Source organism: Cucurbita maxima, unplaced genomic scaffold (assembly GCF_002738345.1).
Source record: "Cucurbita maxima cultivar Rimu unplaced genomic scaffold, Cmax_1.0 Cma_Scf00052, whole genome shotgun sequence".
Lineage (NCBI taxonomy): Eukaryota > Viridiplantae > Streptophyta > Magnoliopsida > Cucurbitales > Cucurbitaceae > Cucurbita > Cucurbita maxima.
This window is the reverse complement of record NW_019272068.1, coordinates 455798-527735: the sequence shown is the minus strand read 5'-3', so window position 1 is coordinate 527735 and position 71938 is coordinate 455798. Positions and strand designations below refer to the sequence as shown.

General features: G+C 37.2%; 6 protein-coding genes across 8 annotated transcripts in view; 2 read left to right on the top strand and 4 right to left on the bottom strand.

The window, feature by feature from the left end:
- The window catches only part of LOC111471404 (E3 ubiquitin-protein ligase RNF170-like), a 9366-nt gene extending 7143 nt beyond the window's left edge, over window positions 1–2223 (bottom strand). Inside the window, exons 1-2 of the mRNA XM_023117127.1 lie at window positions 1913–2223; window positions 713–912 (exon numbers count right to left, since the gene is read on the bottom strand). Of these exons, the coding sequence (XP_022972895.1) occupies window positions 713–912; window positions 1913–2003 (291 nt within the window). The 5' untranslated portion in view covers window positions 2004–2223. The remainder of the gene's footprint in view (window positions 1–712; window positions 913–1912) is intronic.
- Window positions 2224–13814: 11591 nt separating this feature from the next.
- On the top strand, window positions 13815–16174 carry LOC111471408 (mitotic-spindle organizing protein 1B-like). Of its 2 annotated transcripts, XM_023117132.1 has the most exons (3): window positions 13815–13959; window positions 14222–14251; window positions 15728–16174. In XM_023117132.1, exon 3 carries the CDS (start codon window positions 15737–15739, stop codon window positions 15968–15970), a length of 234 nt encoding a protein of 77 aa, XP_022972900.1. In that variant the 5' UTR covers window positions 13815–13959; window positions 14222–14251; window positions 15728–15736; the 3' UTR covers window positions 15971–16174. The 2 variants fall into 2 exon arrangements, 1 of the variants encoding a protein (XP_022972900.1); XR_002715195.1 differs by lacking the exon at window positions 14222–14251.
- An 854-nt stretch (window positions 16175–17028) lies between these two features.
- LOC111471401 (ATP synthase subunit delta, chloroplastic-like) lies at window positions 17029–17989 on the bottom strand. The gene has a single exon (XM_023117124.1). The coding sequence runs from the start codon at window positions 17912–17914 to the stop codon at window positions 17192–17194; it is 723 nt and encodes a 240-aa protein (XP_022972892.1). The 5' UTR covers window positions 17915–17989; the 3' UTR covers window positions 17029–17191.
- An 8773-nt stretch (window positions 17990–26762) lies between these two features.
- On the bottom strand, window positions 26763–29235 carry LOC111471398 (40S ribosomal protein SA-like). Its single transcript, XM_023117118.1, has 5 exons — window positions 28986–29235; window positions 28160–28422; window positions 27788–27985; window positions 27452–27686; window positions 26763–27062 (listed from the first exon to the last, which is right to left on the bottom strand). Exons 1-5 carry the CDS (start codon window positions 29125–29127, stop codon window positions 26959–26961), a joined length of 942 nt encoding a protein of 313 aa, XP_022972886.1. The 5' UTR covers window positions 29128–29235; the 3' UTR covers window positions 26763–26958.
- Window positions 29236–44272: 15037 nt separating this feature from the next.
- LOC111471391 (polypyrimidine tract-binding protein homolog 3) lies at window positions 44273–54961 on the top strand. Of its 2 annotated transcripts, none has more exons than XM_023117113.1 (15): window positions 44273–44408; window positions 44835–44897; window positions 46324–46395; window positions 46491–46567; window positions 51136–51217; window positions 52217–52340; window positions 52629–52693; window positions 52803–52852; window positions 52937–52978; window positions 53071–53122; window positions 53207–53264; window positions 53433–53446; window positions 53734–53841; window positions 53924–54067; window positions 54188–54961. In XM_023117113.1, the coding sequence occupies exons 2-15, from the start codon at window positions 44841–44843 to the stop codon at window positions 54575–54577; spliced, it is 1335 nt and encodes a 444-aa protein (XP_022972881.1). In that variant the 5' UTR covers window positions 44273–44408; window positions 44835–44840; the 3' UTR covers window positions 54578–54961. The 2 variants fall into 2 exon arrangements, with proteins under 2 accessions (XP_022972881.1, XP_022972880.1); XM_023117112.1 differs by having other exon boundaries at window positions 52214–52340.
- A 4031-nt stretch (window positions 54962–58992) lies between these two features.
- LOC111471399 (ethylene-responsive transcription factor ERF113-like) lies at window positions 58993–60244 on the bottom strand. Its single transcript, XM_023117120.1, has 2 exons — window positions 59860–60244; window positions 58993–59772 (listed from the first exon to the last, which is right to left on the bottom strand). Exons 1-2 carry the CDS (start codon window positions 60209–60211, stop codon window positions 59201–59203), a joined length of 924 nt encoding a protein of 307 aa, XP_022972888.1. The 5' UTR covers window positions 60212–60244; the 3' UTR covers window positions 58993–59200.
- Between the last annotated feature and the right edge of the window lie 11694 nt (window positions 60245–71938).

Sequence of the window (71938 nt, the reverse complement as noted above, 5' to 3'; positions counted from 1 at the left end):
TTTTTTGTGGTGGGTTGGGGAGTGTGCTATCTTGAGGAGTTTGTGGGGGGAGAGAAATAATAGAACTTTTAGAGGGCTTGAAAGATCTTAGGGAGACGTGTGGGACCTTATTAGGTTCAACATGTCTGGGTGAATCTCCATGGTTAAACCTTTTCAAATTACCCATTAGGTCTTATTTTGCTTGGTTGGAGGTCTTTTCTTTAGAGTGATTCATTTCTTTTTCTTATTCTCTTTTTTTTTGTGGGCTCTAGTTTTTTACCAATGAAAGTTCAGTTTTTCATTTAAGAAAAGAAAAAAGGAGTTAAGGGAGGCCATAATTGTAAATAAAATCCCTTAAAAAAACAAGAAAGAAACAAAAATTAAAGATATATTTAAAGAGAGAAAAAAAACACATTGAAGGCTGAGAGAGGGGGTGGGGAGAGAGAAAGCTCTAGTTACGACTTTTTTTACTCTCAAATCCTCATCAACCAAGCCTCTTTCAAGTTTTATGCAAACAGAATTTTGAAGAAGCAAAATTATCTTCAGAAAAAATGATGAAACTGCCATTTATTTAGTTGGTAAGTCAGTGAAACTATCAATATTTACAGAAATCCATGAGTTATCAATCTTGAATAAGATATCAACCAAAAAATATCTAGAAAAAATTTCCAAAATTCAACAATAACTTCAACTAGCATTTTCATTAAAGCAATTATGTAAAGAAGAAAGCCACCTGATTTAAACCAGTTGAGTTGCCACCAAAATGACGGTTATAATTCCTTATATTGTTAAGAACACGAGCAACCTCAGGGTCACTTTGCTGCGTTACTGAAGCCTCAGAAGGAACCAATAAAGTGATCTGTCGGCGACATAAGGGGCATTTACATGGCTGCAGTGTCGATCCATGATCCCAAACAAGCATTATGCACCTTCCTGCATACAGGGAAGCACCAAACTCAGTGAGCTTTCGAGAAGACAGGGAAGAAAGAAGATATCAACTATCTTTAAAAATACAGCTCAATAATGTGAGTCTAGAAAAGAACATCACAGCCTAAGACCGTACAAAAGATGGATTCCAGTCAAATAAAGCCCAGAAGAGTTGAGTTTAAACTCACATGAAGGCTCTTTCCCTCAATAAATGTAAATGAAAGGTATCTTTTTTCAAACTATGAAATTCAATCCAATGTCTTGACAAGAGGGAAATAGTTAAGAACATAGTTTTCTAAAGAAGAATTAAATTCGAGACTTTAGGAAGAAAAAACATATATAATCATAGTACCTCCACTTCAAATTCAGTCCTCAAGTCAATGTTCTAAAAGGATTAACGAAAGAAACTAAAACTTGAAGATTTACATGTGTTTTTCATCTTAATCTTTTACAAACAAACCTCATAAAAGTTATATTAAGATAACTAACGATTAACAAATATAGGGGTGGGTATAGACAGCACTTTTTCTTCCAACATTGAAATATTTCAGGCCTATCTCATGATTTAATGCACTTTTACATATCAACATCTCAAAGCGAGTAATCATTCAAGTAAAGCAACAGTTCCAGAGACGACGAAATTCCTTTTCTGTTTGAACAAACTAGACTTAATCTCACTTAATTTGATGGGATTGTCTCCATTGTTCTTGTTCTTAGGTAGTTCTTGTTCAACTATTACTGGTGAAAACATAACAACCTCTATTTCAGGTGTTGGTTTAATTTAACCATTCGTGGAAGTCCTGAAGGTCTAAGACATGTTACCAAGGCCTGGAAGAGAAATTCTCCGTCTGTTGACTAATACGTGGGCAAAAACAGAGTAGCTAAAAGAGACACTTCTGAAATCCCAACAAAATCTAGTGACAGTGCAAAGAAACGAAACGCGAATACGAAACTGATGAACAAAAAAAACGGAGGAATATAAAAAGAATATGAGAAGGGAACCAACCGCAGAACCAGTGCGAGCAGTTAGCTTGGCAAGGGGTGTTGAATCTTCCATGGCAGATCGAACAGATATCGCCCGCAGGGGGGCCGTCCATATTGTGTATCAAAATCTTCCAATTCAGATTTCTCGAGAGTATCAACGTATCCCAAACTTGGAATTTCAAACCAGAGGCGTGTTCCTTGAGACCAACTTCAGAGCCGTGATTTCTTTTCTTACCGATGAAGTTTCAATCCGTGTTTGATGTACAAGAACTGCCCATAGATTCTAAAATTTATTATTCATCTAATCTTTCAACTATTTTTCATTTCTGCCCTACTAACATCAACAAGAACATTTTTGAAACGACCATAATTCAAATTTATCGATTCAAAAGATTAAATCTCTGTTAAGCATAATTTCAAAACAATTTCGTCAATTTGGTCGTTGAATTAATACATATATCTCAATTCACGAATTCAAATATTACTTTCAAATTTTAAATAATTTTAAATAACAACCTTTAATCACATAATTCTTCAAAATGGACAACACTAAGGTATGTGTGGTCAATTTGTATTAGGTGACACGAGAAACTATAAACAGTAGTGTTTATGAATATCATTTCAATCTTTTACAGTAGTGTTTAGGATTTTGTTATTGTGGGTTGATCGGGGAAGGAATCACTCTAATAAAAACCAAATAGATTTGGTGACAAATCCATCCATCAATGTTCATAATATACTCGATTAGAATAAGACCAATAATAGATAAAAGGTACTTATTTATATCATAAAGACTTGAAATTAATCGTTTATTTTTTTAATAATAATTATAATTATTTTATTTATTATTTAATAGTATCATTATATAATTTTGAATCGTATAAGGTGTCGAACCTATAATATATAGATAAGGTTGGGTGCATTGAGAAAAAAAGTCTTAAACAAATTTTAAGGACTCAACAACCGTACAAAGGAAAATAATAAAAAATTAGAAACTTTAGTCAAAGTCAACCATGGATCCTTTTGACACACTCATTCTAATGAGGGGCCTGGATTAGCCTAAGAGACTTCTAACGAAGGTGAAGATTAGGGTTTTTTTATGAGAGAGTAAGAGAGAAAGTCAAAGTATGCTCCGAGTTTGAATTTTGCTAGAGTTTCTTGGCAAGAATTTATCCGTGATCTCAATAGATCCGTTCTGGACTTTTGAATCACTCAATTTTATCTAGAATTAACGAAGAACAGAAGTGTGATTTTCGAGTTCTTGGTCCCAATTTTCCTTGAAATTTGAGAGTTTTTTTGAAATTAAGTTATGAATTTTTATTATGTTCATATTGGAGGGATTTTGCACAAGTTTTATGGAGGAAAAAAGTTGATTCAGACCGGAAGTGATTTCCGATGAACGCCAAGAAAATAAAAACTTTGGTAAATTTTAGTTTTAGACGACTTTTGGACGTGATCATTTCTTATTGTGATCGACAATTTTTTTTTTTTTTTGGTAAGTTTTAGTTTTAGAAGACTTTTGGACCTGAATATTTCTTGTTGTGATTGACTACAAATTTTGAGAAAGTATTTATGTGTAGATGGATTGAAGGTATACAACTTTCATGAAAGAATCATTTTGATTCGAGTTTTCAACGTTAAGAAATTAGAAAACTCACCAAAATCTGGAAATCGTGTAAATGTAAGGAGAAAACACATGTCACATAAAGGGGAGGTGAACTCGACCGGAAGCGGTGACAACTCACGATGCATGGGAGGCGAAACACGTCTGCAATCAGCAATGAACACGTGTCAAGTTGACCCGTTGTCAACACATGATTCAACCCAAGAACTCGCTTGCAACCCATCTTTCGATTCATCGAGTGTGCCATGCGTCACGATACTAAAATATAGAGGAAACTTATGCCTGTGTGGGTCGAACTCAGGAAAGCAACTTCAAACTGACCGACTGTCGATTGACACGTGTCGTAGAGGGGGCGTAACTACATCGACCAGACGTGTGGTGCAATCGAGTGTGAGCTGCGCTTAGCTACCTTTCCAGAGTGCACGTGTAGGCACGTGAGTGACTTCTTTTTACTCCATTCAACCTTCATTCTCAATTTTTCGTCTCAATTCCAATACTTAATTTTGGTTGAATGAGAACATACCAGAGAAATTTTGAGAATTTTAAAGCTCCTAACCAGCGATAAAACTCGTTCAAGAAGGCACACGTCATTTAAGTAAGTAACCACACAGATTTTAGGCAATAGGGACATGCTAGCATAGGGGCAGGACTTCGGGAGGGCGTTTTTGGATGAGTATGTAATGTATGTATGTTATGGTAAAGTTACTATTATGCCTTTAGGTCGAGATTTCTAATAAACATGTTGTTTTATGTTTTATATGCTTCACTCTATGTTAGAAAGGAGGATAGCCTATTGCGATTTGTGCTCCTAGTGATTGATGGATATTATCTCTCCATTGAGCTTGTGTTGCTTAAATGTGTGCATGATATAGTATGTGTTAGTTCCAGGTGTTTGACTGTGTGTTTGTCTGCACAAACCTAGGACGTTAGAGTTAGGTTGGATAGATGATGACCTAAGTAAGGATGCCTCAAATAGATTGACCATCTTAGGATCCTGAGCGAGGTCAGTAGGTCTAGACTCTAGTGCTCCCAGACTAAGAAAGACTTGAGGAGTTAGAATGGAGTAACCTGGAGCCAAAATCCCGCGTTAAGCCACCTAGCTGTTTTAGGAATCCAATAAACCTCTTCAACTTATAGATATGACCATGACGAAGTTTAAATTATTGATTATGTGCTTAGGTGATCGATAGATATATCTCCCTAACAAATCATACTTGAGAGAATTCTTTTAAGATTAGAGCACTACAACTAATGTGGTTTACACGTTGAGCTCACTCAAAACATTTCAAGTACACCCTGCACCTCAGGATAGTGAGCAGCTATCAAAGGTCTAGTCCTGAGTGCACCTAGGGACTTGGATTAGCCCCGAGGAGCTAACCCTGATCATTTTTTAAATGAGAGATGAGATTTATACTATCTAAAAGCCCCTAGGAACCTAGTAGACCTCCACGGTAACCAATGACGACAAAGGTAGTTCTTCAAATTGATAGTAGTGTGATGGTGTCATTAGAGTCTCCACTATCTATCCACTTCGATACTCGTTCTGTCGAGATTTTACTCTACTATCCGTAACGTCGAGGTAGGCACATATCGGATAGAGGAGGTGCGTCAAGACAACTAGTGCCCCAACCATGTGGAAATAGCCATCGGTCTCCAGAACAGGGTCTATGTGTTGTAAACTCGTTCCTAAGAGAGGGGTGTGGAACCACATAGGTTGACCCAATAGCTGGTCAACACATGGGGGTCACTCCCCCCAAGCTTTGGTGACTTTATGGTTCTGTTGAAGGGTCCGCCAGCTAACCATCAATGGATGATGTTCAAATTAGCGCACCTCATACTGTCCTATAGAGTATACGAGGTCGCGCCTCAATAAAAGTCATCAATAATTCACTGCATAAGCAAAGTAAGCTATCAAAGTTAAAGAGTAGAAAGATTATAGCAACTCAACAAGACAAAGATAGCCTCTAGACCGTTAGGAGTTGGTACGGTGTAAACATAACTTCCACTTTTCTTTCCACAGCAATTCGAGTACCGTTGAGACAAGCCTATGCTCGTTAGGGTTGTGTGACCAATAATTTAATTGGATTATCATGCACAACATATCCATCTTGAGAGGAGACTTACAATTATTGTAGGTAGCCAACTGAACTGGCACGTAAAGGGGGTAGCGCTTGGTGGTCTTAAGAATGGTTCGGGTGGGGGGTTCTCTTAAGAATAAAGAAGACAAATAGAATCTAATTCATGTTCATGCTAACAGAAGAGCGAATCCAATACCAAGACGACATCTTTCTCAGGAAGTGCAGCAAGTACTTGAGTCATTTTTGGGTATCATGCCCCTAACCTTGGGCGACTACATGGCCTGTGGGGATGAGTATGTCAACTACCTCCTATGGATAACGAGCAAACTAACACTCACCATACTGTCACTATTTGTTAGAGAGTGTTTGTTGAGGTAGGACCTCAACACCGGATACCAATTACCACTACGTAGCCTAAGCTAGCTACCCAAGACTGTACATAACAAGAGCAATATACCTAGAGCCTAGAGTAAAAGCTCATGGTCACCTGCTAGGTTATGGACGCAATGAAAGCCTACGAGTAGGTTGGTTACAAAGTATATTTTTATACTCACCCCTTTCCCCTTTCTTTTTTAGGTATTCGCAGATCGTCGGTAGAGGTGGATGAGCGTTCGAGCGTTGTGCAGTAAAAAAGGGGTCGTTCCAGAGCTTCAGTCCATTTTTACATTTTAGAGTCTTTTATATTTCATTTTATAATTGTATCTCAAACTTGTTTCTCTATTTGTAGTATATTAAACAGCACCATTGTAACGACCCTAGATTTCTACTGACCTAAAATCGTTACCATCATCTTAATCAAAGCTCTTATGTGGAATTTAACTCTTAAAACCTCATCGTAAATCATACCTTCATCTTTAAAAGCATAACAACTTAAAACACTATCATGGTTTTATGTGTTCAAAAACATAATTCAAAAACAAGGTAAAACAATAATAATAAATCAAGTAAAAACATGAAATGAAAAACGACCTATACTAACCTATGTCTAAAAATTTTAAAATGCTACTAGCCTATGCACGTGTCATGGTCTCAGATTGCGATGCCTTCATCAGTCGCACATGAGCGCCTTGCTTTTACCTGAAATAGATGTAGCACACGACATGGGTATTTCGAGAAATACTTAGTAAGTGATCTTACTATAGAGGTTGTGAAAATGCAAACACATGCAAGTCATGCTCTAGGAACCTATCGTTAAAACCATCATAGGGGCGGCCTCCAACCCGGACAAAATTGGATGTATAGTACTTCCCTACACACGACCACATATGGGAGCATGAATCCCAAGCGATTTGCACCTCCCTAGACCCATCATAGTCGAGCTAGTTGTTCGTAGTGACGTCTAGAGCTCAGCAGACCCTTGAGTCTCATGCATGGCATAATCACCATCATCATCATAGTGTCTCGTCCGTACTCATCATCGTAAAAGGGGAAGTGACCCGATGTTTATGTACACACAGAATGCATGATGTCCCTCTGGTTTCTCATCTTTAAAACATCTTTATGACACAACCGTAATTTCATCCTTATATTACTACAAGTAATATATGTGCATTAGTCTTCATACCTTCATCATCATTAACATTAACTAGGGTTGTGTCTTAGGAAAATCATCATCATAATGCAATATATCATTCAAAACATGTTTTTTATCTTAATATGGAAAATAACGTCATATCAAGGAAATACCATCATCTTACATTGTCATATTAGCATGCATCTTCATCATCATATAACACATCATAATCATCGTAAAACAACATAAGGCATCATCATAGAACTCATTCACGTCATCATACATCATACATCATAAACCATTATCAAGCATCATGCATATAAAACATAAATGACACGTGCAGTGACCACTAGGCATGTGTCGTCACATATCAAGCAATTGTCCAGCCTATCCTATAGGAAGGTTACTTACTTGGTTGGTTTTAGCCGGCGTTTTCCTAAATTCTAGTACGCATTCCTCGAAGTTGCTCCAAATGTTTCCGAAAGTCGTTTCCTATTAGGTTGTCCATTTCATTTGGTTAGTATTTCATTATTCTAATATAATTTAACTTGAACTTTGTGAAATAGGCATCATAATGACCTTAATTACAGTCAAAATCAGGTTGGGAGGGTTGGAACGGTGGAAAATGGTATTTTTGTCCTTTATCGAATCGAATAGCCGAGCTCCAGCTGTTAGAGCTGCTTGAGCCCAGCCGAGTCGATTCAAGCCGCTAAAGCTAAATGAGTGACACGTGGCGCAATGAGGCACAGACGCGTGTGCATGCTGAGTTGGGTTGAGTTGCGGCGTGATGCTGGGTGTCACGGTCATGCTCGTCCAGGGCGTGTTGCCCATGGCCGCATGCCTATGGCAAGCCAAACCCTTGTCATGTCTTTTCATTCTAGTGTTTTTACTTCTATAGTTCTAGGGCGTATGACGCCTCAAAAATATCATGTCTAGGCCTGCCAGACATGAAATGTCTCAAAATGTACTATAGGGGGATATGACTAGTTGTCAACTTCTCCCTACCCAAGGTTATATATGCTAAGCCGTTGTTATCTCTCTCTTGCTTGCTTATATAACGTCTCTTTCAAAAATCTCTCTTTCTAAAATCTCTCTCTACCCTCGTTTTCCAAAACCTTCTTTTAAAACCGAGGCTAGAGGCTCGATCATACGTCGCTTGGCCGTAGGCGACGCAAGTACGAATTGGCTTAGCTCACTTGTCGTTGGAAAGTGAGTGCCGCACAATCGCTAGTCCGCTGCCTTTAAGAGTGCGATTGTGTCAAGTGGTATCAGAGCTTTGTTAGCTCCGTGACACAGTAAAGACCGAAACCATGTCGACGACAAAGTCGACACCCAAAGCACAAGCCGACCGGCTTACGCTAATAGAGGAGGAAATGCTGTTCCTCAAAGAAGTCCCTGACACCCTCCGCTTCCTGGAAGCACGGGTGACCGAATTGAGCGAGAAAGTCGTAGGAATTGACGCAATGGGCAACCGCCTGGATGGGTTGCCAATCGCAGAATTGATGTTTCGAGTGACCTCGCTCGAAGAAAGAGTTGCTCCTACGAGCAGCCCAAAACCATCTGGTAGTCCGGATAGCTCTGTCGCGCACAAGGAGGGACGTGGCGAAGAGTTCGACGTGCTACAAAATACAATGATGAGCTTGTTCAATGGACTAGCTGATGAGTTCAGAACAACAATCGATGACATCCAAGAAAGGATGGCCTCCATGGGCACTCGAATTGAAGTGACCATGAAAGCCGTGGAGAACGTCACGGCTGGACAAACAAATACAGGGTCCAACAAACTAAGATTCCCAGAACCTAGAGCCTTTAAAGGGAATCGGGACGCCAAAGAGTTAGAAAACTTCATCTTTGATGTCGAACAGTACTTTAAAGCCACAACGGCTTGTACTGACGACAAGAAGGTGACCGTAGCTTCGATGTATCTCACAGACGACGCCAAACTGTGGTGGCGTACGAAGGTGCAAGACATCGAGGATGGATTGTGCACCATTGACTCGTGGGAGGACTTTAAGAAAGAGTTGAGGGACCAGTTCCTCCCCGAAAACGCATGACATTTAGCAATGGAAAAGCTAGTAGCCCTGAAACACACTGGAAGCATACGAGACTATGTCAGACAGTTCTCAACCCTGATGCTCGATATCAAGGGCACATCAGAGAAGGACAAGGTGTTCTTCTTTATAAATGGGTTGCAACCGTGGGCCAAAACAAAGCTACACGAGAACAAGGTCCAAACCCTAGCCGCCGCAATGGCCTGTGCCGAGAGACTCCTAGACTATGGGAACGAAGCGGGATCCCAAAGGAGAATAACACCAGCCCCAAACACTGGTGGCAAGCCATACAAACCACCAAGTCATCGAAATGGAAGCCCCAACAGGCCGAACGGAGGTAACGACAGACCAAGCGGATGGACGGATAGACCTCCACAGAATAACCAAGCAGGGACATCTCGAGGACCTTACCATCAAAGGAACCACCCGACGACGCCGTTACAATGCATGCTCTGTAAAGGTCCCCACAAGGTATCTTACTGTCCTCATCGGGCCTCTCTCACTGCGCTCCAAGTTTCCATTCAAGAGAGCAATGACGCAAAGGTTGAGACTATGCTTGACAAGAAGGAAGATCAAGACAATCCCCGAATGGGCGCACTTAAATTCTTGTCAGCTCTCCAACGGAAGGTCGAATCGAAGGAGATAGTAGAGAAAGGACTCATGTTCGTAGATGCGACAATAAATTTCCAACCGAATAGGAGCACTCTGATAGATTCAGGAGCGACCCACAACTTTATCGCTGATCAAGAAGCCCGAAGATTAGGACTCACTATAGGAAGGGACCCGGGAAAAATGAAAGCTGTCAACTCTGAGGCCTTGCCTATTGTGGGAGTTTCCAAATGAGTCCCCTTTAAAATAGGGGATTGGACAGGAGAGCTAGATCTTGTCGTAGCTCGCATGGACGACTTTGACGTGGTACTTGGGATGGAGTTCCTCCTAGAACAAGAAGTTATCCCAATGCCGCTGGCAAAGTGCTTAGTGATCACTGACCGCAACCCCACAGTAATACCTGCAAGCATCAAGCAACCAGGTAATCTTCGAATGATCTCGGCCATACAATTGAAAAANGAACCAAGTTTTCTACGAATACTTGGATCAGTTTGTCATAGTATACCTCGACGACATAGTGGTTTACAGCACAACCCTAGAGGAACACAAAGTGCACTTGAAGCTGGTGTTCGACAAGCTGCGACAAAACCAACTGTATGTCAAGAAAGAGAAATGTGCATTCGCACAAACATGCATCAACTTCCTTGGACATGTCATCAGATGTGGACAGATTAGTATGGATAGCGATAAGATAAAAGCTATCCAAGAATGGAAGGTTCCTACTTCCGTATCCGATTTGCGGTCCTTCTTAGGATTAGCCAACTACTATAGGCGGTTCGTCGAAGGGTTTTCACGACGAGCCGCCCCATTGACAGAGCTGTTGAAGAAAGACCACACTTGGTCGTGGTCAGATGATTGTCAAATGGCCTTTGAAGATCTGAAAACAACCATGACGAGGGGTCCTGTCCTCGGATTGGTAGATGTTACAAAGCCATTTGAAATAGAAACAGACGCTTCCGACTTTGCCCTAGGTGGGGTCCTTATTCAAGAAGGCCACCCCATCGCTTTCGAAAGTCGAAAACTCAATGACGCCGAACATAGATACACTGTCTCCGAAAAAGAAATGCTGGCAGTAGTCCATTGCCTTCGAGTCTGGAGACAATATCTCTTGGGATCACAGTTCGTAGTGAAGACGGATAACAGCGCCATTTGCCACTTCTTTGATCAACCAAAATTGACGGCAAAACAAGCCCGGTGGCAGGAGTCGTTGGCTGAATTCGACTTCAAGTTCGAACACAAAGCAGGGAAGAGTAATCAAGCAGCCGATGCACTGAGTCGGAAGGGCGAACATGCGGCCCTGTGCATGTTAGCCCATATTCACTCAAGTAAGATCGATGGATCGATGCGCGACATCATCAAGGAACATTTACATAAAGACCCATCGGCCAAAGCCGTCGTCGAACTAGCTAAAGCTGGGAAAACACGACAGTTTTGGGTTGAGGGAGACCTTCTGATGACAAAAGGAAACAGGTTGTATGTCCCAAGAACGGGAGAACTGAGGAAGAAGCTCATTCAGGAATGTCATGATACCTTATGGGCCGGACACCCCGGGTGGCAAAGAACATACGCTCTAATAAAGAAAGGGTACTTCTGGCCAAACATGCGAGACGACATCATGCAATACACCAAGACGTGCCTCATCTGTCAACAGGACAAAGTCGAGAAAGCCAAAGTCTCAGGACTCTTGGAACCTCTACCTGTGCCGACACGACCCTGGGAAAGTGTATCTCTGGACTTCATAACACACCTCCCAAAAGTCGGGGACTATGATGCTATCTTGGTTATCGTAGACCGATTCTCAAAATATGCGACGTTCATCCCCACTCCCAAATTATGCTCGGCCGAACTCACAGCTCAACTATTTTTCAAACACATTGTAAAGTTATGGGGTATTCCGTCGAGCATCATCAGTGATCGGGATGGCAGATTCATTGGGACATTCTGGACCGAGTTATTCGCCTTCTTGGGAACAACCTTAAACATCTCCTCGAGTTACCACCCTCAAACCGATGGTCAGACAGAACGGTTCAATTGCTTGCTCGAAGAATACTTACGTCACTTCGTCGACGCTCGCCAGAAGAACTGGATACAACTGTTAGATGTCGCCCAATTTTGCTTCAATTGTCAAACCAGCTCGTCTACGGGAAAGAGTCCCTTTGAAATTGTAAGTGGACGACAACCGGCCTTACCCCACATTATCGATCATCCTTATGCAGGAAAAAACCCTCAAGCTCACAACTTCACAAGAGAATGGAAGCAGACAACAGATATAGCCCGAGCATATTTAGAAAAGGCTTCCAAGCATATGAAAAAGTGGGCAGACAAGAAGCGTCGCCCCCTTCAATTCCGAGCAGGAGATCAAGTCCTCATCAAGCTGAAACCAGAACAGATCAGATTTCGCAGCCGAAAGGACCAGAGACTAGTTCGCAAGTATGAAGGCCCGGTTGAAGTCCTTAAAAAGATCGGGACTACCTCCTACCGAGTTGCACTCCCCACATGGATGAAAATCCACCCAGTAATTCATGTGAGCAACCTGAAGCCATACCACCCTGACCCAGAAGACGACCAACGAAATGCAACCACAAGACCGGGCATCGATCTGAGGCAAAAAGAAACAAAAGAAGTAGAGGAGATCCTCGCCGACAGGGTTAGGAAGATAAGACGACCTGTACGGACGATTCGTGAATTCCTTGTCAAATGGAAGAATCTCCCTACAGAGGAAACCAGCTGGGAACGCGCCGAAGACCTGAAATCCGCAGCCACCCACATCGCCAGGTTTGAAAGTAGTCGGTTGACGGGGTCGTCAACCAATTAAGTGGGGGAGGATGTCACGGTCATGCTCGTCCAGGGCGTGTTGCCCATGGCCGCATGCCTATGGCAAGCCAAACCCTTGTCATGTCTTTTCATTCTAGTGTGTTTTTACTTCTATAGTTCTAGGGCGTATGACGCCTCAAAAATATCATGTCTAGGCCTGCCAGACATGAAATGTCTCAAAATGTACTATAGGGGGATATGACTAGTTGTCAACTTCTCCCTACCCAAGGTTATATATGCTAAGCCGTTGTTATCTCTCTCTTGTTTGCTTATATAACGTCTCTTTCAAAAATCTCTCTTTCAAAAATCTCTCTTTCTAAAATCTCTCTCTACCCTCGTTTTCCAAAACCTTCTTTTAAAACCGAGGCTAGAGGCTCGATCATACGTCGCTTGGCCGTAGGCGACGCAAGTACGAATTGGCTTAGCTCACTTGTCGTTGGAAAGTGAGTGCCGCACAATCGCTAGTCCGCTGCCTTTAAGAGTGCGATTGTGTCACTGGGCTGCTCACAGGCGTTGAGCTCGGGTTGCAAGGTTCAGTTTGTGGGCTGCAAACGATTATAGGTCGTTGGGTTGCAGAGCGTACCCGACCCGGATTCAGATCCAATGCATCCTTTCTTCTTCACCCAACAAATGAAAACATTTCTAATTTCACTTCTCTCTCTTTTCGAGGTATCATACCATCGTCCTCTTTCGTTTCTTAGCTTGAATCTATTTAATAACATATGCGAGAATTTAAATAAAACCACTTATACGTTTAATTTAAAACAAGAAATAGGAATAAGGTCGTCAAAATAACACCTTAACCTAATGTTTGAGTGCGAAAATGAAAAAGCCATCGATAAAACTATTAATGGAAAACCATGCATACTACTATCATATCTTTCACTTTCATGACCATTTCAGCATTTGGGGTAACTAATCTCGTCACTTCAGTATTTTAAGAAATACTAAAAAAACTAACTCATTGTTGGTTAGGTAATGCAAACACACGTATGGAAACCTACCTTTTAAAACCATAAAAACTAAAAAAAAAAAAAAAAAAAAAAATTGTTTTAAATAAAAATAAAATATTATTGGGTAAAATATTAATTTATATATTTTTAAATATTTAATTAAAACTATAAATTATTTCAATAAATTGCCGTTAAATATTTTTAACAATCAATTAGAGAATAAGTAATATTGAAAATAAAAAATATATATTTTAAAGTTATTAGAAGAAAACAATGTTTATTTGGGTTAATTCTCGTCGTTCCTCTCTTTCTGCACTGATTATCAATTTCCTTCCCATTCCAACTCTACAGAGGAGCCAGCAAAGTTGTGTTTACAATCTCCTCTCAGCAGCAGCAAATCTAGGGTTTTCTCGCCCCTTTTCTTTCGGTACTCCTATCATTTCTTTTTCTTTCTTTCATTTCAATTTCTCTGTCTTCTGATTTGACTGCTGCTAATATCTGTTCACGTTTTTCATAATTGAAGTACCGATAGGCGTTATTTTGTCCCACTTGGTGTTAATCTCTTCAATCTTCCAATTTTCGCTGCGGATTGCTTGTAATTGGGAAATTTGTTTTCGTTTATATTTTTTTTTCATTGAGTTACATAATTTGTTTTTGGATGGAGTATTCTGAGGCGAACTTTGTTCCAGCTTTCATTCAGCTTCTGCGTGTGCCTAAAGGTGAGCGACGAAAGAGGATAACAAATTAGGAATGCTGTTTGCTAATACGTGTAAATGTTATCTCATTATGTTGTCACTGATATCCTAAACGTTTAAAAAAAGGTAAAGATCGGATCGGACTATAGGGATAAAAACTTATGAATTGTTAGAAATACAAGGGCAAGGTACATTGGAATCAAAGAACCTGGGGATAAAGTATGAGGGAAGGAATGAATTTAGTAGTTTCCAAAACAAGATCGTACTTTCTTTTTAGTTCCTTGTTTGGTAATTTTTGTTTAACTTGCTTGAGTGTTTGGTTTCCTTGTCATGATCTTCAGTTTTTATTATAACCTCAGTTTATTACTTTCTCCTTTCAACTTTGTTTAGTATTTTGCTTTTGATATGATGAGGAAAAGGGGACTTTGAGCCCTTTTCCATTTGAAGTTTGGGAAAATCAATTTTCTTCAATCCTATTATTCTTTTCTAGACTAGTGTCTGAGCCCGTTTGTGCGAGAAAAACTCGGAGAATATTAAATCTTTGGTTGGTGGCTACTATGGCTTGAATCCATTTTCTCTTATTCCTTTATGATCTACAACATCCCTTATTGACCACTAAACCAACCCTATTATTCTCTAACTCGTATGAATCAAACAAAATGATACAATAAAAACTGTTGGTAAAATGCCCAAATGTAAATCAGCAGTTAAACTACACCTTTGTCATATATTCCCTACTTCAAAATAACTACATATTATAATTGTAGAATATAATTTACTTTCCAGACACCTTGTTAGTGAAATGGTAGACACATGAGACTCGAGAATATCTGATAGAACTCAATTTTTATTAATAAATGTAATTAGAGTGGTACATTGTCAATTTTTGGGTCCTTGGTGCCATTTCCATTTTTTGCGTTGATATGTTAGATTAGAAGAAAATATGTGTATGTAGGAATGGGCTTGATGCTGCAAATGAACTGAGAATAAGTAAATGTAAACGGAGATGGACTCATAGAAATGGTAATTGTGATACATGGAGAGGAAACCTTGTTGTGTTTATATTATCTAGAATTTTGATATCTCTTTTTTACTGATTTGTTTTTTCCCATGACTGGATGTGAGATTAGATTTGTTCTATGTTTAGATGAAAGTATCAAATATGACATTAAATAAGTAGGACAAACTCTGATGTCTACTAGCTTTCTAAGACATTATGTTCAAAGTTTTTATTATGGAGTACTTAATGAATTACTTTTTTCATGTCCTTGTGTTTTTGATTAACAACTTGAATAAAAGTTGCACTTTGGTTTGGCCAGAGCCTCAGAGGAGCCTTTTGCCTTTTGCTGCAGTGGCTGAGAAAATTAGAATCACACTAATTTCTACCTGAATGCGTCGCTTTGTCTTTGAAGATCACAGTGATAAACTGACTGTGGTTACATTAAATGTTTTGAACTAAAGAAAAACCATGTGAATATATAATTTTCTCCTTTTTTTCAGGTCTTCTCCATGGATCCAGAGGCTGCACGAACTGCTCGGGAATCGCTAGATCTCGCCTTTCATATTTCCAACATACTCAATACTGGGATTGATCGCCACACCCTCTCTGTCCTTATTGCTCTTTGTGACATGGGAGTGAATCCGGAGGCTCTAGCTGCTGTTGTCAAGGAACTACGTCAAGAGCCACCTTCATCAGAGGCCATCATCTCCAAGAACTCGCCATCACTTACCCGACCAACGTAACAAGTTTATTCTTCTGCTGGTTTCAAAGTTCACGTATACTTTCAAACCAGTACTTATTCAGTCCTGTACTTTGCCTTTGCTCTGTTTAGTTGCTTTGCATATTAGCTGCTTTGTAGTGTCAAACGAACATCGATTTAGTCTCTACAAAATTGCTGATGCTTCAAAATCAAAATGAGAATGGGATGTTGAAATGTTGATTGTATATGAAACATTTAATCTTTTTAAAAAAAATTCACTATAATATGAGTGAGATCTTATTGGATAAACTTTATAGCCTCCAAATTCTTATTGGATATTTATTAAAGCCTCCCAATTGTATGAGGTAATTATTTTGATTTTATTAAGAATTAAAATAAAATAAAATAACAGAGCAAAAGTCTCCTTCAAAAATATTTAATCAATTGGAATATATTCCAATTTTAAATACATTTTTTTATTTTAATATTTAATATATTTAGTAAAATAAATATCTAACGCCAAAAAAAAAAAAAAAAGTACAAAAAGAAATAAATATGTAATTATTTATTTTTCAATAAATTTTTTTTAAAGTTTTAATAACTTTTTACAAAATAATTTATTTATAATAATAATAAATAAATAGGGATTTTGGCCAAAATTACCTTTGGTGTTGAAGGATTATCTTATCAAAATAGAAGCGGTGATGGAAGTATCTTCGTGATGTCTTTCTATACATTTTTTTTTTCATCTTTCTATCGGTCTAGTTTTAAATTAAACCATTGATAAGATTATTCATTTATGGCTTTCCATTTAGTTTCTATAACAAAAGGAAGGATTGCAACGTGACCATGTTGGAGGAGAATAGGTCATCCAGTATCAAATATAAGCAAGTTTTCATATCCGGAGATTGTAAGCAAGTTTATAAAATCCTTAAGAGGGAGTCTAATATCAATTATAGCCACTAGCAACCAAACTATTTAGCTTATACTAGTTTGAGACAATACTTCTTACATGGATGTTTGAAAATATTTAATAATCCTAAATGATAGCTCAACATCCATAAGTTTATAATCTGTTCGAGATATTAACAACAATCTATCAAGTACCAGTTCTACAATATTTTATTTCAATACAACTACGATTATTTCCAACAAATAGATACACAAGTTCTGAATTAAGATTTCCAACCAATTCGAATAAATTACATCACATATAGAGTATCAATCACCACTCAACAAAAATTCAGAAAAAGCATTGTAAATTTTATACCGTCAGTTGAATGTTGCCGAGATCAAGCTGAGTAGCGATTTCCTCAAGCTGCTTCTTAACGCTCAAATCAATGAGTTTCGATCCAGAATTTCCAAACCTCACAGTGAATCCAGCCACAAGACTTGGATCAATCTGCGTCTTGATCCTCACATTCTTCGCTCCGCTCAATTTCTGCACCTGCTTCGCGATCTGCGTCAAATGCTGCTCCTCCAATTCCACAACCGAACTCACCACCGCAAGTTCCGTGTTCGTCAATTTGTTGTACACTGTTTCGAACTCCGTCACGATCTCCTTCACGATGTCGATCCTCTTCGCGTCCACCAGGATCTTCAAGAAATTTTCCGTATGCGGCTGTAGAGACAACGACGAAGCGATCTCATCAACCACCTCCAGTTTCTTCTCGACCTTAATCGTCGGATTCGCGAAGAAATCGAACAACTGCGGATCCGCGAACACGCTCTCGATTTTCTCCACATCCGCGCTTGTGACCTCGAGCGTGTCGTTTGAGGCGGCGACTTCCGCAAGCGCGGTGGCGTAGCTTCCGGCAGCGCTGGTGGACATTTTAGTGGCGGCGTGAGAGCGGAGGTGGCCGAGGCGGAGTCGGCGAGAAGGAAAAGTAGCGGAGAAGGAGAGGTTTGCAGGTGTGGTTCGGGAGATTCGAATGGTTGGAAGGAGCTTGGCCTGGAGAGAAGCGGCGGTTTGGTGAAGGGCGGCCATTGTGATGGCTCCGGCGAGGTTTCTCAGATGAGGAATTTGAGTTGTGAGTGTGTGTTGGTTGTGGTAAATTGAAGGCTAAAGTTTTGGCTATGGATTATGTGGTGGAGATGGACGGCTCAGATTAGAAGGAAATAAGGGATCGATGGTTGAGAATTGATGGCTTATCCNAATATCTGAGGTGCTAAGAGGGCTTTGGTTGAATTAGATAAAACTGGACACGTGGAGGCTTGGGATGCGCCATATTTATATATTGCTTCTTTCACGAAACCATTCATTTTGCATACTTTTCTTTTTTTAAAAAAATCAATTTTGTTTGTTTATATATATATTTATATATATCAACAACAGAAGCTTTAATACCATTATTTATCTAGTTTTAGATAATTAACGGTTGCTAAAATAAATTTTTAGTAATTAAGTAATTCATTTATTTAATTTTTTTTTTTTTTTGTCAAAATAAATTAAATATATATTTAAATAAATTATTATTGATTTAATATAATTAATAAATACATGCATATTTGATCCAAAGTTAAGAGCCCACCGTTCTTCACTTTCACCGGAACTCGTCTTTCAGAACTCCATCTTTCAGTCCAATTGGACTAAGAGTTCCTTAAATAAAGAGGTGTGAAATCCTCCTTAAACCAACATACTTCAATTTTAAAATTGATCTAGAGCTCTCGTTCTTCTATGATTCTTGACTTTTCTTTTTTTTTTTCTTTTTCTTTTTGAGAATTCACGAATCTAGACTTGGGAGCAAGTTTCATGAAGAGACCATGGTCGGAAGATGCCTCCTCATAGCTAGATCGAAGCACCTTCAATAAAATTTTTCTCTTTTACTCCATCTAAGCCCCTCAATAAAATTTGTAAGTATGTAATTCTCGGTGAAGTTCGAGTCTTACAAACAATTTGAATTAAGAGAATCATATCAATGTCGGCCCGATAATGCATTTGACCCTATCTATATTGTATGCCCCCACCTTACTCATATGTTGATGTTGATGTGGTCATCGTAAACTGCAAAAAAGAAAACTTAAAATGTGGTGGTTGGGGCGGATATAGTGGGCTCCATGACTTGGATCATCATAGTCCCTCATCACCTCCTTGATTGTTTGTTTTCCTAAAACGTCAATAATTAGAAACAGATGTTTGATTCACTTTTTTTTTTTTATTTAGTTTATACAAAACTCATAACTTCATTTTTTGAAGTGCACGAACTACATAAATCTAGGACTATTTGAATTGGTAGCGTACCTGAATGAGATATGGCTCGAGCAGAGCTGACGAGTGCAAACGAGAGCAAGAGGAAGAGGCAAAGACGAGCTTTAAACTCCATGTTGTTCCTTTGTGTTACTTTGAAAATTAAGATTGATAATCGAGATCGATGAAAATTTTATTAATCAAAGATTTAGGAAAAATAGATGAAAAGGAATAAAGATTTGAGGGGAAAAAAAGGCGAAACCTCGTTATGAAAAATAGATAATCTATTGATTTATTCCTTTTTTAAAATGACTATGATTCCCTTTCCCAATTATAGGAGGTAACAAAAAAAATCTTAGATGTATTTACATATGTACGTATATATATTTAAATTAAGGACTTGCCCTTTGCCAATTATAGGAGGCGAAACCTTGTTAGCTGTACAAAGGTGACTTGCCTTTACCTGAAAATAGAAATAGCACACAACTTGAGTATTTTAAAAAATAATCAGTAAGTGACCCTACTATTAAATTAGGGAAGGCAGACATGGACACATGTAACTCATAATTAGGGACCTATCATTTAAAACCATCATAGAGTTAGCCTTAATAATCATCATCATCATTATTATAGTGTACAAGTTCGTACTCATCATCATAAATGAGGAAGTTATCCGATGTAAATAAACACAAAACATGCATGAGCCTTCTATAGTTTTCATCTTAAATCATTCTTATGACACAACCTTATACATCATTCACATATTACTCTAGGTAACATGCATGTATTGGTCTTCATACATTCATCATCATTGAAGTCATTTAGGGTTGTATCTTAGAAAACATGTTATCATAATGCATCATGGAATTTAGTTCATGCATCTTATCTTAATTATAGAATATCACCATATTAAGCCATATCATCATCATGCATCTTATATCATCATGTTATGATGCATCATTATCCTCATATCATCATATCTTCATCATCATTACATCATCATATCATCATATCTTCATCATCATTACATCATCATATCATCATATCATCATATCATCATATCATCATATCATCATTGATAAGTCATCAATATAAACCTTTAGCCAATATTCTCCTTGCATTTTCTCTATCCTATTCTTTTGTTCATCTAGAAGAGTGTGTGCATTGTTGTGCAATGCTAACAACTAGTATCAGAGCTAGGCGGAAGTCACCATGATTTATGAAGATGGAAAGTTCAGAAATTTGAATTAAGAAGATCGATGGAGCCGATTTCGGTTTCTGGAAGATGCAGATTGAAGATTATTTTTACCAGAAAGATCTTCACGAACCCCTTTTGGGGGTGAAGCCGAATACCATGACCACGAAACAGTGGAAGTTCAAGGATCGACAAGCCTTAGGGTTGATCCGGTTGACGCTATCCAAAAACGTGGCGTTCAATAGCATCAAGGAGAAGACAATGTCAGATCTGTTAAAGGTGTTGTCAAATATGTACGAAAAATCATCGACTATAAACAAGGTGTATTTGATGCGAAGATTGTTCAATCTACAAATGTCTGAAGGTGGATCTGTTGTTCATATAAATGAATCCAATATGATCGTAAGTCAACTGAGTTTGGTGGAAATTAATTTCGAGGATGAAATTAAAGCATTGATTTTGATGTAATCTTTACCCGAGTCGTGGGATACTGTTGTTGCTGCAATCAACAATTCTCGAGAATCTGATAAACTAAAGTTTGATGAAATTCGAGATTTAGTTCTCAACGAAAGTATTGGCAAACAAGAAATTGGAAATTCATCTAGTAGTGCTCTCAATGTTGACCAACGGAAAAGAAGTAAACCGAAGAGCCCAACAAAGGGCGATCAAAATCAAAGAACCGAGAAAATTCTTCAAATAGACCAAACGTAACGTGTTGGAATATTGGAGAAAAAGGTCACATTCGGAAAAATTGTACAAGACCAAAGAGGAAGCAGAATCACAAATCTGGAGATGATGATTCTATAAATTCAGCAGAAAACATTGGTGATGCTCTAATCCTCAACGTGGACAGTTCGATTGAATCCTGGATTTTGGATTTAGGTGCATCTTTTCATTCGTCTCCAAATAAAGAGTCGTTCCAAAATTTCAAGTCTGAAAATTTCGAGAAAGTGTATCTTGCCGACAACAAAGATTTGGAAATTAAAGGAAAAAAGGGGATGTCTGCATAAAAACTCCAGCAGGAAATCAGTGGACATTAAAGGATGTTAGATATATTCCTGGTCTCAAGAAGAACCCGATTTCTATTGGTCAATTGGATAGCATAGCTTATGCAACAGAGTTAGGGAAGAGTCCGTGGAAGATTATGAAGGGTGCTATGGTGGTAGCACGTGGCATAAAATCTGGAACTTTATACACCACTACAGGGTGTAAGAACATGGTTGTTTTTGCTGAGAGTGCTTCAAATTCAAGTCTATGACACAATAGACTTGAACATATGAGCGTGAAAGGAATGAAGATGCTGGCTGCGAAAGGAGTTTTAGAAGGTCTGAAATTTATTGATATGGGTCGTTGTGAGAACTACATTATGAACAAGCAGAAACGAGTTAGCTTCACAAGAACTATCAGAGAATTGAAGAAAGTGTGGTTGAAAATGATCCATACAAATGTGGAGCAAGGTTCCAAGACCACAAAGCAAGTGGGATATGAGCTTGAGTTGCAGGGAAACTCACCTAGTGATGTTGTAGCAGATACTCATGAAACTCCTGAGACTATTGCTGAGGAACCAGATGTGGAGCAAGGTTCCAAGACCACGAAGCAAGTGGGTGTTGAACTTGAGTTGTAGGGAAACTCACCTAGTGATGTTGTAGCAGATACTCATGAAACTTCAGAGACTACTGCTGAGGAACCAGATGTCGAGCAAGGTTCCAAGACAACGAAGCAAGTGGGAGTTGAGGTTTGCGAAAAAAATCACCTAGTGATGTTGTAACAGATACTCAAGAAACTCCTGAGACTGTTGTAGAGGAACCAACGGTAGAGCAAGTGACACCTGAACTGGTGTTGAGAAGATCATCCAGTACTATCAGAGTACCAGATATGTATGTACCTTCATTACACTATCTGTTGCTGATGAAAGGGAACTAGAGCCCTTTGATGAGGCCCTATAGTTGGAGGACACAACCAAGTGGGAGCAAGGATGATGGGATGTTTGGGCTTCAAAAATGCGTTGTATTGAGGCTGAGTACGTGATAATAAGTGAAGCTAAAAAGAAGACGTTGTAGATGACCGACTATCTGGAAGAATTGGGCAAGAAGCAGCACGAAAAGAATCTTTATAGTGATGGTCAGAGTGTGATACAGTTAGTGAAGTACACGGTCTATCATTTAAAGACTAAACACACAAGGCGATATCATTTTACTCGCAGGTTAGTGGAAGATGGTGATGTGTTTGGAAAAGATAGAGGGTGCAAAGAATCCAACATGTTGACAAAATGTGTTGTTGAAATATTGAGGTTGTGCAAAGCCTCAATTGGTATAGTGTAATGAAGATGCTCATGATCGTTTGAGAATGAAATTCTTGGTTGACTAGATCCGTCTACAACGGAGAGAATTGTTAGGTTATGGAGTCTGCTGCTTATTTATAGCTTAGTTAACGGTTATACATAGTAAAACTATATTTGGTAAATGACCTATAAAGTAAATTATAAATAAAAGCTATATTTGGTAAATGACTAAATTGTAGAGTTATGTACAGTAAAAAACTATCGATTCAATAGATAGTTATATATAGTATACGGTTATATCTGGTAAAACTATATATAGTAAGCTAAAGCATATATATCCGTTACATAAGAACTTTGAAAATATACTTTATGTTCTCTCTTACTCTACATGTCTCAAGTCATCCATATAAACCTTTAGCCAATATTCTCCTTTCATTTTTTCTATCATTCTTTTGTTCATTTAGATCGAGTGTGTGCGTTGTTGTGCGATCCTAACATAAATGACACGTGTAAGTCGTATAATCTAGTTATATCATTTCCTAAACTTGTCATAGTCTTATCGTCACATCTAGACATATCGTTTTATCAACTTGTCATAGCCTTATCGTCCTTATTCATCTCATAGTCGGTATCATTTCATGAACATACCTTAGTCATATCATTTCTCAAACATATCCTAACCATATCGCTCATGAACATGTCCTACTCATATCGATTCATGAACGTATCCTAGTCATACCGTTACAGAAACGTATCCTACTCATATCGTTACAGGAATGTATCCTAACTATATCGTTTTATCAATCTATCATAATTATATCGTTTTCTATACATATCCTAACGATATCGTTTCATGAACATATCTTAGTCATATCGTTACAATACGTTAATCGCATCCTGCTCATATCCTATTTCAAACATAACATTGAACACATCATACCGTAAGAGTTATTATACCTTTCACATATCATTACATATGCATATCATATCATAGTCATATCGATTCATAAATAATTCACATATATTAAATATATGATACGTGTAAAACCAAGGGGCACATGTCAACTGTAACGACCCTAAATTTCCATATATCTAGAGTCGCCACTAACGTCTCATGCTCATCTCTAATGCAGAATATAACTCTAAGAATGCTCATCTTTATTAGCGGAAAAATTTAAAACTTCAGAATACGTTAAAACATTAGAAAACACTGTCAAACTTACGTGTTTCAAACATCATGTGGATTTAAAAATAAGATAAAACAATTACAAATTAAACAATTTAAATAAATGAAATGCAAACACCCTATCCTAACCAAGACTAGGAATTTTAAATATACAACTATCCTCTGCATGCGTCACAGTCTCTGATCACGATGTCGCCGTCAACCGTACATGGGCACCTTGCCTTTACCTGAAAAACGATATGGCACACGACCTGAGTATTGCGAAAAAAAATACTCAGTAAGTGACTCCACTATAAGGTTCATGCTAATGCAAACACATGCAATCATGAATTAGGGACCTATCTCTAATCATCTTAAAGGTAACCTCCAATCTCAGACAAATTGGATGTGTAGTACTTCCTTACACACGACTCACATGTGCGAGTGTGAATCCTAGGGCGCTCGCACACCCACTGGACCCTCTGGTCAAGCTAATCTGTAGCGACGTTCGGAGGTTAGCGGAATCCAATAGTGTCATGCGCCTCATGAACACCCCCATCTGTGTGCATTGACATCTGTGCGCATTCGCACTCATCATACAGTGCGTGTTCGCACTCATCATCTCTAGGGGAAGTAGCCTTATGCTTATGAACATACAATATGCATGAGGTCCCTCTAAATCCAAATATACATCTCTTCTGACACAACCCTCTAGCCTCATCTTTTGGCTACACTATGTAACACGTGCTCATGGATATTTACATTAATATCATTTTCATACTCTTAGGGTTGTGTCTTATGTCAAGTTAACGACATGATGCAATATGACAAACAACATCATAAGGCATGTTCAACATGGAAAACATCATCGTGTTAATAACATCGTCATGCATACATCACACTCATCATAGAAGTCATTAAGTGCATCAAATATAACATGTATGTCATGCATCAAACATAAATAACGTACATTTAACATACATCACAACACAACATCATACTCATACATCATCCTAATTCAAACAATCTTTAGCCTATCCTATAGTAAAGCCACTTTTCTATCTATTTTCCCTATTAAATCTGTTTAAGGGAAGGCTATTTCCAATTTTTCTCTCCCAAAATATGCCATCTTTCTTTGTTACTTTCTCCAAAATATGAGATTTTTTTTTATATAATTATTATTTACTTATTGTTATTATTATTTTATTTTTCTTTTTTTCCGGGTCATTACATCAACACACAACATCACATAGAAGCATAGCAATAATAAGGTCACTTACTTGGCTGAACTTAGCTGGCGTTCTCTCTACACTTAAATACGTTGGGCTTTTGTTTCCTCGAAGTTGCTCTAAGCATCGTCAAGAGAGGTTTTCTATTCGAACATCCCACTTATTTTCGTTAATAACTCAGCATTTTGTATCTTAAAACAACTCGAACTTGGGAAAAGTACGCTATACTGAATTATTGAGGTCAAATTCAGCAGTAAAAAAATATAGAAAACGATATAACAATGTCTATACCGAGTCGAATAACCGGCATCTGCATGTGCGACACGTGTCATTGTGGGGGAGGGAGGAGGGAGGAGGAGATGCACGTCAGGTGGCGTTCTGCACGCGTCTTCCGCGGCGTCTGTGGGTTGGGCCGTGTCCTCCGGTGGGATTTGGATTGAACTTCTGTTGGGCCAACTCGTTGGTTGCTGCCATTTTTTTTTTTTTTTTTTTGAATTCTTACAATTAGAATAATTTACTAATAATATGTATTAAATTTTAATTTTATTTTAATTCATTAATAAATAAACTATGCATTAAATCTTAGGTTTTTGAATTTGTTTTTTAATCATAAATATTAATAATTTTTCTCAAATAAGTGATTTTAATAAAAAGATACAAATTTAATTATAAATAATTAGTACATACAGAATACACACTTGCTGGCCAACTATTATTCTGTACTGTACTATTTAAATGTATGTGGGATGATAATTATGAAAATAAAAGATTTGGAAGATAATTCTTAACTAATTTTATCATGGAAAATATCATATGATATGATTCATATCATACCTCGTATGTAATATATAAATACAATCAATTGGAGCCTCGCTTAATTGATTTAAACATGTTTCCTCTGTAACGACCCTTGATTTCTACTAACTTAAAGTTGCTACTGTTATCATAATCTATGATTTTATGCGGAATTAAACATTTAAAATTTCATCATAAAACACTCTGTTAGAAAACATCTTTAAAACAAGATACTGAAATACTAAATAAAATAAATAAACAATAAAAGTAAAAACACTCTATTGGAACCTAAAGTCTAATAAATAAAGTATCACCATAGAAAATCAAAAGTCATTTAATGGTTAGACTGCTTAAATAAAATATAAAGCTTCAACAAATATTCATACATGGGCGTGGTCACAAAGAGGTGGCTTCATTTACATGTACATAAAATAGGCAATTGACTCCAAAGTCCTAAAATATAATCTAAAGTAATTATCATAAAAACGTGCTCATTGAAAGCAATCTGATGAGCCAATCATCTTTAAGTTAACGTGTATAACAACAGTTTATAAAGTATGCAGAACATCCATGTAATTCGTACGTCAATGCACACAACTCATATGCACATATCTTCCTGCTCAAAAACGTTTAAAATCAAGGGTTTAACCAATAGTGAACTTCTCAAATTTTCTATAAAAATCAGTGTCTAAAAACGCAATTCCTTGTTAAAATTGGGAAGAATCAAGATAAAACAGGTGTAAAAAATGACAAAACAAAGACCAAGAATAGCCACGAAACCTAGGACAGCACAACCACACTTGATAACTTATTCTTGAAACAAACACTCCAAAGAAATGAAAAATCAATACATTACACTTAAATTTATTGGATTTGTCAGTAAAATCAGTATCGGTAATAAATCCCAAACTCCCGGTGGATGGCCATTATCTTAATAACTCCTACTATTCTTGGTTGCGTAACTTCTCATATATCCCAAAATAAAATAACAAATGTAAGGAGACATTCAAAATGTATTGAAGTTCAAATTTCAATCTTAAAATCTAAAACTTCGACTAGGAAAAAAAAAGAACTGAGTCGATTTTCCAACCAAAAAGGGTGACATTTCTAATCAAAACAGGCAAAAAGTCATAGTAATTAAAACATTTGGAGTACAATTGGTTCGGAACCATCTATTTCTCAATACCAACCACCGTTGGCGGAGGGAGGTGCTGCACCGTCAACTGCAGGTGCTGATAGTGGGGGAGATACTGCGGCATCCCATCCATCTGCTGCCAAAGCAGCTGCAACGAAGAAAAAAGAGTGAGATGGTGAATGTATGTTGGGAAAAGAAAAGTATTTAAGCCGAAGCACATAATTTAGCAAACTATTAATTGCTTGGTTAAGTACTTTTAGCCATCTACAAGCACTTCTGCTAGTTAGTTGCATCTAACACCTCCTGGTCAAATGATGTCTAAGATGCAAAAAAGTGTAGTACCAAAGATCAGGGTGATTGGCAGTATGAGGTAGGTACTAATAATCACCTTCGAACGGAAAACAAATAAAATGACTTGACTAGTTTGAGAGGAAAAACTTCTTCAAAGCGAAGAAAGCTAGTTCACATGGGGATAACCACCCCAAAGAGCAGATAGATATTCAAATAAACAATTTAAAGCAAAAGCTAAGATTCAACCTGGCTCTGAAGTCCACTCGACACTGGAGGGAGGTGGAATAGCAGCAGCAGTAGCAGCTGGAACAACCACATCTGCAGCACCCCACTGAGCATCAGGAATTTGTGCAGACCATTGATCTGAGGCAACAAGTGGAGCAGCACCATAGTCGGCAATGCCAAAATCAGGGGGCGGAAGAGCCTCTTCCTCTTCTTTCTCCTTAGCCTCCTCAGGCTCACGATAGAAAAACAAATCCACCTACACAAGGAAATGAGTTCCCATAGCAATAATTAATTTAAAATTTTTGAGTCAGATCGTGGTTTGTACAGTCCATATAGAAATTTGAATTTAGAATTTACCATCACATCCCATTTATGTCCAGCACGAATTGTTCCACGCATTTGGAGAACCATCCTCGCCAAAAGCCAGAACAAACATCCTATGCTATGTTTCCCCTTGTTGTTAGCAGGGATTCCAATATCAACATAACGCATTGGGGAATCAGTGTCACAAAAGGCTATTGTAGGAATGTTCCCAAGGGCACCTTCCTTAATGGGCTGCAAGTCAAAATCAACAAGAAAACATTGAAAAACAACAGCATCAAGCGAATGCAAGCACAAATAAATCTAAGGAGAAAAAACATGAATTGTATCATAATTGATAATATATAACAATTTTTCTTGGCCTTAATTTTAAACCATGAACTATTGTTTATTTCTAAGGTTAAATACCTGATGATCAGTTCTAGGATCAGTAAGTATAAGAAGACGTGGCTCATTGAATGAGGTCTGAAGCTGGTTGGTGAATGTTCCGGGAGTGTGCCTTCCAGCAATTGCATGCGCACCAGTGTATTGAGCAAACTTCAAAACAGCCCTCTGACCATAAGGCCTAGCAGACTGAACAATGATATCTTGAGGATTCTCGATACCCACAATTACTCTAGCAGCCAGCTGAAGTTTCTCCCATGTTTTACCAAGGTTAATGATGTAGATTCCTGAAAGCAAACAAAGGGTTTCAAAAAAAAATCACAAGCAACAATAGTATAAAAATTCATATAAGTTAACATATCCATATCGTAGAGATAATCCTCATTGAGCCTGCAATAAGATAAAATCAAATATGGCTTAAAGGCAACAGACTAAGAACTCCGATCTCTAAACCATGAATAACAGACAATGGTCTGCAGTTGAACACGCATGGCTTCAGTTCATTTCTGAAACCATATAAGACGCGAGTCACACCAAACATACAAAACCAAATGGAGAATAGTTTGGAGAATATTCAATGCTAGATCCTCGGAAAACACAGTAAAATCTAAAAAGATATAACAGAAAAATAGGGAGACCGAAACTTCAAATCTAAAAATAAACAAACGCAAGCTTAACCAGGGAACCACAGATAAGTGTAAGAAACTATAATCACCATAAAGTTCGGAGAAATTATAGGGAAATAATTTAAGAACAACACCTCGAGTAACACCGAAAAGAATGGAGAAAAAACAAAACCTCGAGTAACCTAACAAAATAAGATCTAAAGGCGAGTAGAGTGAAAACATACCATCATTACGGCGCTTGAAAACGTAACGTTCCATTTGGAAATTGCAGTTTTTGGTTCCAAGATGAACCTCGGCGGCCAACATCATCTGAATGTCGGCCTCCTTCTGTGAGAGTTGACGCGGCGGTGCAGCTCCAGTCGCCATAGCTGAATCGTATAATCAGCGAACTGAAGAAAGAAAGGAAGGAGAGTTCAGGGCTCTTCGGCGCTACCAATACTCGACGAAGTGAAGAGGGTTAGAGGTTTAGCAACGCCAATATATTTATTCTATGGAGCAATGAAAACCCTAGATTCGTAAAGTTACAAAAATGCCCTCTCGATGATGAAGTTTAAAACAAAAAAAAAAAAAAAAAAAAAAAGGCTAAAACCCTTCCTATTAATATAATTTTATCCCAAATTTGAAATGGTGTAATAAATATTTTTGTCAATGGACAATTAGTAAAAAAAAAAAGAAAATGTTTTAAAAAATAAGGGGTCTTATTCTTGTCCCTGTTACCTACCGAAATACAAACCCTCCAAATATTAAGATGGACTAATGCTCTGAAATAAACGGCACACCTTTCGAACACCCCTCTACCTTAATTAGCAACTGCGAAAACTTGAAAAAATAAAAAGGGGAAATGGGTAAGTATTAAAATATTCCGTAAGCAACCTGTTTGTACGTTCTCATCGCATCCTTTAGTAAGTTACCACGGACTATTCTTTAGGTCCTAAGGGGTTTTGGCGTAATTCAACAATCCCCTGACCACACACGTTAGTGGTACTTATCACGAGCTAAACTGTTTACGTAGTCTCTCGTCCCCTCTCAGAGTTGGTTTATTCTACATATAGTAGTAGCTTCTAATGTCATCTATTTTGTGTAGTCTATCATCATCCCCTCTCAAGGCTCGTTTATTCTATGCACAATAGTAGCTTCTCAATTAACTACTTATGTATTCCTTCGTCCCCTCTCGAGGCTGGTTTATTCTACATACAAATAGTAGTTCCTCATATCGTCTACATGTGTAGCCCCTCATCCCCTCTTAATGTTAGTTTACTACACAGTAATTTCTCATGTCATCTACTCTTAGGGCTGGTTTATTCCACACATTCTAGTGACTCTTTAAATTATCTAATTGTGAAATCTTTTGTCCCCCTCTCAACGTTGGTTTACTCTACACACAGTAGTGACTTCCTCAAATTGATATCATTTAGTAGTCTCATAACTTCTCTTAGATTTTCTTGGGGTGTCGTGTAAGTTTAAGAGATTCTTATGATGTCTAGGTAGTTCAGATCTTATTTCGTGTTTTTTAGGTCACTCCAAGTTAGCTCATCGAGACTAAACCATTTCTTTAGGTGTACTTAGGTTTAGGCCTTTGATTTCCACTCACAATATTTAGGTACTCGGTCTACTGGAAACGTACTAATCTAGGTCAACATGAAACCTGCTTGAGCTCTAGCGCCATATTCCTAATTTGGTTCATTAATGCATGCTTTGTTAAGAAGCTATTCCTATCGTTCACATAAAGCACAAAAAACATAATCTAAACATTCATGCATTCTCAACAAGATGATAACATTCATCAACACCTAAAACATAGATCACAATATCTCATCTTCCTTTCTTACACAGCAGAAAGCATGAAAACAGACATACCTCATCCTAGGTGCATTTCCATAATTTTCCAGAACATACATAGCTTCTCATCAAAATTGCACATTCTTGAGTTCTAATCATGCATATTCTAACCACCTAAGGCAAGATAGGCACACATGCTAGAACGTCCTAGCAATTTCTACAAGTATTACTTTGAGAAAATCCGAGTAGCTACTTACATGGATGAAGCATGCCTCACCCAATTAGTTTTTTTTTTTTTTTTGCATGTTAGGAACTCCAAAGAACCGGACAAAAATGAGCTCACCCCACACAGCCATGCGTTTCCACACACCAAGAGGACCAGCCACGCACAAGTACACACGCACATCTGGGAGGAGTACTCGCACCCTAGTGCTCGCTCGTTGGTTGCTTAAATTATGAGGGTGCGTGTTCAATGCTAGAGGCGCGTTGTTAGAATTCCTTCAATTTTTTCTACACAAACATGTGACACCCACAGAGTCGGCGATATGACAATCTAGGATTTATATTCTATTTGTAATTTAATATTAACCCGTGTATGAAAAAGTCAAGGTTACTAATATAATATTGAACGGTAAGTGATTGACATATGAGGATCATGTTTAAGTAAAATCTTAAAGGTCCATAGTATAAAGATAAGGTTGAGTGTTTTATCTCGGTAACAATATTGATAAGAGTCATTTGTAATTGTTACAAATGGTTTGATTTAAATCGTTTACCTAGGTACATGTAAGTGGGGGTATCTTAACAATGTTGTATAAGACTAAATCACAAAATATTTAATCTTTCTTTATAAATATGTTAATTCAGAAGATTAATATTTTAGTGTATGACCATATGCGACTTTGATCTTAATCTTGGGTGAGTTATGAACTCTTTCCTTCAAAGACTTCTCCTTTGATTAGCATGGGTAAAAATGACTTTTGTAGTTGATTCAGGATATCTATCCTTTCGGGAGCTAAGAACATAGCTTTATAGTTGTCAACCTCACGTGTTTAAAACGCGTGTGCTAGGGAGAGAGGTTTCCACAACCTTATAAGAAATGTTTCATTCGCTTCTCCAACGGATGTTCTCTTACAATCCACCCGCTCGGGGGCCAACATTCTCATTGTTGGGATTTATGCCCTAAAGCTTCGTAATTAATTATTTAGTTTTTAACAATAATTTTTATTATTTTATTTGTAATTTAATTGTTCTCAATTCAATGAAAATCTAAGGTTATTAATGTAATCCTGAAAAAGATGTGGTTGACATACAAGAGGATCTTGTTCAAGTAATAATTAAATAGTCTATAGTATATGGATAAGGTTGGGTGACTTATCCTGGTAACACTATTGATACGGCTCACTTTGTAATCGTTACAAATGAAAAAAAAAATTATAAATAAAAAAATTATAAAAAAAATAGTTAAATAACAATAATAATAATAAATAAATAAATAAACAAAAAAAACAACATTTTCCCTTCTCTCCACTGACCTCCCATCCCTCCCCAACAATTATCTCTACTCAACCCATCCTTACCCCAACTACAAAAAGAAACAGAAAAACAACCATGGTCAGATTTGAGAAGTAAAATGGCTTTCAACATAAGCAAATTGCAACAATGGTCAGATTTGAGAAGAAGTAAAATGGCTTCTAACATAATCATATTGCAGATTTAGAGATTTTGGTCTGTCATTATGGTAAAATCCTATCTCAGATTTTCTTTTCCTTTATATTATTGTTTTAAGAAATTAATTTAGAATCAAATCTTGTTTCATATTTTACTAGGTTCGGTAATAATCAGATCTCATATCCGATTTAATAAAATTTTAGTTGACAATCTATAAACTGGAAGATCGTAGTCAATCAATCGACTCAAAAATTGCCAGTAATATCTGTTTACACAATTGAAAATCTATGTACATAATGAAAATAATGAGAGAGAGAGGGAGGGAGATTGAGGAAAGATTTGTTGAACACAATTTAACAATAAAAAAATGAAATATCAGAGGACAATGAACTAAGTTGAATTTTGTTTAACAGGAAAGTCAAAATTTTATGACGGCAAATATAAATTAGAGAAATAATTTTATAGAGTTCAAACCTGAAACTAATGTCATGTGCTCATATAGGTTGACTCGGATTTCAAAGGACGGAATCGAACTTTAATTAAAGATATATTCGTGACAACGACTTAAGCTAGCCAGGTAAGTGACCTTACTATCAGCATGGTTATATTTGCTGTTGACACGTGCTCTGTGGCTCTGCACGTGTCATATATATTGATATGTATGAATTGTCTGTGGATCAATATGCTTCTTATTTGTTATGTATATGTTATAATATGTGAATTATCTGATAATAATTAAAGTACGATGTGTTCAATGATATGTTTGAGATATGATACGAGAAGGATGCACAAAACGAAATGTAACGATAGGAGTCAAATATGTTCATGAAACGTTAAGGTTAGGTTACACACCGGAGTGATATGGATAAGAGAGATTGATGGAAGAATACGATTAGGCTACGGGTAGAAAGGGATAAGTTTGTGATAGATTGATTGAACGATAGCGTTAGGTTACGTTCTTATAATGATATGACTGATAAGTTAGAAAACGATATGACTACGATTTACGTTATGACTTGTTTATGATATGATACATTGTGATACAATATGTCATGGTATGATGTGTATATGATGAAATGTTATGTTAAAAGTATAGAACGTTATGTTATGTCTCTTATATTTGAATGTAAATAGCATGAATTGTATGACATGAAACACGATAAACTATCTGAGATAGGAATATGTATGAAATGTAAATTGAAAATGAGAATGACATGAAGCATGGAACGTGATAGGGAGTTATGTTCATTAATGATAAATGTAGAAGTAGGGGGGATCTCATGCATTATGTGTGTTCATGCATCTGAGGGATACCCTTATCCCATCACGATGGTACGGACGCGTACATTCAACGGCAGAACAACGATCGTTATGCTTGCATAGCGCTGCCGTGACGGTTACTAGTTTTAACGGGTCCCGACATAAGGGGCTCCTAGAGTATGCCCACCGGATAAGGAAAGTGACCCAGCGGTGTGCGAACTAGCTGGTGAGCTCATACTCGCACGAATGGGCTGTGTGTAGAGTATATGGTACACGTCCACGATTACCCGTTTAGGACATCACCGTAGGAAAGACGAAACGAAACGAAACGAAAGATAGGTCCCATCATTTCATTGCATGTGATTGTTGCATTTAACCCCAATAGTGGAGTCACTCACTCAGTATTTCTTTAAATACTCAAGCCATGGGCTACTACATTTTTCAGGTTAAGGCAAGGCATTCCTGTACGGCTGACGATGGCATCACAACTCGAGACCATGACACATGCATAGGGTAGTGGTAGTTGTTTTCTTAGACTTAGGCTAGACTAGGTTGTTTCTAACTTAAACTCTTATTCATTTTATTTAGTCTTTTGTGGTGTCGTTTGAAAGATGTTTTCGAAACACGTAAGTCCATGGCTGTGTTTTAAGATAAAAGTTATGTTTTATGAAATTTGAATGAAGTCTTTCGCATTCAATGTTTATGGTACGTATACGGTAGCGACCTTAAATTAAGTAAAAAAATTTGGGTCGTTACATCTAGAGACATGTAAGTGGGAGTATCCTATACAATGAATTTGTATAAGACTAGACCAAGAAATATTTAAAATCTCTTATAAATCCGTTAATTAAGAAGATTAATATTTCACATGATGATCATATGCGACTCGATCTTAATCTTGAGTGAGTTATGAACTTCTACCTGTGAGGGTTTGTCCTTTGATTTATATGAGTGAGAATCACTCTTTTAGCCAATTCAACATGCCTACCATTTTGGGACTTGACCAAATAGGAAGTTGGGAACATAATATCATGTGATGGAATTCACTCCTTTACATATAAGGGAATGGGATGAGTTGTTCTTTTAAGTACTGATTTCGGGACTTGAACAATGGGGTCCCACTCTCTCATTTACCCGAGAGGGACTTGGTTTATGATTGGATCATAAATAAATTATTCATTAGAGAATCATTGGTACTTAAGGTGAAAGATGTAATAATAGGGAAAAAATGGACTTTTGACTCGACTATAATTATGAACGAAGGATCGATTTGCTTGTAATGGTTATATCAATGGACATAACTTGTCCTACAGTGCATAAGAGTGCAACTCTAAGTCTATAGTGTAAGTGATCTATAGTTAATAAATAGAAATTGTTTAATTAAAAAGTTTAATTAATTAATTTTGTATCATTTGAGCTCGATCTCTTGCTAGCTCATAGTAACGTTAAAAGGTTCAATTTATTTGAAATTTTTTTTTAAAGGGTTAAGTTAATATTTAATATATTAGATATATTAAATATAAAGGAAAAAATAAATTTAATTTGAAATGATAAATTAATATTAATATTTTAGATATATTAAATAAATAGATAAAATATATTTAATTTGAAAGGTTAAATTAATATTTAATATTAGATGTTAAATACCAATGGAAAAAATGGAAAAAAAATATATTAATAGGAAGGTTTCAAATAAATATTTAATATATTAGATATTTTAAATAAAAAATATATTTATTATATTTGATCCAATTAAATATTAAATCTCATATTTTGATATATTAAATAAATATTATTTGAAATTTTAATGAGATTCAAATTAATTAAATATATATTATGATATTGTATAATATCTAAATATGATTTGTATAAGATGTTATATCATAATATATTAAATATATAAATATATTATTTGACAAATATTCTCCAAGAGTCTCTATAAGTAGGATCCTCGGGTTAAGCCAAAGACACACGATCTCTCCCACTTTCTCTAGAGAATGAACTTACATTTACAAGAATTCTCAAAACTCTCATTCTCTAATCTCTTTGGGATTTTCTTTTAAGAGGCTCCCACAAGCCTTGACCTTGTGTTCGAGTCATAGTGAAGAAGATCTTGTGTAATGTTTAAAAACTTTTGATGGTTGGAATATTCCGAGAAGTCTTGTAAGCTAGGGTTTCTATAAAGGTAGAGTTCTTACTCTCGTATTTATTGTTTTTCTTTAAATTTATAATAAAATCAAAACGATTCTCAATACTTCTAATATGTAGATGAAGAGTTCATTCCCTTATGTTGAGATCTAATAAAACTTCTGCTATGTAGATGAACAATGTCAAATCTAATAATCTAATAAAATTATGTTGAGATCTCTGGATAACTATTCCACAAAATTAGGGTTTGAAAATTTTAGAATTATCTTTTACCATTCAAAATCGTTTTTTTTTTTTTTTTTTGTTAGAAGAATTCCAAATAACTGTATACATTTATCTAACAAATCCATAAATCTAATGTCACACAATATGTCAAAAACAATCAATTTTACACAACAATATTACATATATCACATATATGAGAATTCAAATATCCACCCTATTATTCTTAATTCAATATAAAAATTAATAGGTTCGGATACCAATTGAAGGGAATAAACTCTTCATCCATAGCTGAAGCATTGGTAACCGTTTTGATTTTATTATGAATTAAAAAAAAAAGAATAAATACTAGAAATCCTAGCTTCCAAAACTCTTCAGAGTATTCCAACTAGAAGTTCTTCAACATTCCACAAGATCTTCCTTATTATAACTCGAACACAAAGTTAAAGGCTTATGAACATTCCACAAGATCTTCCTTATTAGTACTCGAACACAAAGCTAAGGCTTGTGGGACACTCTTGAAAGAAAATTCCAAAGAGATTGGAGGAGAGTTTCGAGAATTCTACGTAGATGTAAGTTAATTCTCCAAAAAAAGTCGGAGAGATCATGTGTCTTTGACTTAACCCGAGGGTCCTATTTATAGGGACTCATATTTGTCAAATAATATATTTGCATATTTAATATATTAGAATATAATATTTTATATAAATCATATTTAAATATTATAAGATATTTTAATATATATTTAATTAATTTCAATCTCAATCAAATTTCAAATATATATTTATTTAATATATCAAATACCATCCATATATTTTTTCTTTAAAATATCTAATATATTAAATATTAATTTAAAATCTTTCAATTAATATATTTTTTCTATTTATATTTAACCTATTTAATATATTAAATTATTTAATAATTTGAAATTTTCTAATTAATATATTTTTTTCCATTTATATTTAACATATCTAATATATTAAATATTAATTTGAATATTTTAAATTAAATATATTTTATCTATTTATTTAATATATCTAATATATTAATATTAATTTAACATTTTAAATTAAATTTATTTTCTTTTATATTTAATATATCTAATATAAATTTCAACCTTTCAAATTTTTTTTCAAATAAATTGAATATTTTAGCTTTACTATGAGCTAGTAAGGGATTTTATAGACCTATAGATTATAAGCTCAAATGATATCAAATTAATTAATCAATTTTCATTCATTAATTATAGGTCACTCCATTATAGACCTAGAGTTGCACTCTTATGCACTAGAGGACAAGTTATGTCCATTGGTATAATCATTACAAACAAGTCGATCATTCACAATTTGTTCATAATTACAGTTGGGACAAAAGTCTGTTTTATACCGTAATTACATCTTTCGCCTTAAATACCACTAATTCTCTAATGAACAATTTGTTTATATGACCCAATCATAAACCAAGTCCCTCTCGGGTCAAATGAGATGGTGGGCCCCATTGTTTAAGTCCCAAAATCAGTACTTAATAGAATAACTCATCTACTTCCCTTATATGGAAAGAAGTGAATTCTATCTCATGATATTATGTTCCCAACTTCCTATTTGGTCCAAGTCCCCAAAATGGTAAACATGTTGAATCGGCTAAAAGAGTCATTCTCACCCATGTAAATCAAAGGACATGCCCTCATAGTAAAGAGTTCATAACTCACTCAAGATTAAAATCGGGTTGCATATAATCATCATGTGAAATATTAATCTTCTCAATTAACGGATTTATAAAGAGTGATTAAATATTTATTGGTCCAGTCTTATACAAAACTCATTGTGTAGGATACTTCCACTTATATGTCTCCACATGAACGATTTGGATCAAATCATTTGTAACAATTACAAAGTGGGTCGTATCAATTGTGTTATCAGGATAAGGCACCCAACCTTATCCATATACTATAGAGTATAGACTCTTTATGTTATTACTTGAACACGATCTTCTTGTATGTCAACTACATACTATTCAAGATTATATTAATAACCTTGGATTTTCATACCATGTATAAAAATTAAATTACAAATAAAATAATAAAATTATTGTTAAAAACTAAATAATTAATTACGAGACTTTAGGGCATAAATCCCAACCGTATCAAATATAATGAAGAACAAATATTGATAGTGGATCTTGTATCAACTATTTAGACGGTTTCATTTATTCTCTATAAAAAAATTAAGTAAACGAAATTTACTTTCATTTAAATCACGTCCTTAGGGTACTTGATTCTTTCTTTTCTTGTTTTGGTTCTTGTTATAAATACTTAGACTGTTTAGTTCTATTCTTGACTTGTAGGTTCTTATCATGATCTATCTTGAGGACCTTGGTTCTTAGATTCTGAAACCTTGGTTCTAGTCTAAGGGCCTTAGTACTAAGGTTATTGTTCTTAGGACTTTGATATTAATCCATGTTCTCGTCCTTGATCGTTGTCTTGTTCTTGGTTCGTTCTCCAAGTCACTCTCTCTAGGATTTGCGGTATCAATCATGAACCTAACAACCTATGTCCAAGGCTTACTGCGTTCCAAGCGACATAGTCTTAACCTACGTTAAAGGTTTTATGCGTTTCAAGTGACGTAGTCTGAACCCGCACCTTAGGGCTTTCCCTTCGATAAGGTATGAAAACCTACATCTAAGGCTTCTTACGTTCCAAGCGATGTAGTCTAGGTCTATATTCAAGGCTTGCTCTGTGATATGGTCTGAATACCTATGCCCAAGGCTTCATGCGTTGCAAGAGGCATAGTCTGAATACCTACATTCAAGGCCTTACCCTGTGATACAACCTGAATACCTATGCCCAAGGCTTCAAATGTTTCGAGTGACATAATTTGAGTCATAAACACCTTGTACTGTGGGAGGACTTGGGAGTTTTCTTGAGTTTCTGAGCTTTAGGACCTTGGTCCCTTTCTCTTGAGTGGTATCTATCATGCTTCTTACCTTGCCAGTTGTAGAGCGTGTGTTAATGTTCTTGGTTCTCAATTTTGTAAGTTCTAAGGTTTCAATAATTACTTGAGGCATAAATTGTAACATGCTTCATAAACATATAATTTCACCATAGTAACATGTATGAGTTATGCTAAACCGTCATAAAGTCATAATAAATTTTTTAGAGAGTTCTAGAAGAGTCTTAGAAATCATAAATGCTCTAGAGGCATTTTGGTCATTTTACCTATAATTCTTGGTTTAACGACTTAATGAGTTCAAATGGCTTTCAAACTTCACAAAATTATCAAATATCATAAAATAATATATATTATAGAGTTTCATAGCATTGGAGGTCATATAGGTCACGAACCGAAGGTAAATTACCTTAGGGGCATTATGATCATTTTACATTATTCTTACCTTACCCAATGACTATCAAATTTCATAAATAATCTAACATGCTATAATATGTTCAAAATTAAAATTTTATAGACAGAGGAGTTCATTGAGTGAGTTATTTTAACATTACTTAAATTCCGAACAATTTGATCGGTTTAATGCTCACGGTTCTTAGTGTTGTCTTTCATATTTCCTTATTTCATATTGGTTTAATGCTTATACAAAAATCCAAGTGATTCGTACAAGTATTTCTTAAGAAAAGTCCAAGATGACTACTTACCTCGTTGTTGACGGTCGAGACCTTCGTTCTTGAGTTTCGGTATCAGAATTACTTCAAGTTTTCTTCCTTAGATTCCTTGTTATTTCTGGAACTATAATTTTTTTTTTCTTTTTATGAGAAGTATGGAAGAGATTTAAAATTGAGAAAAATTGAGGGAAGGTTGGATGGTAGTTTGACATAGCCAGTTCAACTAAACCGGCCACGTCATTGTATTCTTCCTCTGGACAGGTAGAAGACACGTGTTTTGTATTGTGCCGCCATTTGAAACTCGTCTTCTACAGCTCCATTTACAACGTTTCTTCCCTCGATTTTTTTATGAAACTTAAAGATGGTGTTACAAGAAAGAGCTAAGGATTGATTTCATATCTTCTTGTGTATTGTAGCATAAGATATTTGTCTCCAAAATTCATCCATAATATGCTCTCGTTGGAGCTCAAAACAGGGGATTTTTTATTGGGCCGCCGATTCTAGGGATTTTCAAGGCCCACTTTCTTCAAAGAACTTCTTCCTTGTCCTTCCCTCAAGTTGAAGGAATTGGTGGTTTGGAGAAACATCTTTGAGTGTGTTATCTTAATGTTGGCTTTTTAGCCCTCGATCTTATTTTAATTAATTTCAATCAATTAATTGATATTTTAACTAATAATTATTTTCAAGTATTTTGAACTATTAACTATTTTCAAGTATTTTGAACGGTCACGGTAGGAATAACAATTTTAACAACTTCTCAATCTCTCCAATGAGAGCTAAAACAAAGAAATACAATCAAGACAATCTACTGATGAGGTGGCAGCTAAATCAAAATGATGGACAAATGAAAGTATACACTTATAATTTTAGAAAAGCAACAAATGGTAGAGTTTTTCTTCTTATTATATTTCTAAATAAAATTATTTTTACAAATTATAAATACGAATGTTACTCACATCCATTTTTATTAATACTATATTATATTTAATTTTTTTAGTGGTTACTCACATACTTTTAATTATTATTATATTATTATATTTATAATAAATTTTAAAATTTTAATGTAACTTATTATTATTATATTATTATATTTATAATAAATTTTGAACGGTGATTTCATCGTTACTCACATTGGTTTTTATTATTTTTATATTATATTAAAAAAAATTAAATAAATGAATTTGAATAATATTCTTATTTATTTACATTCAATCTTCCCCTTCCATTACTTCAACCTAATTCAACGGTCAATATTAATTCTTACCTTTCACCACTTTTTTCTCAAACTCATTAATTTTCGGGCATTTTTAACACAACTCTCATTAAATCTCAAATCCTCATTTGTAAGCTTCCAATTTTATTTTTATTCATCTCATTTTTTAGGGAGATTTTTTATTTTATTGTTAGAAAATAGTTGTGAGTGCTTCAAAATCTACTCTTTCATAGAGTTGTGTGTTACTACCAAATTCAAATACTTGTACCGGTTTGATCCTATGTCGTGGAAATAATTGAGTTTGCTCTTGAACTCGTAAAAAGAGCGGTGTAGCGGTTTGACTCTAATTCGTGGAAAGAGTCGTCGAGAAAGTTGTTTATTCAAATTCCCAAGAGACGCTTGGGGAGTGGAGTAGGTCAAGTTTGACCGAACCACTATAAAACTTCAGTGTCATATTTTCTGATTCTTTCCTATTTAATTTCAAAATTATTATTGTGATTTGTTATAGTAATTATCATTTTCTACTCATTTGTAAAAAGTTTCATAATTAAAAAAATTAATTACGTTTAAATACTTTTATCGTTAAAACCCTATTCACCTCGTCTAGGGTTGCCATACCGATTCAACACTTAATTTTAAAAAATTGTCCTCAGTCTGCAACTCGCCCGAAAACTTAAAAATTGTCCAAATTCTACTTGAAACGACTTTCTTTCAATTGGACACATTCTTGAGGTTATTTCTTTTCATTGTTTTCTATGGAAATGCTCCTTTGAGATGCAGAAACTGATAGGGATTGACCTTGCTCGAAGAATTTGTGTATAGGCTCATAGTGGATTGGGGGAATGGTTTATTGGCACTCTTTGTAACGCCCCTAATTTTCTTAACCTAATTAGTGATGTCAACCTATGCATGCTTAGGTCATATATGCGAAAATTCATAATAATTACCTTTCAAAGAAAGCCATGGACTTACGTATTCAATTCAAAACACAAAATTAAACATAACATAGTTTTAAATATAAATCAAACTAGCATAAAACATCTAACAACTACTAATTGAAATTCAATGTCACCTATCAACTACTAATTTAAAATTTAAAGCGATCTACTATCCTAGCTTTATTTTGACTTCCATGACCTTCTCAGCGTTCACCGTCATCCGTGCATGGGAGCTTGAGCTTTACCTGAAAATTTAAGGGTAGCACGTGACTTAGTATTTTATGAAATATTCAGTAAGTCACCCCACTGTTGGAGTTAGATATGCAAACACACACAATACATGAGTAGGAACTATCTTTTATTAACATAGTATAACCTTAGGCCCTTTCCAATGTTCGGCAGGATTGGATGCAGGGTACTTCTTCATACATGGCCCACGTAAACGAACATAGGCCCACTAGGCGGGCTTGTATACGTACCCCTTGGGCCTAATTTGGTTGAGCACAACACATTACATGTCATCGGATGTCACAAAAAAATAAAAGGCCTACATGATTTCATGGTGAACATAAATATCAAACGTATTCGTAATATGATAACATAATGATAAAATATCCCGATGCACATGACATACATACATGCATGAGGTCCCATGATTTACATTCCCAAGATAATATTTGTTTCATTTCCTTTCTCTTTCCATTTCATGTATACAACATATACGCATGGAAAACATCTCATAGTCCATCACAAACTTTACAGGTAAGACATTACATTTCATACATGACATTTCAATTCATTCCTAAAAATAGTGCAATGGATATACATGCATATGTGACATACATCTCATGACAATACAAGGAACAAATAAGCATCACAGAACATAAGCGTTACACATATAATATGGTTCATGCAGAAGCTACAGGTCATGCCCCATTATACATTAATTAATGATCTAACTCCAACAGTAAGGCCGCTTACTTGGTTCGTCTTGGTTGAAGTCACTAATTATTTGATAGTCGCTTCAAAACTATATTCCAACGCCTAATTCTCATCTATAACAATTCATATGACACATTTACGGCCTAATAATATCTAACCTAGTTAAGCATAATTAATTCCAATATAAACACTAAAACTAATTAAACTTGGGTGAATAGGAATAGGTAAAAACTGGCTTTAGGAGGGTCGAAAACTTAGGAAACTGTATATTATCTGTATACCAAGCTGCCTAAGTCAAGAAGCCGAGCTAAACGAAATGAGGACCCAAGTCGAAGCAAGCCATCGTGTGAGCTAAAGCTGAGCTGCGTTTGAATTAGGGCACGCGTTTGTCACATGCTGAGCAAAGAGAGCACGTGAGTCGACATTCGGGCTGGGGCGTGAGTGTTGGGTCGTTGCGTGGCCCACTAGATTCCTACGTATGTGTTGGGCTTGGGCCGCGATGACTGGGCCATTGGAATTAGGCGACAACGAGAGCGACTCGAGAATGCAACCCAAAATCGAGACCCATCGGTTCGTTTTCCTCACCCGAAATGCAGACCGAAACCTTAGTTTTTTCCCTCTTCTCCTTTCGACGAAATGCCAATGACTCTGACACCGTTACCGGCATGATTCTGTCGTCGTTTGTCCACCCCTCGTTCCTATAACGCAGTTACTCACTCCCCTGCCCTTAAATCACTAAATACCTCACCAAAACTCAGATCTTCGCGAACATAAACCCTCGTGCCTATAACGTAGTTACTCCTTCATAGAACTTGTAGGTAATATGGTTTAGAAGTGGTGGGAATAAGTTTGAATGAAAATGGTGGAGAATTGCTCTCGAATTTGGAAGAAATCCAAGAATAGGAGACCCAAAATCTAAAGGCTTATGGCTTGTGATTGGGAGCTCAATTCAACTCGATTTTTGTTCCATATTATTACCCAAACTTTAGACTTTATAGAGGAAGCCTACAGTTGAAAATTCCATAATGGTCGTGATTTGGAGATTGAATTTTTTGGATAATTGGTAAGAAATATCCTCACCAATCAACTAACTACCTACTTTTAATTTGAATTCTAACAATTGGATATGATGATCTATGAACTTTGTAGATGGTGTCCAATTTTGGAGGAGATCCAACGACTGGTTTTTCAAATCCAATAGATTTTGTGCAAAGTCAACGTCACTATGGAAGTTTTGATTATGCGCAAAAGGGCATTTTCGTAATTATCCATATATTTAGGGTATTTTGGTAATTTTTCATTTCTCGAATATTTTATTTTTTTCTTGACAAATCTAAAAAATATTCTAAACTATGTTGATGAATGCAATGTGGTACATGTATTTTCGGTATGCTAGCCCATATGTGTTATGTAACCATGTTCGCGATTATGCCTATGAGACATTGGTGAGCCATGTATGACAATAATGAAATATATGTATTTCTCCTAAAAAAAAGTTATATCATCAAATAAATAAAGTACGACCATATAATATAATTAAAAATTATGAGATATGTGATGAGCACGAGATGCTTTCCAATACTTCCTAATTTCAGATTAAGTTAAAAGAAACTTGTATTTAACGAAGAGGCAAGACTGGATGACATGGATGGATAAAGGAGGGACCCACTAAAAGAGAGAAAGGGAAGGGGTGAGGGTGTACCATAAATCCAGTGGGGTTCGAAGCATAGGGCAACCGTAGCAGCAATATGGAGGCGCTCGATCTCTGCCGTTGCCTCTGAGTCCCCTTCATTCCCTTCTCTTCCATTTTCGCCTCTCTCTCTCTCTATCTCTCTCTCTCTATCGCTCTCTCTCACAGGCAAGCTTGTTCTTCATTTCCTTCAATTTATCTGTTTGCTTCTTACTTTGAAGATACTTTGAGCACCAGAAAATCGAAGTGTTGTTTGCTTTAATCTACTCTTTTTTGGGGGGTTTTTGCTGTGCTTGTTGAGTCGACGAAGTAGTCTAGGGTTTTTTTCTCTTTTCATTGGTTGAATTGTGAGCTCTTTTGTGGTGCTCTAATTCGGATTTTTTGTTTTTAATTTTTTTTTGGGTGGTTTCGGCTCTTGGTTTTGAGTGGTCAATTTTTTGTTTTGGGTTCTAAGCATGCAATGTAGCAGAATATGAACTTTTGGTTTCAATTAATTAGTTCAATCTCAGAGAACTGTTTTTCTTTGAACAACTGGGATTGCCGAACCTTTGGTAATACTAACTTGGGTTTCGTTTTTTATTTTGATGCAAGCAGTTTAGGATGACTGAACCATCAAAAGTCATTCACGTCCGAAATGTTGGCCATGAAATATCCGAGGTCCGTTCTCATTCTCTCTCTCTCGCAACTTCAAATTCAATTGATAATTTTTTAATTTTGAATCATCTCTGCAAATGTGTATTGGTAGATGAGCTATTGCCATGTCAAATGCCATGTTGGATGTCTTACGACTGTTTATAACCAAGATAATTGCTGGTCTATGCTTCACTTGAGGCTAAGTTACCTTGAAATTATGATTGCTCTTGATGTAATTTACATCCATTTTTTCTTTTTTGTTAAAGAACCGTTCTTTCATTAAAAGAATGAAAGAATACAAGAGCATTCAAAAGACAAGTCTCTACAAAGAAAAGGGAGTCCAACCCGACCTACATAAATCGACTCCATTTCAAAAGAACAATGCCAAGATCGTAGTTACAGAAACAACTAGAGATTGAATCTCACAAGGATTCAGAAGTACCTTCTACATCGTAGGTATCTCATCTTCAATTCATGCCCCACAAACCTCGAATGAACTCCACCAACGATCCCAAAGGTTGAACTGACACTCAAGGCAGTAGGTTATTAGACTTCCGAAAAACAATAAATTTGTAAAATCCATTTTTAGGCTCATGGTTTCTCGGAAAACCATAATATTTAAATTGAAAATCTCCATTTGCTTCTCTAATTTCTCTATTTTTCTTAAATTGACACAAAACTTGGGTTTTGATACCAAAATTGATGCAATTAAGAATCAAAAGAAAGAAATCATCAAAAAGTCTCAACCAAAACATTTACTAATGTTCAGAAGTATACAAATGGGAGAGATTAACTGAAACCAACTAAACTAACTATCATTATTAATAAATTCAGACGAAATTACCAAATAACTCCTAATTATACCTAACGTGCGCTACATCATGATAAATAGTTTGATATTTCTATTTGTATCCTTCAGCTTTTTATTTCTTTCCATCAAACAATGAGAACTTATTTCTTCTTTCAAAAATAGTTGAACATTGCTTTGTTGCTTAAAGTAGACCATAAATTGATATATGATTTTGTTAGGTTAGCATACTTGGTGCATTGGGTATTGGTTTGGCTAACATAGTATCGATGTACTTTTTCCTTAGCGAATGGTACAAAACTAATTATTCAGGAGTGAGTAAATGTTGGGAAGCTCATGGCAAACTTTTGTCTGTGTTTATCAGAAATAAATGCAATAATCCTGTTACAATCTGTGGATATCCAAGAATATATAATCATTTTCTAGCAAAGCAATTATAACCTCAAATATATGCATATATATAATTTTTTTTTGTTGATCAAAGGTAATATTTCAAAGAGATCTATTTTGAGGGTGGCTCTTTATTGTAATGTCTGAAATTCAACTTTTATTTGTATTATTAACGAATTAATGGGTATCTCTGCATATTCTCCCATCTCTCCCGACTTTTTATATGTGTTGACTCCTTTTACATTCTCGCAGAATGATTTGCTTCAGTTATTCCAGCCATTTGGTGTCATAACTAAGCTTGTGATGCTTCGTGCTAAAAATCAGGTTTCATTCAACTCTGATACAGTGACGTCTGATGTTGTTCTATATTTTAGCTAAATTAGAATATTCATCGTTTTGTCATTTTATCATGAACTCAGGCTCTTATCCAGATGCAAGATGTTCCCTCAGCAGTTAATGCTTTACAGTTCTTTGCGAATGTTCAACCGAGCATTAGGTATATGCTGTTAAAATATATCCTTGAAAATTTGATTTATGTTCTTTATGGGTAGTATTATCATAAGTTGCAGTAGCATGTATTAGTATTATAATAGAGCTCCAATTGTGAAAGTATATAGCAGGAAGGGTGGAGGGTGCATCTGTTAAATAGTTAGGACTCTGAAATATGAGAGGTCTATTTGTAATTTGCAACCGAGAGTGCTGAAGTAAGAGTGACCCTTTAGCTAGTGCTTAGGAGGGGGAGGGGTAGGAGGGAAGTGGAGCAGTTGCTGTCAAATTTTTGCAATGCCTAAAGTTAGATCGTTATTTGAAAGTTCATCGTAGTTTTTTTTTTACCCTTAAATTCAGTGCTCACTCAAGTTTATTGGTTTCAGAATTAGTGTACTTTTTTCAGTTTTTGGTTATGTTATAATAAGTTGGTACTCTTTCAATAATTTTTCATTTCATCAATAAATTCTATTTCCTTAAAAGAAAAAGAGATGGAAACAAGATTAAATGCAGTTGAGGAAAAGATAGTGCGCAAGAATCTATTGGGAGGAGTTGAATTAGTTGTTTAAAGAAGGAAGAGGTGTTAGCTCATATTTGAGGAGCCTAAGGTAATAGGGTCAACGAACAAGAAGGAAATGAAGGGAAAGGCTGAATAGGAGCCCTTTTCTGTAATTGTGTTGTTTGTTAGTTTTTTTCCCTTTGGCCTTTTTCATTGGCATTCCTTTTTTGATAAATTTCCCTTGTTTAGTCTTTGGTTCTTCTCATTAGGAAGTTTTGTTCTTAAATAAAGTAGAGACATGGGAAAGGCACTCTCAAGAGCAGGGCATACTGAAATGATGGATGGAGGGGCTACTAGTAGAACTACTAATTTCTTGCTGCCAAATGATGTATGATTGAGGAAACTCAAGGTGACTTATTCAATCGAGCTAGATGACAAATATAGGGGAACAGGATAAAGCTATCTGAGATCATCATAGGAATTTTTTTTTTTTCATATTTCTAAAATGGGACTCTTTCTAATGGCATCATTTGATCAACCCCTGCCATTGGCTCCATTGAACCAAAATTTCTTCCCGGAGAAACATTTTTTTAGAACAAACCATTTGGATAGAGCAACCCACTAACAAGAAGGGCACTATGTGAACTATCTCACTCCATGGAAATGATGGTCTTAATAAATTTGTTATTCTAGTGGGTGAAGAATGAAAAGGATGGACAACTTTTCTCAACCTCATTGAAAATAATCCCTCTTCGTTCATTAAAAAACCCGATCAACTTCGGAATAGAAAGCAAAACAATAAATGTTTTCTCCAACCCTCACAACCCATCATTAACTAACCATCACAAAAGCCTGAAAATCTAGAGGAAAATATAGAAACGTACCATTGATCCTCAACAAAAAGGGCCAGACCGTCAATGCAAAGGTACCCCTCTCCACCATCCCTATCCTATGGGATACAGTGGTGACCGTTACTTAGAAATGCTTCTACTACCAACGATTTCCGTGATCTAATTCCTTTTAGGGTGGATAAGGCAATTCTCCATTGCATGACAAAGGAGTAGGTTTCTTTACTTGTAACAAAAACAATTGGCCAAATGTGGGAAGCTTTCGGTTGAAAATAGAATCATGGTCAGATGAGGAACACTTGAACAACCTAGTGGTTCCTTCATATGGAGGTTGGATTAAAATAAAAAGTCTCTCTTTCAACTGTTGGATATTGAGATGCTGAAACACATAGTAGATACTTGTGAAGGTTTCAAAAAGACCTCATTGCGTGTGGACCTAATGGAAGCGACTATCTATATCAAGGAAAACTCATGGGGTTTCATACCAACGATAGTTTTTCTCCCATCATCGTAAAATACTCCTCTTTTAGTCAACATAGTCCATTGTTTCCATGGAGTTTTTTTTTTGTTGATTATATGACCGAATAGCATGGCACCGAAGCAGCATTGAAGGGAGGCATACATGGGATATCATTCAACCCTCTAAGGTTCATCATCTAAAGGGACTTTTCATGTTCAACATGACTCAACAACCTTCAGTTTTATACATCGTAGAGACAGAGGCCATACCCCAAAGCCCAATAAAGGCAAACACCATCCCCTCACTTCATAGGCCGCCCCCATCTTTCCAAGTACATCCCTATTAAGGAAAAAAAAGAAGCCAAACCCCCAAACCAAATCCAACTTCCGCACCTACCCATCGGCCTTTCTTCATGGGCCTATAGCTCTACCTTAATTGGCCTACCCATCTCTACATATAAAAGCCCACCTCCACACAATCCAAAGGCCACCAACCGCCACCCCACCTTTTGCCAACCCATCTATTTCACCTCTTTATATCCCCGATCTACAAGTTGTGACATCTTCACTTGAAAATCATGTGTTACCATTAAAAACCAAAAAATCTTCCTTGTCTTAGGAACAAAGTTCTCTACCCTTGACTCCCACCAAGACTCTGACGACGATTACACATCTAGCCCTCTCTCCCTCTCCACATCCCCCCATCCCCTACTGTGGCTGTGCCCAATCCCTCTCCCCTGCCGCTAGAAATTGTCCTTGCAAATGCGAAACTTGACACTATTCTTCAAGAAAAGTAGGATGAAACAAAGGTAGAAGAAGTCTCCCCCATCTCGGCAAAATTCACACCTAGAACAACCATTTGAATCTTTGCACCATGGCTATAAGAACATCACATGTGCATCATGGCCATTCCATGTGGAAAAAAAGTGCAGTACATCCAAGAAATAGAGTAAACTAACTTGGGAGATTGTTGGCCTCCTCTTGAATATCAATTATGATAATCCAACCTATCTCAATCGAGTGGCTTGAGAGACGGGCAGAAGAGAGCCCTCATCAAGACCTTCCTCTAATACAATCCCACTGTGATCATTCTTGGAAGAAACAAATTGAATTTTGTTGACTGTTAGATTGTTAAATTCTTTTGGAGTGCTAGACATATTGGTTGCACATCTTTGGATGCCTCCAAAATACCGAGGGAATCTTAATGATGATGTTGAATGACCCAACTCAGATCATCTCCGAAGTCACTAAAGGTCTGTACACCCTAATCACATATATTTCTTTGGCTGACGGTTACAATTTTTTGAAATCAGGGATCCATGGCTCTAAAAATACCAAGAAAGACCTCTCTTCCACTAGGAATTAGAGGACTTCTCGTCTTAGCATAGAATATTTGCTTCTGGCTAGCGACTTCAATATCTCTCGGTGGGCACATGAAAAATCTAATAGAGAAGTTATCAGAGGCATGCGACATTTCAATACTTTCATAAGAGAAGTTGTACTCATTGATATTTTCCTTAGTAATGGTATTTATACTTGGTCGAACAACAAACCATCACCCACCATGATCATTAACAGATTTTTGGCTACCAAAGGTCTCCTATGAAAATTTAGTAATGCTTGTGTTCGAAGACTGAATAGAGTCCTCCTTGTCAAATTGACCTCGCCCCAATTGTGCTGTCCCAAGAAGTAGACTCATTGAAATGGTTTCTTAGTGCAGATGGGGTCTTCTCCACTAAATTTTTTATGATGGATGTGGAGGAAAAGGTCTACCATAAAACCCACTAGCAAAGACAATATGGAAAGGAAAATCACTCTAAGAAGGTGAAGTTTTTCCTATGAGAAATGGTGCACTAAGTCATTAGTAGACGTGAAAACTTACAAAAGAAAAAAAACCTACATGACTCTTTATGCAAGAAAGACACGAATCACAAAACAATGGTTTATGCTTATAATATTTGGATAAAGATCTTCAATATCTGCAGATGGTACCTCATTTTTCCTAGAGAGATAAAAGAGTTATTGGACATGGTCTTAACACCACCCATTCAAGAATGTCAAAGCTCTGCCATGGACAAACTTCATTATGGCTTTCTTTTGAAATCTATGGAAAGAAAGAAATCAAAGAGTATTCATGGAGAAGACATAGACTTATTTAGGCTCCTTTGAAATGGTGTTTACCATGCCATTTATTGGTGTAAATAGTCTAACACTTGTGCTTTTTATAGTTATATCTCACTCTGGTATTGTGAAGGTCTTTTTTGAGCATCATGATAGCTCATCCTTTTTGTAAATTTCAAACATCAATGAAATTGTTTCTTATAAGAAAAAAGTTTTGATATGTTATGAAGATGCTTAATCTAAGATGGAATGTGGGAGCATGCCTCAATTAAGATGCAACTTGGGAACATGGTCCTACCGTTCACTTTCATGGCGAGATGGCCTTTGAGGGACTGGATAGTCACAGGCCCTGATTCTAAAAGTAAACATTAGGGAAAGGGAAGAGATGCATCTACTAAGTAGTTCCTAGAATTAGGGGTCTCTTAGGTAAAAGAGTAATCTCAGCTAATATTTTAGGGACTGCAAGAGAGAGAAGGTACTCTTTCGGTAGTTGCTTAGGTTGGGAGTCGAGAGAACTTGGGATCTCTTCAATCATCATCCTTTGGCTATTTTTCTTTCTAGTAAATAAAGTGTGTTCTATCATTTCTTTCCTCCAAATCTAGTCTTAGATGAAGCATGTAATGTTTGAATTCTTTTCTGTTCTTTCTACAGGGGGAGGAATGTTTATGTCCAGTTTTCATCGCATCAAGAGCTAACTACAGCAGATCAAAATGCTCAAGGACGAGGAGATGAGGTTTGCAACTATTTACCTTACTTTTAAGAAGGAAAGTGCTTAGTTATCTTAATGGGAATCTTATATGACTAAGGCAGAAATAGACCTCTATAAATATGTAAAATGAGTTCGAGCGTAGTTTTTGTTTTGAACACCCAGTAGCCATAACACCATATTAAGTTTTGCAGATGTGTGAAAGCATGAGCATGACCGATTTTCATTTTCAGCCTTATACCATGCAGGAGAATCTCTCTTGCTTCTAATAGCATGGTATACTAAATCTATTTTAGGACAATGCTTTTCCCTTTTTCCCTCCTTTGGACTTGTTTAATACGGAAAAAAATTATTTTGATGAATTGAGGTTTGACTTGTAGCAACAATTCTCAAATCTTGAACTGAAATATATGATATATTAATAAACGTTCCTCCTAAGCTTGATAAAATCATTTTTTGTACGGTTAGTCAAATAATTTATGTGCATATTTTGGAATAATTGTGAAATTTTCTTTTCAATACCCACTTTTTCGTTTGTTCAATACAATAATCTTTTATTGTATGCTTCCTCTTTTTTTATTTGTTCTTTTTTTGAATTCTGAATATCAATTGTTTATTATAAAAATTTTCTAACGATATAAATTGATCCTGGTTGAATCATACGGCCGTGGTTCTAATTTCACCCTCATGCACTATTAATTTTTCCTCTCCATGTCAAAAAGTATTGTTGATAACTTGACATGTTAGGCTGGTTAATGAGCCCGCATGTGAAATTAGTGGAATATAAGAATGAATTGTTTAAGTTTATTTTAATTAAACAGCAAAAGCTTTTGGTATTAGGGTTATTTTCTATTCTACTAATCAGTAACCATTACCCAACACCTAGATCTTCGCTTAGCAAAATTGCTGGTACTCTAATTTTAGAAGAACAATTGTAATATTTTTGGAATTTTTTCCTTCTCAATTTATTTCCTTCTCTCTGATCCTTCTCCATGTGAATACACTCTTGGTCACTCTCTGAAGCAGCCAAATCGAATACTCTTAGTCACAATCCATCACATGCTATATCCCATTACAGTGGAAGTGCTGCATCAAGTGTTTTTCCCACATGGATTTGTGGAGAAGATCGTGACATTTCAGAAGTCAGCTGGTTAGATTAAGTTCTCTCTTCTCCCCCCTTTCTCATATCATCACTTAATACATGGATTTATTGAAATTCTATTCTTTTGGTGTTGTTCTTTCTTTCCTTTCTCCCTTCTCGGGTTAATTGAGGGCGAGTTTCCCTTTTGCAATTATGATTGGGTCCTCAAATCAAAATTAAGCGGTTGTCTAGAACTTGTTGCCAAATATGTTGTTGCTTTCTACTGTAAGTATTTTTTTTTGTTTTTTAAGTGAGTTTTCAGACTTATGCATGATTATCCTTTTTTCGTTTATGTAGGTTTTCAGGCCCTTATTCAGTATCAATCTCGCCAGTGTGCTGTTTCTGCTAGGACTGCATTACAGGTAATACTACATTTTGTTGTACCAGTCACTTCAAGCTTGATCCTTTCTTTAAGAAGTTTTTGTCCTGATTTATTTACCTAAAAGATTGACACTTCTGCTACTCCTGTAGGGGCGCAATATATATGATGGTTGCTGCCAGCTAGACATTCAGTTCTCCAAGTAGGTTCTATAACTAATCATGATATGCTTGTGATGTTTTCTCTCTTTACTTGGTCAATTATAGATTATGGGTTTCTTGTGCAGTCTTGATGAGTTACAGGTGAACTACAATAACGAACGTTCAAGGTTTGTAGCATGACTAGTCCCCCTTATTTTTTTTTTCTTGTTTGCATCTTGGATTCTATTAGTATGGATATTTCTTCTTGATATTGTTCCAGGGATTTCACAAATCCTAATCTGCCTTCTGAACCAAAAGGCCGGTCATCGCAAGTATGTACCACCACATATTAATCTCCTACTATGATGGCTCCATTCTTTCTGAAATCTTGTTTTTCTTATCTTGATGTGCAACAGCCTGGATATGGCGATGCAGGTGGCATGTATGGAGTTCAAGCATCTGGAGCAAGACCAGGTGGGTGCTGACGTTTTCTATTATATAATGGATGCATATAGAAACCCAATTCGATTAGTTGAATTGAAAGAAATTGCTTCATATATCTTTGCTTTCATCGTCATAGATTGACTTCCTTGTCAGAAAACCTATATACTTACATTTTTTTCTTCTTCTTTTTGGTTTCAGTTGCACTACCACAGGTGTGTTTTGCTCCTGTCAAACCTATGGTTGAGATGATTGAAGAATATAACCGACTATTAAGATGGTTCATTTATTATTAGGGTTTTTCTTTCTTTTTGGAATAATATATTAATCCTATTGCAAGGATTATACTTTCCACAAGATCCTTTAGCTTTGTGAACTGGAATGTTCTTGATGAATATGGTTGACTACATTGTGGAATTCTTGAATTAATTTAAGATCTAAAAATTTGTCGACATCATTGCCCATTATTGTTGAAACTATGTCTTGTTTACATGATTTTCAGATGGCAAACGCAGCTGCTGTTGCTGCTGCATTTGGAGGAGGTTTGCCACCTGGTATTAGTGGGACAAATGACAGGTGTACAGTCCTTGTATCCAATCTGAATCCTGATGTGAGTAGTATTCTTTGTTCTTTGTTAGATTCCTGTTCAAGTTTTTATTTTCATGGTTGACACCGCCGTTAATTTGTTACAGCAAATTGATGAAGACAAGCTTTTTAACCTTTTCTCCATCTACGGTAACATTGTAAGAATTAAGCTTCTCCGAAATAAACCTGATCATGCACTTGTTCAGATGGGAGATGGATTCCAGGCGGAATTAGCTGTGCACTTTTTGAAGGTTTGTTGTTTCTAATTTTCTTGTCTGAAAGGCCTAACTTCGTATGTTAACTTCGTATGTTCAAGGCTTTTGGTTTCTTGGGTGTCAATTGCCTCAGAATACTTCTGACTTTTTATATAGGGAGCGATGTTGTTTGGCAAGAGATTGGAGGTTAACTTCTCAAAGCATCCTAACATTACGCAAGGGGCTGACACTCGTGAATACGCCAACTCAAATCTTAATCGTTTTAACCGAAATGCTGCGAAGAACTACCGTTACTGCTGCTCTCCGACAAAGATTATCCACATTTCATCTCTATCCCAGGAAGTAACTGAAGAAGAAATTGTGAATTTACTCGAGGAACACATGCCAATTGTCAACACCAAGCTCTTCGAGATGAATGGGAAAAGGCAGGCACTCATCATGTTCGACACTGAGGAGCAGGCCACCGAGGCTCTTGTTTGCAAGCACGCTACTTCGCTTGGTGGGTCAATCATTCGCATTTCATTTTCCCAGTTGCAGACTATATGAAGTTAGTAAGGGATTCGTAATGCGAATTTTAAAAATGAAGATGATGGCGCATATTGTTTTGATTCTTGTAACAATTAATTTGTCTTTGGATTTCTCGTGGGATTGTACTCTTTCTGCTTTGTTGTCTCAATTCTTCTCAGCTCAGCTCATCTCATCTCATCTTTCTCCTCCCCTTGTGCTTGTTGAAATCATTCTTAGACGCCTTCCAACGGAGTTAGATTTTGGTTTTATGCTCAGTTTTGAAGAGAATAGGAAGAAGGAAAGCTAACTCGCCTTTTTTGTTCAGTTGAGGATATCTTTGTTAGGTGGTATGTACATGGGCCTTGTATTTTTTGGCAAGTCAGGCCATTGGCTGTTGTAATATCAGTTCATAATTCGCTTAAATCTCTTCTACCTAATTTATTGATGAACATGTCTTCACAAGCTTTTCTCCAACTCTTTCTTCTTAGCTCTTGACAGGTGAAGAAATAGCTGTTAAATGTATGTATTCTCCCTCTATAAGACAATGTTGACTGTTTTGATGGCATATATTTGCTGAAAGAAAGTAGCCAAAGGAGTAAGATGTAGGATATAAATACCTTTATGTGCAGCCGTTAGCAGCGGAAGGGCAACATGCAATGCTCATGCTTTGGTTCATTCGGATGCCTTTAGTACACCAAAAAAGTTATGATATAAAATGACCTTACTATAAGTACCTCCCAAACCTACAATAACATTCTTGGTGAGAATATTTGCACGTTGCTCTCCAATGCATACAAAGTCTACACCGATTTTTTGGCTTCTCGACACACTCATAGATGAAGTCAAAACAATTGTCGATGTGTGTGCTGCATTCATGAAATATTGAATTCTTCATCAATGCAATCACAAATTTATTGTTGATGTAGAGAGTTATTGGCTTTAGCTCACTTTCGGTCACTTCACTCAACAAATTTCTCAACCACAATACTTGACACGATATCACAGTTGTCATAAACTCAGTCTCATTGGAAGATAATACCATGGTTCGTTGCTTCTGAGATTGTCAAGTGATCAAATTTTTGTTGAGATAAAACGTCATTCGTGCAGTGTCTTTTCTATCATTGATCTCTCTAGCTAAACAACTATTAGTAAAATCAACTAGTTCATAAGGTCTTTGTCCTCTTTGAAACTTTAGTCCGCAGCTTGTGGTTTCCTTTGCATAGTGGAGAATGTGCTTGACTGCTTTATGATGCATCAGAGTAGGCTTTTACATATACCTACTCACCATTTCACCATTTCAACAACATAGGAAAGATCTTGACAAGTATGAGTTGCGTGCCTCAGACTTCCAATGACGCGCCTATACTCTGTGGGATTTACAAAGCCTTCTTTAGCATCTTTTTTAAGCGGTAACCTTGTTTCCGTGAGGTATTTGACTGGGTTTCATTCTGTCATCTTAAATTGCTTCTGCATTTTTCTTAGCATAGATTGATTGCTTTAGCATTATATAATCTTTCTTTTGATCCACCTTAATAACGAGGTAGTACATGATTAACTCCAAGGCCAGTCATCTTAAGTTCTTTCATCATTTACTACTTGAACTTTGTGATGCCATCTACACTTGTACCGATAATGATCAATTTGTCAACGTACACACCAACTATGAGTGCTTCAACTCTATGACTTGTTGTATACACTACATGCTCTTGCGAGCACTTCATGTAATTGACTCTTCAAATGCTTGTCTAGGTGTATGTTCCATGCCCTTCGTGCTTGCCGTAAATTGTAGAGGATCTTTGACAGGCTATACACATTGTTCTTTTTGGTTTTGATGATGAAACCTTCCTCCGGTTGAGTAACATACACTTCTTCCTGGAGATCATCATTAAGGAATTCTGATTTGACATTCAAGTTATGAACCTCCCACCTTTGTAAAGTTGTAAGGGAAAGAACCAATCTCACAGTGGCAAGTCTAGCCATCGGCCCAAAGACCTCATCAAAATTAACTCCTTGCCACGAGTCTTGCTTTGTGGTTGATGACATTCTCTTCACTATTCTTTTTTAGCTTAAATACCAACTTGTGACTGAGCGATAAGTTAGTGAGTGCCCATGTCTTGTGACTGTGTAGCTTTTTTGGGGTCGATTTCAATGCCCTTGCGAGGTTTACCGCGTCTCCCTCATCTTCTAGAGATGTGAACTTTGCAATTGTCTGTTTGTTTTTGTCGATGCTATACTAATCTCACTTCTTCTCTTTTTCGAATACGAAATCTCTGCTAACATGAATTTTTGCATGTTGAGGATCATATAGCCTGTGCGCCTTTGTCTCGTCTTACACGCCAAAGTACACTATCTTTTGGCTTCTACCATCAAGCTTCTTGAACTTTGCTCAATCCCTGGCGTAGTTGCTCACTCCATTGTCTAAGTACCACAGATTGGTCTCCACTTAAGCTATATCAATGCATGAGTGTGAGGTTTGCTTCCTCATCATGCTTCTTGTTGCGACATTGATATGAACCAAAGCATCTCAATCATACAATATGAACTTTAAGGAAGTCGTGAAGAATATTGTTCAAATTACACTAAGATAAAGTCATGTTATATTAAGTGAAGTCAAGTTTTATTAAAGTTGAAATCAAGTTGCAATTAACTTCACAGGAAGAAGAATAAGCTTCATTTATGTAACAAGGGTTTCAAGATACTTCAAGTAGGGTTTCATTTATTCTTAAAAAGTTACAAATTCATGATGAATGATTAATATATAGATTCAAAAAAGAAGAAAAAAGAGTAGGATAGAAGGCAAAGTGATATGAACCATGACCAATGAATTTCCATACCTCAAGATTCAATTATAAAGACGAGAGCCAAGAAGCTATAACAAACCTTGTACACTTATATTCAAGCTATGATGAGCTCGTCAAAGGAAATTCTAGAAGACGTTGGAGATCTCTTTTATATCATATTTAAGCTAGTTTTTTAATATAGGCGTTAAAAGGGTATATTGTAACCCATAGGTTACCATATTCCTCCTTAACTAACCATTTTAATAGGGAGGTTATATGTATTTTTCATTAACTAGCGAATTTAATATGAAGTTTATGTGTCACATAGGTTAAGACTGTAAAGATGGTTATAAAGCCTTCTTTTTCTTTTGATTAGAGACATCACATCTTGGAATTAAGAAGAATACAACTATTTTTAGATTTGTTGAGAGCTAAGTTTTTTCTTTGCAAATTCTTGAGTTTAGAACTTAAATGCTAAAGTAATTCAATTGGTATTGATCAAACCTAAACCTCTTGTGGAGTGATTCAAATCAAGAAACGAGTTTTCTTTACTCTTGATTTTGATCTTCTAGGTGATTCATTTCAAACTTTCCCCTAGGTTGATTCCATAACACAAAGGAAGTTGAGAAAGTTTGTAGAAATGATGAGTAGCCGATTCGACAAGTACATGGTTACTGAAACAGTGTTATAATAATCCCAACTTATCCAAAATCAAATATTAATCGGGAACATGAAATGTGACAATCAAATATTGAACAAATTAGTAATTGCAAAATATTTTTAACACAAGCGTAAAGGATTTCTACCGATTTTATTTTTTTAAATAGTCATCAATGGTATCTTTTAATTTATAAAAAAGTAAAAATCAAAGTGTGTTATATGAATGTATGATGTTTCGATTATTTATCTTTTACAATGAATTCATAATAATAATAATAATAATAATAATAATAAAAAAAAAAAAAAAGTTGGAAGAATATTTTTTTAATGAAGAAAAAAGAATTAGGGTTTAATTGAGACGTGGACTCCTTGTCCAAGTAATTTGTATTATTTAGTATTAATAAAGGAATCGAATATTGCAATTTGAGTGTTTAAATATAAAGAATCCCTTGGAAGAAGTGATCCATTTGAAAATATGGATATCCAAACCCATTGAATTATGTTTTAAAAGTATTCAAAATCCACCCCTTTTTAATATTTACGTTTTCTACCCTTTCGTCTCCTCTTAATCTCATACATAGATAATTATAGACTACAAAAACACAAACAAGATTTGAACCGGGCCAACGGGCCAATTGGAAAATTCGATCAACAGGTACGATTTTAGTTGGGTTGAGTTTTTTTTAAATATATATTAAAATTGAATAGCAAAGCCTTAAAAGTAAATAAGTCAAATATTAAAAAAACAAAGATTTGAATAATGGGAACTAACCCAACCTAAAAAATTTGGTGCTAAACAAAAAGCCAACCCACCAACCCTTATGCCTCCATCTACCCCTGAAAATGTCAACCAATAATGGAATAAAAAAGACCAAGAAAGGAATAAATAATAATTCAGACCAAGTTTCTTATAAAATGTAAACAAATGGGAACACAAAAGCTCGAAGCTGTCGTTTTGAGACAAACATGATCGGAAAGGGACATAAAGGTTTTGGAAATTAAAAAAGAAAAAAAGGGTCCAAATGAATTCGATGTATTTTTATTGTGAAGTTGTTGGAAGAATGCTTCAGAGTATTGTTTAACATCAAACCTTAATTTCTCCTATTACATTGGACCGACACCTCTAATTTTCTGTTTTTAACTAAATAATTTCGGTTCTCCAATCATTAATTACACACGTTTTCTTCTTTAAATGCTCCAACGCAAAAATAATCAAATTTTATCAACCGGCCGCCGGTGGACGATACCCAATTGAAGAACCCCCGCCATTGGTCTCATTTTCAGGTGGCCGGAACAACCTCTGCTGCTGTTCAGAAAATGGGAAAGCAAAATTCGATGCACCAGAAGAAGATGGATTCACAAATCGCGAATTACAGAGCACCCGTTCAGGGAACTCGCCGGAGTTTTGAGGAAAATACGAATACTGCAGATAGTTCCCGGAACCAGGGGGCTGCAGCGGCGGCGCACCCACCGGAGATGGGGCCCAATGGGCGTTGGGCTGCGCAGACGGCGGAAGGACAGTGACGAATTCAGGGAAATTGAGCTTGGCTTTACTGCCTCGGAATCGCAAGGCTGCACCGTCGTAGGCTTGGGCTGCGGCCTCGGCGGTGTCGAAAGTTCCCAGCCAGACTCTGGTGGCCTTCTGAGGGTCGCGAATTTCGGCAGCCCATTTTCCCCATGGCCTCTGCCTCACTCCTCTGTATCTTCTTCTTGGGTTTTCTTCGCCGGAAATTGCAGCCGGCGTTCTCGTCTCCGTGGCGGCGGAGATGGCGTTACTTGAATTTGAACCACCACCTGATATTTTTATCCATTTTTGATGAGAATAATTAAGAACAATTAAAGAAATCAATTACAATTAAAAAAAAAAAAATTGGAACTCACATATTGAAACAGAGGGCTCCCAATAACTCTGTACTGCTCCAAAATCCACAATCCGGCCACCGCTATAGCCATTTCCGATCCCACTTCCCCACATTATTCCACTTTCTCCATCTTCTTCCCTCTCTCTTTTCCTACAACCACCACCTGCAGCCACCGTAGTTGCCGGTGGAGCAAAACCAGAGGAATAACCAACCCCAGATAAATCACCAGCGCCGCCGTACCCGGGGGGAGCGCCACTGGAAATGACATGAGTCAAAGCCGAGACCATGGTGATTATCTCCCCGGCGGATGAGAAGATCGCCTCCGGCATATCGCCGCCGCCGCCCTGTTTCGCCACCTTGAAATAGCACATAAAATCAAATGGTTAAGGTCTCAATTGGAATGAAATTGGATTGAAGGGTATTTATAAGCTGCAAAATTAAAAAACGTGCGCCGCCTCCATTAAAATAGTGAGAGAGTTTAATGATATTCTTGAAGTGAAGCTTCGTTTCACACCTTTGAATTATGTTTTAAATTTTTTTTTTTTTTTTTTTTAATTTTCTTTTCTTTTTTGAAAACAGATTAGGATTGAATTCATGCATGGGGGGTTAACACATGGAAAAGGAATAAAGGGTTTTTTTTTTTATAATGTATTTTCATGACGGTGGTCTTAGGATTGAATTGCCGACTTCAAATGCTAGAATGAGTTCATAGTAGTTTAATCCAAAAAACCCACAAAATTTTATAAGCTCTTTTCTAATTAAAAATTTAAACTTCATGCATGTTTTTCACCATTTGAGTTTTAAAATATAAAGTTGTTAATATCTTCCTATACAAGATTGTTACAATTTTGACTTCTAAAAGAGTGAAAGTTTAGATTTTTTTTTCCTCCTCAAGCAAATAGGACCAAAAAGTTATGCAAAAACTCAAAAAGTATGCAAAATTTATATCTTTATTTGGCAACTTAGAAACAATGGCTGTGTTAATCCGTTTCGAATCTGAGTTTCTCGATCTTACCGGAGATTCAGCCCGTTGGGTTCTTCTCTCCGCTGTCTCCTTCTCACTCTGTTCTTACACTTGTTTTTTTCTCTTGCAGGCACAGTCTAGAGGGTTGTGGCCGAGTGGGAGTGTTTGGTAGGAGTGTAGTTTGGTAGGAGTGTAGTTTGGTAGGGTTGTGGCTGAAATTGTCGCATCTTTTCTAGCCACTATAACTATTTTTTTGTAACCGTTAGAGTATGACAAACATAAGAGATTTGTAATACAGGGGTAAAAGAGTGAGAATATATTCTCCAAAGAGCTGCCACGGTTGCCACTAGTATGAGTTATCAACTTTCATGGGTGAATGTCTCAGTAGGAAGAGATTTGTAATACCCACATTATGTATAAGAAGGGTTTATGATAATGAGGAGTTAAACATATGCATATGAGTGATTTGGAAACGTAACCCTCGAACGCGTAAAATTGGAAAAATAGCCCTTTGACCGTTTTAAAGAATAGATTGTTCTGTTTGAGAATTTAAGAACTAAATAGATTCCAACTCTGTATTTCATGAGAAATGATGCTGGGAATCGAATTTGAACCTTTCATAATGAAAACAAATTGACAAGATCTCAAATCTCGAACCCAAAGTATATTAGAATTCTTATAAAAAGTTTTTGATAATGTGATTGGAGAAGAAGATGGAATTTGTACCAAATTCTAATCATAAAGTTAAGTATTATATATCTTTTTAATTATAATATGAATGGAGTTGAAAATATACCATAGTTCTCATTAACTAAATACGCATAATGAAACTAAAATATTAAAAAAAAAAAACAATGAGGTTGGACAAGGAGTGGTACGAGAAGATTTTTTTATATAGATAGTCAGAGTGTCATATGGTTGGTGAGGAACCCGGTCTATCATTCAAAGACAAAACATAGAAGGCGATGTGTTTGAAGAAAATAGAGGTTGCAAAGAATCCCGCAAACATTTTGAAAAAATGTGTTGATGTTTGAACATTGAGGTTATGCAAAACCTCAATTGGTGTGGTGCATTGAAGATGCTAATAGTCACGTAAGAATGAAATTGTTGGTCAGATCATTTGAGAGAATGGTTGGGGGAGGTGATTATATGTGTTAAAGCTATATATAGTAAAGTGAACTTAAAGACCACCCATGTAAAAAAAACCGAAAAGTAAGAAATAACAGAAAAAGATTTGAAAAACTCTCTTTCTATCCTCAATGATGCTGAGTGAGACAAATTTCTTTCGCTTAGTAGAGACCAACTGAACAGGAGGTCTGGATTAGCCTAACCAAGAGGTTGACTTTTCTAGTTTTAGGAACCCATAGATGAGAAAGCTTTGGCCCCAAAATTGGAGCTCCATAGTGTAATTCATCCACAAGCCTTGTACCCATAGATTAGAAAACGAAGAACTTTGTCGAAAACCACGAAGGAAGATAAGCTCTCCAACTCCTGATCGGAGAAGGAAAGGAAACCGATTCTATATTCTCAATAGGTGAGTGATCCTTCTTCCCGGATTGACATCTTTCTGTACAGCTGACCAAATTGGTTGAAACCAATTTCAACACCTTTGTGTATGTGGGGGCTCATGTAGTGGGCGTGCCGAAGTTGTTATCGAGCATGACTAGAAATCATGTGGGCTTTGCCCACCTAGAATTAAGTTCGAATCCTGCCGCTCATAAATTTTTATTTATTTATAACTATTTAGGGATGATTGGAGGGGAATTACACGATTAAAATTTAATTTAAAAGCAGTACCATTAGATATTTTGTAATTGTATTACGGTTCTATATTTTCTAATTTCTCTACCATTTTAAAAGAAAAATAATGTAAAGAACTTTACTAAATCATCAATGAAAGTTGAGCTTTGCACAAACATAAATTTTAATGAATTATTTATTAGGAAGATGGTCTAACATCGGAGGATTTTGTTTTAGAAAATAGAATAATAAAAATATTAAAAAATATGAATTTTGACGAAGTGACCTTCTTGAGGTTAGAAGAGCATAAAAAGCCCTGTAGGATCGTTTTCTTGAATTTTTCATTCCAAATTGGTGGAGTTCCAATTATTCATGTCATCCGAAAATGAACCTAGGTCTGTAGGAGATTCCCAAGTTCGACGGCTGAGTTGGGCAAAATTGTATTTTTCACCTTGAAGTTTCAGGTAATGATTCGTTCAATTTCGGAAGAAATCAAAGGCGGTTTTGTCACTCAGACATAAGTTATAGGAAGACTTTTTGATTCTTGATCCTTGCAACCATAGTGTTATACTCAAGTATGCTTCCTTAAACTGGGACCATTCAGACTTGAACGTTCGGTAGGACCACTTCCATCAAAAGTGAGCCTCGCTCTTTCTCATGTAGGTAGCATAGTGTATTTGATACTCTGCTACATTGTTCCTATATTTAAAGTTTTTCTCTACGGCTTCTAGGCATGCCTCTTCTACCACAAGCTTAACCATTCTGCCATCGAAGGAAAGTGGGTTATGTTAGGTTGAATGACGGTGTGACCTCTATGGGTAATGATCTCATATATATCTAGATGTGTACAATGAGGATTACATGGTGAGCCTTGATCCATGGTAACAAATTAGGAAATTAGGAGATTCAACTGAAAGGTATCATCATAATCAACGTCATACTACTGTTTAAACCCTTTAGCAACCATGCAAACCTTGTAACAATAAATAGAGTCATCTGACTTTTGCTTGAGTTTGAAAACCCATTTGTAATCAATAACGTTAAGACCAACACAAGGAGGAACTAAGTGCCATGTCTTATTTTTGAGAAGTGCATGAAATTCATCATTCATTACCCGAAGTCAGAGGGGATGCTCCATAGCAGTAGTATGTGAAGGAGGTTTAGAGGCAAGTGTCATGACTCGATTTTTTAGGCTTCAAAACTCAGACCATGGCCCAAAAGACAAAAGTGAAAACAAACAAAAAGAAAGGAAAAGAAAAGAAAAGGATAAAAATATAATTCAATTAAAATAAAAGAAAGAGAAGTTTTGATTCAAAATTTTACAAAAGAGTTTATACATATAAAATGAAATACAAAAGACTCCGTAAGACCGAAAAGGGATTGAGGCTCCGGAATGACCCCCTTTGTGACCGCACAACTCTCAAACGCTCCTTCACCTCGACCGACAGCCTGCAAACACCTAAAAAAATGATACTTAGTAAGCCACCTACTTGTAGGCTCTCATCGCATACTAAACCTAACAGAATTCTCACGATCTTCTAATTGGCTCCAGGACGTCTGGTTCTAGTCTTAGCCCCTTGGGACTTGCTCTTTGGAGCTTGCTCCTTGGAGTTTCACTAGTTCTCTGTCCATTCATTTGATACTTAAGGGTCCCTTATGGTGGGTTGTAATGAACGGTATCTCTCTATGAGGCGCTACCTCTGCATGGCTATCTGAGACTACATGGTATCTAGTATAGGGGTGTGCTGAGTACCTCCTAAGCCCATATAGTACCCCTACGGGGGCGTGACCCAACTTATTCCCATGCAGCTAATGGGCTGTACGATGTGGTGACACATTTCCCATGCAAAATGGCTAAGAGTAGTAAGAACTAATTAGGAACCCCTGGTCCTCCACGAAGCTATAGATACCGTTCACACAACTAGCAGTTGAAGAACACTCATAAGGTACTTATTCGCCGTGGTAACCTGTTAGGTTCCTAGGGGAAGGTTGCATCTTGACTTAGTGACTTGTCACTCCTAACTACAAATCCCTAGACTCATAGTAATGAGTCATGAAAAATAATAGAGTGTGCATGCAACTGTCGTCTAACATCATCATGCATAGTTCATGCAAACTAGACATGCATACTCCAGGGCGATGGCCTCCATCAAGCATCCAGAAAGCTGAGTTTGCTCTCCAACGGGGCGATGTCATCCCTTAAGTGCCCGAAACGCGGAGTTCACAATTTAAACATGAATTAAACATATGCATACGTACAACGGAAGCTTAAAGCATACAAGCAACACTTAGATAATTCACCCAATACACTCATAACAATCAATCTGCCTAATCTCATTCATGGAAAGCTAATCTAAGGCAAATATACTAGCATGCATGCAATCTAAGCAAATCCTACAAGTATTTCTCCCTAAATACCGAGCGGTGACTTACTTTGTTGACGCGTGCCCTTTCGCTAGCGTTTCTGCACAGATAGTGTGTTCGAAAATATTGATTTTCCCCAATTAGGTCATATTCGCATAAAAACATCGTTAGAATTGGAATCGAGGTAGAAGTCGGGCAAATAGAAGTCGGATGGATGGAAAACAGAAACTCACGCGCTCTCACATGTCCTCACGTGCCTCCATGTGCCCAGGTGAAGTCTAGTTGCTGGTGTCACGTGCGGGTCGGATTTTGCAGTTGCAGTTCACCAGGCCGGTTTGGTTGGCGGTCCGATTCAGTCAGCTTGGACTGCAAGTCAACTGGACCAAAAGCTTTGGGTTGGACTGCGGGTCGGACAGAGCTGCCGCGTGTCGACAGTCGTATGGAGCCGCGTCGCTCCACTCTGCATGTGATGCGCTTCTCCACGCACCGAGTGACATGTGTTACTTTTTTGTCGACGCGCTTTTCCTCTTGCTGGTTGACACGTGACTCGCCAAATTTTTTTCTCTCCAACGTTCTTGAAAATCAACTCGAATCTTCGCCTTTGGACTAGAATTTTGACTAGTTTCCCTCGTGTATCTTGTGGAGAATTCCCTCTAGATGGACATATCAAAATTGCAGACCTTGATTCACAATGGAGAGTACAAGATCTGGAAAAACACTCAAGATCTTACCTTACGAATTTTCGGTTTTCTTGACAGAAAAATGGAGCTCTGATCACCAAAATCCTCTTCTTCCTTCCAAGAATTGTTCTTGCACCTAGATCGTGGCTAGAGACGACTTGCATGGTGGTCCGATGGGATTCCCGAAGGTGGCTTTCTTGCTTCAAATTAGTACGGCTGTTACCCAAATGCAAGGTACACAAATCAGGAACATTGTGCGTCGACTGTAAGGTTGGGAAGAACTTCGTAGGGCTCTCTTGAATGAAAAATATTATCATCAAATATGACGTCTCTAGAAATATAGACACGACCAGAATAGGTGTCCAGACACTTATACCCTTTATATAAAGAGCGGTAGCCTAGAAAGACACATTCCTAGGATTTTGAAAAGAGAGCTTTTGTTTGTTATAAGGGCGAAGATGAGGCCAACAAGCACACCCAAAAACTTTTAATAAGAAGTAAATTTGGTGGGGTATGAAAAAGACGCTCTAAGGGCATTTGTTATCGATGACACAAGCAGGAATACGATTGATGAGAAATATGGCTATACGAAACGCGTCATCCCAAAATTTAATACGGACATCAAAATGAGCTAGAAGAGCTAGGCCAGATTCAACAATATGACGGTGTTTGCATTCAGCAAACCCATTTTGTTGATGTGTGTGAGGGCACGAAACACGATGAACAATTCTAAATGAACGAAAGAATGTGTTATGAATTTTCTGATATTCTCCACCCCAATCAGACTGGACACACTTGATTTTAGTATCTAGGAGGCGCTCAACATGAGCTTGGAACTGCAAAAGTATACGAGGAGCTTCTATACGATCATGCATCAAATAGATCCACAAAAATTTACCAAAATCATCAATGAAGCTAATATAATATTTGAAGCCCCCAACAAATGGAGGTGCAGGACCCCAAACATCTGAAAATAATCAGTTCCAAAGGTGACGAAGACTAATGAAAAGAACTAGTGTATGGTAATTGAAGACTTTTTGCTAACCGACACGCATTACAAACTGGCAAAGGTGACTCACTAGCAAACGAAATATTATTGAGACGCAAAATTGACTTCACTACTTGAGATGAAGGATGTCCAAGACGTGCATGCCATTGAACGTGAGTAGTAGATATGCTCACTAAGGCATGCTTGAGATCATTGACATCAGATGACTTGATAGGATAGAGACTAGACTCACACCTCCTGTCTATAAGATTTTCCTCGACTGTCAATCCTTAATAGAAAAATGCCAAGGATGGTATTCAAAGAGTACGTCATTATCACGGGAAAATTTATGAATGGAAAGAAGATGTTTGAAAATTTTAGGCACATGCAAAATATTACGGAATGCAAGAGGACGAGCATAAGTATTAATTGAAGCATGACCAGTATGCAAAATCTGCAAACCTGCTTCTTTTCCGACTTGAACTTGTTCACCTCCATGATATTGTTCACGCACAACGAGATGATCCAATTCATTGGTGATATGATTAGTGGCGCTTGTGTCACTATACCAATGTGGATCAATCTTGTAGGAGGAAGTAGTCGCCAGTGCCGCAAAAGAAGGTTCATCTTGATAGGATTCATCCATCCTATACCAGCAGCGAATGACAGTATGTCCCATTTTTTCGCAAATCAGGTAGGAAGAACGAGCAGAAGGATCACGACAATCACAAACAGGAGGAGGGGCGCGCCACCTCGAGAACGACCATGATCCCTGCACCCACAGTTCTTCTGCTAACCACCACGAGCAACATAATTGATCGAAGATCCAGGATTTAATTGAAGTTCAACCTAGTGTTGTAGTTGGCGAGCTTCAAATGCCACTAGGTGTGCAAACACATCATCAAGTGTGAGGGCTTTACTCTTGATAGTCATCGAGGTGACGAAGGTCGACGCCATAGGTAGATGAGATCGTGTTGGAGATGGTGGATGGGGAGGAGGAAAAAGATATGGTATGTTGACTTCTGGCAAAACGTTGACGAAAAACAAACGACCGAAGAAAGTTTCTTCGAAGAAATAATAGTGGAAAGTAAAAAGAGAGAGGGAGAGAATTTGCTAAAGACTAGATGTTTATTTCTCATCCAGTTGAATTCTTTAAATAACAAACCTAATTACAAAAATAGAAAGAGTGGGCGAAAACTTTGCCCAAAGTTAGCCAAAAATGGCCGGCCAATTTTACGCTCTTCCATTAGCGTGAATTCAGAAATTTAAAAGGTCAAAACAACTTAACTAAATTTAAGGACCATAGTTGTTCCTCTGTTCGGATGAAATCAATCTTGATGAGCCCTCGATTTGCACATTCTCGAATGTAGTGGAATCTAATTTTTATTTGCTTGCTCCGGTCATGCAAAACTGGATTTTTGATCAGGGAGATCGTAGCTTTGTTGTCCACATATAGCATTGGTGGATCGCTTTTTCTCCCGATGAGTTCTTCCATTAGTCACGCAAGCTAGCCCCTTGTGTCTGCCATCGAAGGGACGAACTCCACTGGTTCAGGGGGTGCACCTGCTGGCGGTGGTGACGGTTCCTGATGCTGGGCTCCTCCTTCTTCCAACTTGGTGACGAGGTACTCCACCGTGAATTGATTTGGGTTGTGGTCTGCCTCGATCATGCCGTTCCACTGCCAGAAGGTGCTTTCATCAAAGATAACGTCGCAAGATATGTGAGCTCGCCCCCCTATACAGAATCATAGAGTTTGTAGGCCTTGCTCCCGGGTTCATAGCCGATGAAGATAATCTTTAGCCCCTTGGGATCGAGCTTGGCGAGGTGGGGACACGTTACCTTCATGTATGCGACGCAGCCGAACACGCGGAGATGATGTACAACTGGTTTTTTGTTGTACCAAAGACGACCGTGATTACCGCCTCTCTCCAGAATCTCCCAGGCATCCCCGACCGTCACCAGCAATGACCTCACTGTCCCGATGATGTTTTGATATTGGTGCTCCACCACTCCGTTCTGTTGGGGGGAGTAGGGCGCCGTTAGGTGTCGTTGTATGCCTACTCGTCGCAGTACTTACCGAGCTCCTTCTTCTTCCGACTTGGTGACGAGGTACTCCACCATGAATTGATTTGGGTTGTGGTCTGCCTCGATCACGTCGTTGCTTGCTCCGGTCATGCAAAATTTGATTTTTGATCAGGGAGATCGTAGCTTTGTTGTCCACGTATAGCATTGGTGGGTCACTTTTTCTCCCGATGAGTTCTTCCATTAGTCGCGCAAGCCAGACCCCCTGTGTTGCTGCCATCGAAGCGACGAACTCCACTGGTTCAGGGGGTGCACCTACTGGCGGTGGTGACGATTCCTGATGCTGGGCTCCTCCTTCTTCCGACTTGGTGACGAGGTACTCCACTGTGAATTGATTTAGGTTGTGGTCTGCCTCGATCACGCTGTTCCACTGCCAGAAGGTGCTTTCATCAAAGATGATGTCGCAAGATACGTGAGCTCGCCCCCTATACAGAATCATAGAGTTTGTAGGCCTTGCTCCCGGGTTCATAGTCGATGAAGACAATCTTTAGCCCCCTGGGATCGAGCTTGGCGAGGTGGGGACACGTTACCTTCATGTATGCGACGTAGCCGAACACGCGGAGATGATGTACAACTGGTTTTTTGTTGTACCAAAGACGACCGTGATTACCGCCTCTCCCCAGAATCTCCCAGGCATCCCCGGCCATCACCAGNAATGACCTCACTGTCCCGATGATGTTTTGATATTGGTGCTCCACCACTCCGTTCTGTTGAGGGGAGTAGGGCGACATTAGGTGTCGTTGTATGCCGAACTCGTCGCAGTACTTACCGAGCTCCTCCTTCTTCCGACTTGGTGACGAGGTACTTCACCATGAATTGATTTGGGTTGTGGTCTGCCTCGATCACGTCGTTGCTTGCTCCGGTCATGCAAAATAGGATTTTTGATCAGGGAGATCGTAGCTTTGTTGTCCACGTATAGCATTGGTGGATCGCTTTTTCTCCCGATGAGTTCTTCCATTAGTCGCGCAAGCCAGACCCCCTGTGTTGCTGCCATCGAAGCGACGAACTCCACTGGTTCAGGGGGTGCACCTGCTGGCGGTGGTGACGGTTCCTGATGCTGGGCTCCTCCTTCTTCCGACTTGGTGACGAGGTACTCCACTGTGAATTGATTTAGGTTGTGGTCTGCCTCGATCACGCTGTTCCACTGCCAGAAGGTGCTTTCATCAAAGATGACGTCGCAAGATACGTGAGCTCGCCCCCCTATACAGAATCATAGAGTTTGTAGGCCTTGCTCCCGGGTTCATAGCCGATGAAGACAATCTTTAGCCCCTGGGATCGAGCTTGGCGAGGTGGGGACACGTTATCTTCATGTATGCGGTGCAGCCGAACACGCGGAGATGATGTACAACTGGTTTTTTGTTGTACCAAAGACGACTGTGATTACCGCCTCTCCCCAGAATCTCCCAGGCATCCCCGGCCGTTACCAGCAATGACCTCACTGTTCCGATGATGATCTGATTTTGGTGCTCCACCACTTCGTTCTGTTGGGGGGAGTAGGGCGCCGTTAGGTGTCGTTGTATGTCGAACTCGTCGCAGAATAGAGAATTCAAGGAAATCAAGAGATACCGCTCCAAGAATAGAGAATTCTCATACTATGTATACATATGACCTCTTCTGCTTTAACAAGTTATACTTCTTGAAAATTATTAGATTACAGGATTCTACATGCCTCCTATCTCATTTGCACTTTTTATACGCATCATGCTTGCCACCAATGCCTATAGTTGGTGGTTGGTATGCATTTGAGCTTCTAGTGTAGACCTCGTAAATGACTGTAATACCTCTAAGGTGCGCATGGCAGATGGTAATGCCGACAGTACCTCAAGGATCGGTGTTTGCGCCTAGAAAACAACTCTTGATATCTCTAGTGCCCTAGTTTGCTCGACCTTAGGTCTTTATGATGTGATGCCGATCAAGACCCTTTTCCTACCTCTATTAGGTGTTGGCACTAGAGGCATGACTCTGTCAGTATCCAATGGCGACTCTCTAACATCTACTTGTGATTTTTATTTTTCCACCTCAAGCATGTAGAAAGCAGTATCGACTGCGGCCTTTTCCCTACCCTCTGGTTGCTGGCCCGTTGGTCGTCAAACTTCTCTTGGAAGCCATAATATATTAGAAAATAGAAAGTTTAGGTTAAGATTGTTCCTGTTACGACCCAAAATTTTCTACTTAATTTAAGGTTGTCACTGTATACATATCAGGAACAATGAATGCAAAAATACTTCAATTAAACTTTCATAAAACGTCATCTTCATCTTAAAACACAACTATGGACTTATGTATTTTGAAAACAGCTTTAAAAATGACACAACAAAAGACTAAATAAAATCAATAAACGTTTAAATGAAAAACATCCTATTCTAGCCTAAGTCAAAGAAAATAAATACGACTACCTTATGCATGTCCCATGGTCTCGAGTTACGATGTCGTCGTCAGCCGTACAGAGATGTCTTGCCTTAACTTGAAAAATGTAGTAGCATATGACTTGAGTATTTAAAGAAATACTCAGTAAGTGACCCTACTATTGGGGTTAAATCCAAGAACATGCAATGCAATGACAGAACCTATCATTTCAATCCATTTTCCCACAGTACTATCCTAACGATTAACTGGGATGTGTACCATATACTCTACACACACCCATACATGCGAGTATGGACTCACCAGTCAGTTTGCACACCGCTGGGCCACTTTCCTTGTCAGGCGAGCATACTTTGGGAGCTCCTTAGGCCAGACACCCGTTAAAACTAGTAACCGTCATGACAACATTAAGTTAAACATAATAATCGTTCTCCTGCTTGACCATCACAACATTATGATAAACATAATGATTGACATAATGATCGTTCATCATTCACATGTTGTATCATAATCATCATATCACTCCCTAACTTATCATAGTCTTAACATTCTTATACCTATCACAGTCGTATCGTTACATGAACATACTTTAGTCATATCGTTACAGGAACGTATCCTAACGCTATCGTTATATCAATCTATCATAATCATATCCCTTTCTACCCATATCCTAACCATATTCTTTTATCAATCGATCGTGATCATATCGTTTTTATCAATCTCTCATATCCATAGCTCTTCGATATGTTTCATTAACATATCTTACTCCTATCATTATATTACGTATAGTGCATCCTTCTCGTATCCTATCTCAAACATATCATTGAACACCTCGTACCGATAGTGTTATCATACAATTCATATATTATAACATATACTTATCTTATCATAAGCTTATCGATCTATAAATAATTCA

Bases quoted from the DNA above. Each gene is read 5' to 3' on its own strand.
- LOC111471408 (XM_023117132.1), top strand. From the start codon at position 15,737: ATGGATCCAGAGGCTGCACGAACTGCTCGGGAATCGCTAGATCTCGCC.
- LOC111471401 (XM_023117124.1), bottom strand. From the start codon at position 17,914: ATGGCCGCCCTTCACCAAACCGCCGCTTCTCTCCAGGCCAAGCTCCTT.
- LOC111471398 (XM_023117118.1), bottom strand. From the start codon at position 29,127: ATGGCGACTGGAGCTGCACCGCCGCGTCAACTCTCACAGAAGGAGGCC. The intron at 28,423-28,985 runs GTATGTTTTCAC...GTTTGCTTTCAG, and splicing joins TTTCAAGCGCCGTAATGATG to GAATCTACATCATTAACCTT. The intron at 27,063-27,451 runs GTTGAATCTTAG...TCTTCGTTGCAG, and splicing joins CGAGTGGACTTCAGAGCCAG to CTGCTTTGGCAGCAGATGGA.
- LOC111471391 (XM_023117112.1), top strand. From the start codon at position 44,841: ATGACTGAACCATCAAAAGTCATTCACGTCCGAAATGTTGGCCATGAA. The intron at 44,898-46,323 runs GTCCGTTCTCAT...ACATTCTCGCAG, and splicing joins TTGGCCATGAAATATCCGAG to AATGATTTGCTTCAGTTATT. The intron at 52,341-52,628 runs GTTAGATTAAGT...TCGTTTATGTAG, and splicing joins GACATTTCAGAAGTCAGCTG to GTTTTCAGGCCCTTATTCAG.
- LOC111471399 (XM_023117120.1), bottom strand. From the start codon at position 60,211: ATGTGCTATTTCAAGGTGGCGAAACAGGGCGGCGGCGGCGATATGCCG. The intron at 59,773-59,859 runs GTGAGTTCCAAT...TAAAAATATCAG, and splicing joins GGAGCCCTCTGTTTCAATAT to GTGGTGGTTCAAATTCAAGT.